Source organism: Ptychodera flava, chromosome 1 (genome assembly GCF_041260155.1).
Source record: "Ptychodera flava strain L36383 chromosome 1, AS_Pfla_20210202, whole genome shotgun sequence".
Taxonomy (NCBI): domain Eukaryota; kingdom Metazoa; phylum Hemichordata; class Enteropneusta; family Ptychoderidae; genus Ptychodera; species Ptychodera flava.
The window spans coordinates 44,226,798-44,298,886 of NC_091928.1; the positions used below are offsets into that span (position 1 = coordinate 44,226,798).

The following is a 72,089-nucleotide window of genomic DNA, read 5'->3' on the forward strand; positions in this document are numbered from 1 at the left end:
TGTCCAGGACCACGTCATCAGGACCCCAGTCCAAACCTGTCGACAGCCACTGCCAAAAAGTATGCAACTGGCCTTGATGAAGCTCTGCATATTTGACCGCAGTATCGTGAGTGAAGTTCATGTTCGTTAGATTCAGTTTAACGACAGTTAAATCAAAAATCAAAACTGTATCGCTTTTTTGTTTTAAACCGCGCAACAAGGAACGAGAAATTGGTTTGTAAGGGCTACTCGAAGGACCTTGGGCGTTGGTCTCGAAGGCAATGACCTTGGCCAGTTACGATGATGTCCACGATATATTCTCGATATGTTAAACAAAACGAGGTGGCGTCTAGGGAAGACCTATCACGGCTTGACACATGCGACCTACAATGTCAAAACCGCGACTTACAAACTGCCCTCACACGACAACTGTCCTGCTGCAAGTACTTTCATCGTGGCTGTACTAGCAAAGAAATTGCTGTTGTTAGGCTGCATTCACAAACACCTCTAGAGGGGGATTTCAGGGGGGACTTGAAAAAAATTACAACATACAAGGGGGTCTGAAAAACTGACGTTGCAAGGGGGGACTTGAAAATTTATTGAATATCAAATTCCTTTTCAAATACCTTCTGGCACTTTCCAGAAATTAATTAGCGGTACCAAAGCAAAGTTTGGTTGTCCTGTGACCATGGACTGCGTTGATTTCGACACCAGCTATTAAAGAGAAAGTGCAATGGGGCATGCAACACAACGTATACAAAAATTACAAACCTTTTTCGCTCAAGCAAGATTTTTCAGTGGATGACCCGTTGTCGTGTTGACCCTAAATGAACATGTGGTTTCCGGCAAAAGTAGGTTATATACTTCATGAGGTATGCAGAATCATTCTCGTTGACCACTAGTCTCGTTTTGCTTTGTTGTGGTCCATTCTATGTGCAGTTCTTCTGCAAAGTCTAGAATTGACAGAATCGACAGACATCTATGGGAAAATATCAGTCATGGCCAACTCGAAGGAGCCTGGGGGTTCCCTTAGAGGCGGTGGCCGGGACGCCGAACGATGTTGTTCTCTATGTCTGTTGCAATAAGGCTTGCTAATGACTCAGGGACGTTTGCGACGAATCCCGCACGTGTAGGCATTTATTTAAACTCTGTATCTATGTTATATGCACCAGTCTTTAAAAACTTGAATTTCTGTCATGACCTGACTTTATTTTTCGACAACAATATTCAACCTAAGTGAGTAGGTTTTGTTTTAAGGTCGAATACAGCGTATTTCAACATGCACTAATGCTATCTAAAAGTATGTGGCAAACTTTAGTTCAAAATTTTCTTTGCATAAAAATTGACAAAAATACTTTGAGAAAGGTGGCATGTAAATGAGACAGCTAGACTTAAAGACAAAGGTATGGGGGTACTTTTCCTCCAGGATATAGTAGTTTAGGGATTGAACATAAGTTGCATGGAGTGGGCCAGTGTTTTTCAAAATGACGCTGCACGAAAAATAGTGACCTTTCAAAAGTGTTTGCGAGAAAACAAGTGACCTTCCCCGATTTTCATGTGCAGAGAACGGTCACCCCCCCCCCCTGCGTGTCACAGTCCATATCAATAGTATTTTTATTGAATACAATTTCTCATTTGACCTTTGAACTTTCAAATACTTCTTTTTAACCTCTACAAATAATCACTATAAGGCAAGACTTCGCTGAAAGACATAACATTTCACGATAAGTAATTATCTTTCTCCAAAGGCTTCAAAATGAACCCCAACAAACGGTAAACCTGGAAAGCATTGTAAGATCTGTCCCCGAGGCGCGTTCTAACTTAATCAACGACACATTGCAGGCGATTGAGCAAAGGTTAAAGATGAGAAACAACTACAGCTGCTACAAAAATGATAGACACTGCTACAAACTAAGGACAGGACGAGACAAGTTATGACAGAGCCTTCACTAATTTACTTTACATGGCGTGAAAACAAGACTAGAGACAGAGTTTGTGATCCCTCAAGGAAATTTCAAAACAAAAAAAATTCGATAATAGCACTACAATGGTTCGTTGACGTATCGTCTTCTTTCATTTTTTGGCGGTAAGGAACCAGGTCGGATTTTTAAAGCACAATCTGCCCTCCTCGTCTCTTTCGTTGATTTCAACGAACCTCTGATATGTGTCATCGATGAATTCCCTCTTTCTCTCGGCTGGTATGTGTTGAATTTGTCCAAACATGATCTCGATGAAGTCTGCAGATTAAAATGGGTCAGACCGCGTGTAACTTTATTTACACGATTTGATAATAATTTCAGGCGGAATAGCTAGCCATATGAAGCAACATGAACTACATAAAGAATGTCGCCATTGAAGGAACGCCTGTTATGGTACAATCGATCTTTCCGGAACTTCTACATAGCTTTTAGGTCGTTTGTTCCATGTACTTTCAAAGAGTCAACCTTAAGGTAGAACGCACCTCGGGGAAGACATTCGGACTCTCAAACTTTTACAATTCTCTTCTGATATACCACATGTGGGGGTTCATTTTAAAGCTCTTGGTGAAAGAAAACTTTTCACCGGCTTAGTTTTTCGAAATTCGAAAATTTTATTTTTCTCCATAGAGTTAACACAGGGATGGCGGCCATTTTGAATTTCAAATATCGGTAAATCTTGGGTAATTTGTTTCTCTAGTACCAAAATTTGCACGGTGACCCCCTATTTTTATTCTTGATTTTGAAAGAGAATGATTGAAAGATTCCTTGAGGAAAGTTAGAGCAAAATTTTAAGTCTTTCACTTTCGAGGTGCATACTACCTTAAACCAGAAATCTGCGCATTCGCCCTTTGAGAGTTACGAGCATTATTGCAGCAGGTTGTATATAAAGTTATATTTCCTTACCCTTGAATTCATCTTCACTGTGGTTTCCATACATATAACTGTCCCTCTCTACGATATTAGCTTCGGAAAACCCGCACTCAATAACGAGCTGTTCTAGTTGATTTCTGGTTCCTCGAAACAACAATGTGGCATAAGTATCATAAGAATAATCCTGACAAAAAAGAGACACTGTATCAACCAAAAGGAGATATATCCCATCCAATCAGAGAAATAAGTTACTATGTCACCAGGCCATATGTCTCTTTCTTATACACAGACCTCTCTCTCTCTCTCTCTCTCTCTCTCTCTCTCTCTCTCTCTCTCTCTCCTCTCACGGATGGAGGTTATATAGAACAACTTTGCTTCCTAAAATTGTTGGACAACTTGCACATTTCAAGAATTTGAGAGAAGTTACGAACACATGCTTAAAGGTTATGCCTGATGGCTGCCGATCCTTTTTAATTCGTTGACATTGATTTGATTTCTTATTTGAATCCGTCTGGCTGTAATTTAATTTAAACAAATGAAATAAATAAACTTCAACATTTCTAAACTATTCTTATGATGTAGCATTTCTACAACTATCTTGGCAATGAAAAACACCAGAACCCAAAGAAAACTACATATTCAGTCATATTATCTACGTGAGCCTTCAGTAATTAAAGGGGGTTGGACCAGGGGAATTCAGTGCACACCTGAACTGTAAAATGTGACCCTCCCTTATCCTCGTGTCTAAAGTGTGACCCTTCCCTGCCCAACATTCTAAAACTTGCCCACTTCCAAAACCAATGCAATATTCTCCCCAGGAATTTGTGAAACTGTATCAGCTAATATACATAACAATTGGCTTAATTGTTATGTAAATTAGGGACAGAAATTATAGGGAAAGGGCTGTCGTTTTGGGAGGGAGGGTTGCATTCATCACACAAGCACTTTTGAAGGGACAAGATATTTCATGCCTTTGCGGGAGGGTCGCCATATTTTGCACGACAAGAAGAAGGCAAGATGTTGCTGATATAATGATTCACCTAAAAATATCAAATCATAATGCATGGGAGTCTATCAGGTAAACTATTAACAATTTTCCGTCACAAAACAAGCTATATCTATATACTCATTTATGATTGATAATATATTTATGTAAATGTTCTTTGCTTGAAGTGGGAAGTAAAACGTGCATGTGTGTACAATCAATTGGATTTTGGAATTTCACTTAAAATATTTATTCAGTATATACGGTGGTATATGAGAGAACTATGAATAATTCTTTTCCAAAATAAAACTAATATCCGTGCATTTATAGACATCTGATAATTGACATAAGTGTACTTCATGAACACAGGGTTGTCACAATTGCATATTTGTAAAAAGAAAATTGGATTTCGGAATTCCACCGAAAATGCACTCATACATTGTAGTCTGTGAGAGAAATATGACTAATTTTTCAAATACCAAACTAGCTAAATCTGTGCATTTATTGAAGTTTGATCGGTCATATAAATGTACTCGGTTAGGATAGGCTGGTTACAAGTGTATGTGTTTTCAGGAAATTTGAAATTGGAATATCACCAAGAATGTTGATTTACTACTATACATGGTATTCTATGAGTGATCTTTATTTTTTTTCCAATATAAAACTGACAATATTTGTGATTTATAGACATTTGATAATTGATAATACACTTTGCTACCTGTCCAATATGTTTCTGTCTATTGTCTTTCACAAATTTTAACTGTTCATTGTGTTTTAATGTGGGATTCCACTGCATCTTCTTTGCTTGTAAAGATTGTGGTTAATGTGTATGTATTTAAAAATCGATGAATTTCGTCGGGGATTTCCTATTTAGGAAGTATCACATGGACAATCGAAGGTGAGGCTGTGAAATCAGCTTCAGTTAAAAGTGACTCTCCCCCAAGATAGGTTTATAAAAAGTGACCATCGCCCTTGCAGAGTTTTCTAAATAGTGACCCCCATGCCCCTGCCAACCCGAGTAGTTAATGAAGGCTCCCTTATTGAAGAAACAATGTCCGGCTAGATACGCACAATACCTTGGTAAATTGTTTCCACTTTGGGCTATCCGACATGTACTGCCTCAGGACTTCAAGGGTTCCGAAAACATTGCCGTGATTAAATACCATAAAAAGGTATCCACCTGGTTTCAGGCACCAGCAGGCGTTTTTGAAGAAAGCTTTCTTGTCCTCAATGAACTGAAGCACTCCCATTGATATAGCTTTAGTGAAGGCACTCTTCCATTCTGGTTTCATAGTCGCAGCATCGGTTGCGTCAGCTACTTCATAAGTAGTTTTGCCCTCTTCAAAGTTTACCTTCCTTGCCACGTCGATATACTCTTTACTTTTGTCATAGCCTGAGATGCAACGTTGATGAATGTGGTCAATTTGATTAAAATAATCTTTTTCAGATATTATGATATAAATTTCGGTCGTTGGCACAACTGATGACACAGCCACGTGCCTATAGGTTGAAGTTCTGCTGTGTGTTTTTGTTGATAAACGATCAGTGGACGAACGGGTGGAGAAGGGATGTGTAAGCATGCATGAATGTTGCACGTGGGGGTATATATACTCAACACACACATACATCCCCCCCCCCACACACACACAAGTAGTGAAATATGTACACTAATGACAAATCTTACCGCACACTGAAGTAAGTAAGTAACGTGTTTGGTCGTGCTGTTTTGTCAAAGTTCGAGCTCGAGTTTTGAATTAGGATAACCGATCTAAATGTGATGGTATTTTCATAATATGTTTAAGAGACGTTGACCATAAACATATGAATGTTATATGTGAATTTGCACTTTGTAGGTTTTTTTTCTGTGACCAAAGGCGAGAAATGGTGATACATGACTTACAAATTATAATCTGCCACACTTTTATTCATGTTTAAATTCGTAAAGGTACACTTTTTCATATACTATTAAATTGTAATCATAAAAGTTGTTTACTAAATTATATATGAACAACAGTGTCAGGGTTATATATGATTATATATGGTTTATTAATTTGCGTGAGAACAAAAAAATGGCGGTGGTTTTAGAGGACATATTGCACTACATGGCCAAGAACTCTCTCTCTCTCTCTCTCTCTCTCCTCTCTCTCTCTCTCTCTCTCTCTCTCTCTCCGATTTACCAATTCACAAGAATTCCCCCTATACATTTATCACTGGGCACGATTTAGTGTGTTTGCATATCCGGCACTGTGCCCTCGAGAGCAAAAATCGCCGATCACGAAAATGAGTTCACATTTATTGTTTTACTGCTAGAGAAGCCAGTAAAGGGAAACGGGGAATTGCATTTCATTGCTGAATGAAACGAGTGCACTCATTTTTGTTCTGACGCGTCAAAGAACTGGGCATAACTAGCCATACACAATCTACTGTTCTTCAATCAAAGGTCCGTATCATAGTCAAATTGTTCTTGATACGATCGGTAAACATAAATTTTCATTTTTCCCACTGAGGGACAATCCAGCCCTGTTATATTTTGTATCTTCCGTTCGTTTGTTGAGGACAAATGACAAAATTGCGATAGAAGATATGCACTACATTACAAAGTTCATTAGCTAAACAATTGCCCATATTACCTGTGACGGATTTTACATTTCCCCTGTCTGCAATGTGCTTAATCAAGGCCCCGGTTCCACACCCTATGTCCAGAACCACGTCATCTTGAACCCAGTCCAAATTTGTAGAAAGCCACTGCCAGAACGTGTCCAACTGGCCCTTGCATAACTCAGCATATTTCATCCCAGTGGATAAGTTCATTTTTACGGGATATCAAAGCTCAATCAATACCCACGACAGTACAAGTAACTCTTCCTGTTGTAGACAGAGAATAACGGATTTTACACTTTGATGATATATACGGTACAGATTGTGCCAACTTTTCAAAAATACCGCAATTATACGGTGTCGCTCAAATTTGATCAGAATTGGTATATACCAGTATGGGTTACCAATGATCAACAATAAATGTTGTTTCTATCTGTTCAGTGGAGGAAAATTCTACGTTGATGTTATGGCAATGATGTCTGCACAGTACAACCAGAAAAACAAAAAGAAATATTTAACAAGAAAAACAAGAATGACAAAAGTAATTAAGGTCTAACTTTAGGTACTGGAGGTCAACTTTAGCAACATGCATAGCAGAAACAAGCCCCTCTTAGTTTAGTATAAACGGTCTTCCCCCATCTACTGTCTATGGTTGCAGCTGGTCTGTTAATATGTAACAGTTCATAAACAATAACAGGAAATGAGTCAAGATCAGTGGAGTTGGCCTGTTTCTCACTGGTATGCCTCCTGCACATTTGCAGGATTTCACTTTTTCTTACCTCATTTGCACATTTTTGACACTGATGTGTTCATTTGAACAAATTCACATCTCAACCCCTGCATCTACCTGTACACCAAATACTGAGATGGTAGCTTTGGCGGTATGGGAGCCTTTGTGTGTGACGGACATACATCCGCACATACCCACAAATATACAGACATACAGACATGCAAATCAGATGCAAATGAACTGATTCAGCTTATACGAAAATCTCATATTGGTACACCAAATGTGAGCTAAACATGAGCAGGATATGTGAAGACACTATATTATTTCTAAAAGAGACTGCTTAACGTTAAACGCATTCAGAGTATATACAAATAGTACGGCTAGTTTTCAATCGGGTTCGACCTCACAACATACGGAAAGGCAACAGACAGAACGCTCGGTAGCTGTGATATCGCAGCGGTACTTGTGGCGTGTATCGAACGCGCTCGGGTCATTGAGGTCATCGCCACAGACGTTCAGCTAAATTCCCACTCTCAAAAAGAGTTGTTCGATAACCGGTTAAGTTGTTACATTTTTCTGACTGCGACCGGTCCGCATGTTGTCGACTTCGTGAAGCACTCACTGACGTACGCTCACTATCACACATCGCACACACAACCTTCATCGAAGCGAAGCAATGAATACCTGAATACAAACCTTCTTTCAGTCAAGCAAGATTAACTAGCGCAGCCGCGGCCCGTTCCAAGCGAGTTGACCTCAAATGAACATATGACTTCCGCGATGAGTGGGGTTGATGTTTGTTAGGTTTAAACATATACAGCGCAGCCATGTTACAGATTCGTCCTTACTTGTTTTGTTATCGTCTGCAAAGATAATAGTGCTGAACTCTCAACACATTTCGCCAACATATACAAGAGAGCGGTCCGCAAGGGCAAATTTGAATGAGCTTTTAGGGGTTCCTCGTTAAGGCGGCGGCCTTGACCCGGGACCATGGCATACCAGATGACAGATGATGGCTGTGCTACAGGGTCATTGACCCATTCGCGAATACTGATACCAGAACGAGGCGAAGTCAGATCGATAGAACGGCGGGCCAGCCATGCTAGTGGCTGACGGGTTGGGGTAAGAATCTATTACGAACATCTTTATTGCTGAAAACTGATTTCCGTTGGTCTGTTACTTTACTTCCAGACAATAACAACGCATATCTCATATGTGCAGATTTACTTTTCCAATAGAACATTTCATATTTAAACATGCACTGAAAGAATTACGAAATATATCGCTTCACTGCTCATAATTCCTAATTTCCGTGTATAAAGTGAAGTCTTTGCAGTTTACACAATAAGGTGCAAGTTTACTTGGATACTTTTTTTCACAAAGTCTTGCCTGATTTCACCTAAACTACGAAATGAGGGAACTACATAGAAAAACCTTATTTTACGTATGATATTGTTAGGACACCTCAGTGTATGTTCCAAAAAGAACGGAAAATGCGTTCGATAGGGTATTTTCTCCGCTCTGCACTGATTCATCAAGAACACGAGACATTCTTTAAAAATGCAAATCACTGTCTGAAACCAAAAAGAAAAGGCATGGAAACTCGAAAGCACCAGGGCGACAATATTCAAACAACTGAACGAAAACCCGAAGTAGAAAGACCAACTCAAGAGTATAGCCTGTGATATTTATTAATTACATGATGCAATAAGTGGATGTAGGAAGGGACTTTACAGTGTAACTACAGAGAAATATGCTCGTAAACGTGTGTAAATTTTAATTTGAAATTCGGGAGCTCCTATCGAAATATCTCTACTATGGTGAGGGCGCACTGTATGCTGCGAATCATGATAACCTTATGGGTGACTATCAATGACATCAGCAATGACCTTTCAAGAAAGGTAATGAGAAGGGCAGTGTAAACCCCTTTCGATAAGTATGGCAAGAGCGTCGTCGTTGTGAATATATATGAGGTTGAAGATACACAAAGTAAAACAAATGACTTCATAGATATATCAATTCGGAATGGATTATGGTTCAGCTGCCTTGCTCTATTTAGTATCTGCAAATGACGGTATCGAATCCGAAAAATTGTACAAATCATTTAAACTATATCGTGATATTCTGTAGGGTATACGATAAAATTTACGTCTGTAATGAGTATTTTGGCGCCCTTGGTTGTACAGCGAAAGGTCCAAAACTTCGAAGGGATAATACGCCAAACGACCAAGGGAACCAACTGTAAAATACTTCTCAAGACATCAAGGACTATCATTTACTTTCCACATACTCTTGTAACATGCTGCCTTACTTGTGCGCAATGTAAGATGACTCACTTTAAGAGTCCTGGAATATTTTACGTGTAAAATGATAATTTTCGGTTGCTTTTTGTTTCATTTATCAGCTTTTATCCAGTAACAAGCTCCACATTTGAAAGGTATGCCAGAGGGAAAAGCAGTGTAGTACTGTCAGTGGCGATAGTGACTATAACGAGAAGATGAGAAACAGGCGTGGCCATTACAAAAATGACAATTACTGTAAAATTATTACAAATAAAGACAGGATGAGACACATCAAGACAGGAAATTTTCTAATTTGCTTCTTTAGTGACATACGTCGTGTAAAACAAGAGCAGAACCATACTTAATGGCTCATGAAGGAAATTCCGAAGACCAGAGATCCGACGGTCGCATATCCATGATATAATCATCTATTTTTTGCTTTCATCTTTTGGAGTTAAGAAGCCAGATCGGACATTTGAAACACAGTCTGCCCTCCTCGTTTTTTTATCCTCGATAAATTCCTTCTTTCTGTCAGCTGGTATGTGTTGGATTTGTCGAAACATGACCTCGATCGAGTCTGTAGATAAAAATGCATCAGTGCGCGATTAACTTTTCTATGTTCTATGTCCGGTAACTTTATATCAGCGAAGTGATTGGCAAACATTCTTTTCCTCAAGGCAATCCTCTTCAAATTCAGATTTAACATGAACTTCTTTTCTGTCTGTGTGCCTCGGAAATCAACAATGAAGAGACGCGAACAAACAAGGTACTTTCTTTTTCTGCACGATGCAGGAATTTTGGTAGCAATTTTTCAGAGGGAGAAATATACATTAAAGTGGCACTCCCACTTGGTAACATTTTTAAAGCACATTTTTTCAATGCAACGGTCGATATTAGACGTGGCGACTGCGCGCGGATCACGAGATATCGATAAAAACATGTCCTCAAAAAAGTGAAAGTTTGAATTCCGGTGGCCCACCTAAATTCAGCTTCCGAACATCGAACGTTCGGCACTGGGGCCATTGTCAACTAAGCTATGGAGTACGAGTCTACGCTAACGCTGCTGTACGCCACAGTACCACTCGCGTCGGTGATCGGTCATGCTCCCCGGGGGAAAGCCGAGTCTTACTGACTCTGAGAAAAAACGGAAAACAAAGTTTGATTCCACCAGAATTCGCATAGGTGACTAGCACAGTTACGTGCGGTTGATACATAGCGGCCGCCGAGTGGTATGCATAGACGCATACCACGCGCGCGGCGTACTGTGTGGCAGACGACAAAATGTAGTCATCAGAGGCGGCTAATATTTGACACGTAAAAACTGATGTTTATGTGGTATTGGTTAAAAATATAATAGAACTGACTGAGAATAATGAAAACGACAAAAACTATGGAGAAGTTTAAAAAACAACTTACCTGAAGTGAAGTGAATTGAATTGAAGTTGTATATAAAGTCTTCGCAGTGGGAGGTAAAATTGCGTCGTTCGAATTATTATGGACTCCCTAGAATATCGTCAATAAGCACAAAAACAAACCTTCTGGGAATTTCGGGTCACAATCAGAAACGATCGTAAAACTTTGGGATGTGAAAAATACGCTCGGGAAATGACATGTTTTTATCAATATCTCGCGATCCGCGCGCAGTCGCCACGTCAAATATCGACCGTTGGCATTAAAAAAATGTGTTTTTAAAATGTTACCAAGTGGGAGTGCCTCGTTAAGGAGATTCGATTTTTACGGGTAGGGCGATTCGGTGGAAATTAGGGGTTGACTTTCACAATAAATTATAAGGGGTCAAATTTTAGGAAGGTATGTATGTATTTATCGCAAAAAAACCAGCAAATTGACCAAAAAGTATATAAAACAGAATACGAGAATGGCTTTATTCTGTGTGAATAGGTGATAACAAGCAGAAAAAAGCACTTTTGTTCACAAAGATAAAATTTTCAAGTTGACCAAGAGAAATAAATGTCATGCCATGCTCACGATTTAACTTTTATAAAAGTTTGAATACTGGGAAAAGCTCAAACTTTTGAAAACATGATGTTATATGAAGTGTTTGCAAAGATTTACGGCCTTCGTAATTACAATAATTTAAATAAGAAATTTGACATTGGAATTTCACTGAAAATTGGAAAGGGTCACTCTTTTTCTTGCAAACACTTTTGAAGGGTCACTATTTTCACCCCAGGGCCTTGGGGTGCAAAGGGTTCATGAATCAAATCAGATGAAATTGGGAGGGGGGGGGGGCCATATCTTACAATTTATGAATTGAGGGGGATAGAATTTAATTTGAAGGGGGTTGCTCTTGCATTTCAATTGGAGCTTAAGTTCCCCGACCTCCATCCCATAAAAAGAGTGTTCCTTGTGCATTTTATAGGCGGGTGAAACCAGGAGGAGAGCGTACGGGAGAGGGAATGCTCCCTGTAGTGCGGAATTTTGAAGGATTCGCTTGAATTGTAAGGCCCTTGGGTGCACTTAGGTAATCATGAATGTATAGATGGAAAGAGCTTAGGGAGCTTTCAGTAGTTATAGGGGTGGTTCAGGGGAATTTGGGAGGGTCACTTTTCATAAACCTATCTTTGGGGAGGGTCACTTTTAACAGAAGCAGATTTTACCGCCCAACCTTCGATTGTCCATGTGGTATTTCCTGAGTAGGAAATCATCGACGAAATATACCGATTCTTAATACATATACATTATCAACAAGCTTCACAAGAAAAGAAGATACAGTGTTATCCTACAATAAACACACTGAATTGTTAAAACTGATGAAAGACAAATGACAAAACCATATACGACAGGTGGCAAAGTGTGTATCAATTATGACTATAAATGTACAGATATTGTTAGTTTTATGTTGAAAAAAATTGTTCATAGTTCTCTCACAGACTACCATGATAGTGAATCAACAATTTCGGTTAAATTCCAAAATCAAATTTCTTGAACACATAAGCACTTGTAACCACCCTGCATAATCAAGTACATTTATATAAATTATCTATAAATGCACAGATATAGCTTGTTTTATGTGGGGAAAAAATTTTCATAGTTTTCTCATAGACTCTCGTGCAATGTGGATCAACATTTTCAGTGAAATTCAAAATCCAATTTCTTTTACACACATGCACTTGTAAACATCTAATTCTAATCAAGTATATTTATATTTATAATCAAACATCATTAAATGCACTGATATTGCTAGTTTTACATTGGAAAAAAATTGTTCAGTTTTCTCATGGACTACCACATGTGTAGTTAAACAACATTTTGAATGAAATTCAAAATCCAATTTCTTCTACACTTATGCACTTTTTACTTCCCACTTCAAGCAAAGTAAATTTACATGTATTATTAAACATATTTATTAAACACCGAAAATATAGCTTGTTTTGTTTGGGATAATTGTAAATTGTTTCCCATATTATCCCGTGTATTATTTTATATATGTGGGTGAAGCGCTATATTGGCCACATCTTTCCTTCTTATAGGAGCGCAAAACATGGTGATCCTCCCCGAATAGTTGCCAACATTGTCAGGTGTATTTATCAGCTGACCTGTAATCCCAATCGATCACAGAGAAATCAACTCTGCCCTAAGTTGAAACATTGTCTTATAAGAGGTCAGATGTAGTCAAAACAACTGCACCCGAGGTCAGATGTAGTCAAAACAACTACACCCGAAAGCACATGATATGACTTGGACAGTGCGTGGACATATGCGGTGTTGTTGTTTTGAGTACTTCTGACCTCCTGCTAGACAATGTTTCGACTTTTGCAGAGTTGATTCCTTATGATCGACTCATATTAGCGCTTAGCTGATCATTGTACCCTGGCAGAGTTGGCAATACCTCGATTCACACTATATATCCAGTTCGTCTAATGCCAATGTGTCAACGCAAACTACTGTAGTTCGTCTGTGAGCAAACTGAAAGAGCAGCTACCTGTTGTATTTGTGACTATACAGGGAGAAAGCCATGGAAGATATAGGCGTCTCTGCTTCGAAAATTCATGACTGTTATACGTCTCCACAGTACAGCAGCTATTCACTATATTCAAGGGGATAAATATGCATAGGGTACCGAGATTAGCGGTCAATAAGATCGTCGTTTACCGAATATGATGGCTTGATAACGACTGTCTTTGTTTGTTATCAAAACGTTATGGAGGATTATGTTAATCTGATCCCTACTTTCAGCGGCTGGATTGTCTTTCTTTTATCATAAATTAAATATATCTAATTTGATCATCCCTGTGGACCTGTATACCAAATATCAAAGCTATCACATGAGCAGTTTTGGTGAAAAATAATTCTGACCAAAATGGCAAAAATTGCCTTAAAATATACATTTGCAAATTCTACAAAATTTTCGCTAATCTGAATTGTCCAAACTAGCGACCTATATCTCAAAATCAAAGCTGTCTGACCAGCAGTTTTGAAGACGAAGGCTTTTAAAAGGTTGTGCGCCAAACATAGCAAAATAAGCCTCAAAATACAAATTTGTATATTTCATTACAATTTAAATATATCTGATTAAGATCATACCTTGGGACCAGTACTCCAAATATTTAAGGAATCGGAATGGTTGTTTCAAGAAGAAGCATGGAATGTAATAAGTTGACGGACGACGGACTATGCCACACATCCACCTATCATATAACATAAGCTATAAGCTCCGCGTTGCTGACAGCGAAGATAAAAAGAGTTTCTTTCTTCGGCTATAAAGACTCGTGTCATATACCAACCATACAGTACGAAGAAGGTAATTTCAAGTAAAATGGAAGTCAAAGTAAAAAAGCAGTATTAATCTACAATACTCTGCAGGAGATAGCAATGAGGTTTGATGAATAGAAGCAGGCCAGGCTATCACAAAACTGACTTCTGCTGCTACGAAATGAAGACAAGACGAGACAAAGAACGACAAATATTTATCTAATTTCCTTATATTGTAACATAATTACTAACAGCTAAAACGTACACACTACACAACTAGCTTGGCGGTCTGAGGCAGGTGCCCCATTTATTTGCACCTACATGAAAAAGGATGCCATGACAAGTTAACACAATTCAAATCTCAGCTATACAACAAACGTCTCTTACACAATGCATTAAAGTGATGTGAACAGTGTACATTTCTAACAAAGTTGCATAGCTTTAAACATTTTAAATGTTTCCATGGGCAATTATCAGGATGCAGTGGTAAGTTTGATGGTAATACATGGTAGGGGGTGGATGGGTCATGAAGGCATGTCCTCAGTGAAGGGGGCTGGTAAGGTTTGATGTAACCAGGCCCCTTAGCTTAGCATAATTAATTCCTTAGAGGGCTCTCTTCTAGCGAACTCCCCCCTCAAAGGAACACGTTAATTGATGCAAAACTAAACGCCAAACTTTGAAACTCCTCAAAGAACTTTCGAAGGCAATATTTTTATTTGTGGGTCTGCTTTGATATGTTTACTTATTGTCTGGTTCTATTTCTTGGCTGTGAGAAACCAGCATGGACATTTGATGCACAGTCTGTCCTTCTCGTCTCTATGGTTGATTTCAACAAGCTTCTGATATGCGTCCTCGATAAATTCCTGCTTTCGGTCGGGTGGTATGTGTTGGATTTGTCCAAATATGTACTCGATCTGGGCTGCAGAAGAAAATGCGTCATGCCACGATTAACTTTACACAAAAGAATATTTGTATGAGGCGAGGTGACAAAGTTTACCATTGTAAAGCAACACGAGCTACAAAACGATGTTCTCAGAAGACATACCTGTCAACTTATAGTATATCCTTCCTTAAAAGATACCCTCACGTGCAGTATGCAGGCTGTTTTCTCGTAAGCCAGCCTTGTCCAACACAGGACTTTGAAAACTAGTGAACAATCAACAATGCATTAAGAAATATGCGAAATTCGCCCTTTTAGTAATACAAATAGCATTGCCACAAATTGTGGATTGACATTATAGTAACATTCCTTACTCTTGAATTCATCTTCACTGTGGTTTCCATACAAATAACTGTCCCTCTCTACGATATCAGCTTCGGAAAACCCACACTCAATAACGAGCTGTTCTAGTTGATTTCTGGTTCCTCGAAACAACAATGCGGCGTAAACATCATAAGTATAACCCTGATCATAAAGAAAGGAATATGTCAAATGAAAATTTCCAATTCAATTATTGAATAACAACATTTCTGTTTGTGCATTGCAGAAATAATACAAACTATTCTCTCTCTCTCTCTCTCTCTCTCTCTCTCTCTCTCTCTCTCTCTCCTCTCTCTCTCTCTCTCTCTCTCTCTCTCTCTCTCTCTCTCTCTCTCTATATATATATATATATTATATATATATGTATATGTATATGTATATATGTATATATATATATATATATATATATATACATACGCACCAATGGAAGATTATAAAAATCTCAGTTCCAATATCGGTAGTCCGTCAACCCCAGCCCTGTTGGAGATAGCAGAGCATCAATACACACGACCGAATTTGTGCGTCGAACCCAGATCAGGAGAGGACTTATCCACGTCCTTTACTTTTGTCTTTATGGTTGTTCGTTGGTTTGAGAGGTTTACCCTCATGTAGGTTTTTTTATTCGCATTTGCCTGGAGTTTCAATGTGAACGAAAAGCAGAAAAGAAATAACATCTTTGTTTCAAGACAATTCTCATGATTGTAGGCTACCATACAATCAGTCTTGCTCAACCGTGATCTAATGTATGTACACACCTTGTGCAATTGTGTGTGCCGTAACATAAGAACACTGAAAATTTAGATTACGAGACCAGATTGGAGAAACCTTTCACTTGTTTAAGTAAATATCACACTACCTTAGTCAATGGTTTCCACTTTGGATGGTCCGACATGTACTGTCTCATTATTTCAAGAGTTCCAGGCGCATTACCATGATGGAATCTCATCAGAAGGTGCCCACCTGGTTTCAGGCACCAGTAGACATTTTTGAAGAAAGCTTTCTTGTCGTCTATGTACTGGAACACTCCAATCGATATGGCTTTAGTGAAGGCACTCTTCCATTCTGGTTTCAAAGTCGAAGCATCGGTTGCGTCAGCTACTTCATAAGTAGTTTTGCCCTCTTCAAAGTTGACCTGCCTTGCCACGTCGATAAACTCTTTATTTTTGTCGTAGCCTGAGATGGAAAATTAATTATTGCTGTCAATTCATTGTAACAGCCTCCTGCAATGATCTCGAACTAAACCCTATCATCCTTTATACAACTGATGGCACAGTCTGACTGTAAGTTTAGGCTGTATAGGTGGGTATATGTTGATGAATTTATTAGCAGATATAAGCTTATGGATGGATAATGAATTTACTCGTATACAAGTGTGTATACATTGATATGCGTAATATCAAAAGAGCGGTATAAGCAGGCAATGTCCAAGCCGAACGGAGGGCACTCCCACTTACTGTGTTATGAGGCAAAAAGGCACTTAATTTTAGACCACGAACTGGTATTCTTGAAAGCCAGAGCATGATTTCCGCTCCGCGGACCTACCTACGCGCCAAGCAGTTGTCGTAAAGGGGAGTGTGCTTTACGACGGTGCGAACTGGAAAAATATGCAAACTCTGTGCATGAAAGGGGTACCAACATACACACACATACATACATACATACATACATACATACATACATACATACATACATACATACATACATACATACATACATACATACATACATACATACATACGTACGTTTCGTGGTGTCAGACCAAGACTATTGGGAATCCTATACAGTGTATTTGCATCTACAGCCATTGGCAACACTGACGATTAATAGACACAAGGAAATTTGGTTTGAATTATTGGTAACCTAGGGGTTCTATCTATCTATCTATCTATCTATCCTCCCTATAACGAGGCTTGTCTTATCCAAAGTGTATTATAGCTTTGTCAATGTCACTTGATTGATTGATCACGCCATGTTCGGTTTTATTAGCCAAGGACGACGAGGTCATGCAATTTTGCCTCCTCGGCCTACAGAAAATTACATCACCATTGGCATGATTGATCTCTGAGAGAAGAGAAACAATTACTAAGTTCGGTAGCTAAACCATTATCCATACCTGTAATCGATTTAATATTTCCTCTGTCCGCAAGAAGCTTAGTGTAGGTCGCAGTTCCACAGCCTATGTCCAGGACCACGTCATCAGGACCCCAGTCTAAACCTGACGACGACAGCCACTGCCAACAAGCTTCCAACTGACGCTTTCGTAGCTCCGCATATTTGATTCCAGTATCGGTGGAGAAGTTCATGTTGCTTGGCTTCGGACCAACGACAGTTCAATCACCACTGACACGTGTTACCCCTTCCTGCAATATTTCTGTGATCGACAAGAATAGAGATTGCGTCAGGTCTTCACAAATAATCAGAGTATTTCTCGACAAGAAGACAGACGCCACATTAACACACGAATACAACACTGCGATCCGACAAGACGGGGCAGCCGGTTACCCGGACCCTCGTTGACCTCAAATGAATTCGAACACGTGACTTCCGGGTTGAGTTGAGTTCATGCTTGCTTGCAACCAGGCAGTCTGGCTTGCAACATAATTTCATTCTAAGGGACGGTCGATAATTAAAGCTGACGCAAGAAAAACGTCATTCCTTTGTTTAGGGGAAAGGGTAAGAGCATATTTCGTTTTGCGATTGTCAAATCGCATAAGGACTTCCGTACCTTGGCGGAGACAAACAGCCGTGAATATAACGGACTGGTCAGTTTCTTCGGCTTGGGGGCGGTGGGTTCATGGGGGAAGTAAATTTAATAATAACAAGGCAGTATTGCTGAAGGCAATGAGTACTTGGGCCGTGATATAGTAATTTTGAGGACAATATATACTAGTATTCAAATATGGTCTCGAATTTCCTCCTGTCAATTAGGCATTTGATTAACTGGTTATTAAACGAAGCAATGGCATGGCAACGGCAAATATGTCGAGCAACTTTTGTGGAGTTTGAGGCAGGGGTTCTTTATTTATAGTGAAATTGCTTAAACTCCTTAAATATTCAAATTACAGCAAATTTCTTTTGTTCTCGATGGTAGATGTCTAATATTTAGATGGGCATATTTAGATTTCTACCCTATAGTTATCCCTATATACCAAAAATCGGACATCTAGCTCTATTGGCTTGCTCAGAATTAGATATGCGAATAATTAATGAGGTACAATATGTGGTGTCATAAGGTGTCCCATCATACCAAATATGAAGGGTGTAGCACTTGTGGTTACTGAGTTGTGGACAAATATATATATTTGAGGTCAAAGGTCATTGAGGTCACATGACATTTTGTCAAAATAATTGTATGCTAAGTTATTCTATATACCAAAAATCAGACCTCTAGCTCTATTGGCTCGCTCAAAATTAGATATGCGCATAATTAATAAGGTACAATATGTGGTGTCGTTAGGTGTCTTATCATACCAAATATGAAGGATGTAGCACTTGTGGTTACTGAGTTGTGGACAAATATATATATTTGAGGTCAAAGGTCATTGAGGTCACGTCACATTTTGTCATAATAATTGTATTGCTAAGTTATTCCTATATACCAAAAATCAGACCTCTAGCTCTATTGGCTCGCTCAAAATAAGATATGCGCATAATTAATGAGGTACAATATATGGTGTTATAAGGTGTCCTATCATACCAAATATGAAGGGTGTAGCACTTGTGGTTACTGAGTTGTGGACAAATATGTATATTTGAGGTCAAAGGTCATTGAGGTCACGTGACGTTTTGTCAAACAAATTATATTGTTAACTTATCCCTATATACCAAAAATCAGACCTCTAGCTCTATTGGCTCGCTCAAAATTAGATATGCGCATAATTAATGGGGTACAATATGTGGCGTCATAAGGTGTCCCATCATACCAAATATGAAAGGTTTAGCACTTGTGGTTACTGAGTTATGGACAATAATGTATATTTGAGGTCAAAGGTCACCAAGGTCACGTGATATTTTGTCAAAATGTCTGAGATATCTGCGTGAATGACCCAATCTATAAGCCCCCTGGACTTTATCCGTGGGGACAAAAAACTCTGTCACTGCATCCTTTAGGCAATATGAATACGATGAGAAACTAAATTTTTATTTTTCTTAGACTTATACATGAAAGTCTATGGAGAACTGCCTTATACATGGGAGTCTATGGAGGTGTAAACTAAAAAGTCCTCTAACATGGCCAAATTCGATCGCATTGTGAAACAAATCGACGTGCATCTGTATGGGGTTGGGTACTATTCTTGTGCAAAGTTTGAAAGAAATTGACCAGGGCATGTCTGAGATATCTGCGTGAACGGACGGACGGACGGACTGACATGACCAAACCTATAACTCCCCCAGGACTTCGTCCGTGGGCACTAAAAACAACGCAACAGTTATTACAGCTACACCGGCGGTAGGTTCATATCCAGAGCCCCGTACGGTCTGCCGCCGTCGCTTGAAAACAATCTCATAAACCTGGCCATATGGGCAACTGTGTATGAGCGCTGGATACTTGACTTCCCGGAGAAGGCGAGCTGTCACGTTCAAGCTCAGGATTATTTGTCGATCAAATTTCAGTAAATTTACCTTACACAGATGAAATTTTGTCTATATGTTGAAATTTCGCCGAAGTTTGACAAAATTGCATCGATTTTTCAGGTTCATATCCGACATTTTTGAGTTTTGAGTGCAGACAGAAATAAGTTTTGAGGCAACATGGCTGCGACCCCATGTTGACCCCTAGCCCTGCGTACGATGCTATGTGCTACAGCTAACACACAGCATCGTACGCAGGGCCAGGGCTAGCGAGAGAGTTGCCGACATCGACGGTTATTTACGAGAAGTGAATAAAAGACTGTCATTTTTAGAAGCGATCGAGTAGCTGAGGTAGGCTGGGATACGACTTGGGCCCAAGAACGCTGAATTTCGGCAGTAATTTGGCTTTTTACGTCAAGTCCCAAAATGGATTTGAAGTCACCGACCCTACGTACGCGTACGGGTCTTTGCAGGGCTGTGGTGAGCGGGGCGATTAGAGCTGTAGCGGAAGACACAGCATCGTACGCAGAGCTAGTTGACCCCAAGTGAAAATGTGTTCGCGATCAAATCTTCCTATATTTTTTTTCAGAATTTTCGACAAAATCATTGCTTCTTACATCTTTTGTAAAATATAAAATATTAAAATAAAAATGCGATGTGCCATGTCTCCAGATTTCTAAAATATCGTTCGTTGACCGTTACGTTCGACGGAATACTCATTTCGCAAACTTGTGACGCAGTTGAAATTCAATACTGACCGCCAAATAATCTTAATGAGACGAGATCATTCTAGACATCCTCCAAATTATCCAACCATTCGCGTTAGAGTTCAGCTCGCTTAGAGGATCATAACATTCTTCGGCCTTCGTTTAGATCGACCCTAATCTCTCCCATTTAGGAAATAAATACACAAGCTACCTTGACAAAACTTCGTGCACCATCCAGGACCAAACACACTACAAATCTGTCTTGACGTCATCATCTCCTTACATGGTAATCGGCATACCGTATTTTTTAGCAAAGGAGACACAGAATACGTCGGAGTATTCAGTTTCAAAACGTATTACATTGTGTGATGTTGTCAAAAAAAGGTAATGTTACTGCAGTGGTATAAATTACAAACACAAAAGTTGAAATCAGTTTATTTTGGACTGGCTTTACCCAACATTTCATATTGTTTCTTATGCCAGATTTGACCACGTGCTTACTGGCGACCCCTTTACATGCAAATTTTGTGTCAAATGGTGTGTTCTCCTGGAAAAAAAAACGTACGATTTCTATATGAAGGAGGCGAAATTTGCCCTCAAAACTCGAAACCACCCCTTATATGGGGTGTACCTAGCTATTTTGAACGAGCTTCTCGAATCTGCAGCTCTATTTCGAAATGATGGTCTGGTTTTCTCAGCTCAAGGATAAGTGTTCTCCATCGCTGTGGGCATTACTATTCTCAACTGGGGGTACAGTTTCCAGTCGTAATGTTTTTCATTGTGTCCGGGATATAAAACCTTTCCTTTTCACAATTTTACTTCGATTAACACTAGTCCACATCTTGTCAGCGATTAAACATGTTTCAAGTTTAAATGTTAAATTCTGGTCTCGAGCCCTCTTGTTCGACCAAACTGAAATTACCCCTCCCACTTTGGCTCGTCCAGTGGTGTAGCAAGGGTCGTGCCATCGCTAGGAAACGGAGGGTGCATTAATTGTTGCATTTCGATGCACATTTTGAATTTTGATAATATTCAGAAGATTTTGTGGCAAAAACTCAGATAGAGAAGCATTAATATTCACATCTCACTTATTCAAGACTGGCTGAGAGCAGCACTTCCATTCAGTTAACATCATTACGCCATTTATTATGCCAAGAAAGATGAAGCCAAGACATTTTGCCCTCCCTGGTCTCAGCCAGGAATGGTTATACCTTACAGAGTTTTTTCCCACGGAATGAAAACAAATGTACTTGGGCTAAGGCCCAGGTACAATAATAATAATAATAATAATAACTAGTAATAAGGAAGCATTTGTTTTTTACGGGGAGGGGGGTCGGTGGAATTTGAGCGACAAATGAAATGTAAAAAGCGACCCCTCCCCTCCAAATCAAATTTCTAAAATTTGACCCCCCCTCAATTCATCAATTGTAAAATGTGAACCCCCTCCCCACGAAAAAAAAAATTCATCAGATTTGATTCATTTACCCTTCGCACACTGTGGCCCCGGCTGAAAAAGTTTCCTCGCATACTAGAGAATCAACATTTTTGGTGAAATTCCAAAATCAAATTTTTTGCACACACATGAACTTGTAATCGCTCTATTCTAATCAAGTACACTAATATCAATAATCAAGAGTACATAAATACACAGATTTACCTAGTTTTATATTGGAAAAAAATTATTCATAGTTTCCTCACAGACAAGATAGTGATCAACATTTCGATGACATTCAAAAATCAAATTTCTTGCACAAACATCCACTGGTAACCACCCTAGTCTAATCAAATACATTAATATCAACAATCAAGCGTACATAAATACACATATTTAACTATTTTGTATTGGAAAAAAATTATTCATAGTTTCGTCTGACAAGATAGTGAATTAACAGTTCGGTGAAATTCCAAAATCAATTTTCTTCCTCACACATGCACTGGTAACTACCCTAGTCTGATCGTACATTAGGCCTAATATAAATAATCAAGAGTCTATAAATACACAGATTTGGCTAGTTTAGTATTTAAGAGGCACTATCTGTAAAAACCTGCAAAAGGTGGCCAAGGTCAAATTTTCAATTGAGACGAAACATATCACATATCATAGGGCATAGTTTAACTAAGAAGGAATGAATTTTAATTTTTGTTTAAACGGACCCATTTTGATGTTACAGGCCATGTCACGTGGTATGGTAAGGACCTAATATTTCCTTACGTTTTCCCCTTTAAAAAGTTGAAAATTCTGTAAAAATGCAACATATTCACTATATTGTAGATTTTTAACCAACAAAAAGTGCTGGTATAAGTATATATATTTGTCATGAGTAAGGTCCCCTCAGTACGTCCGTAACCTTATATTGACCCTTGACCCTTCTATGCCGTAGAGGGCGCTCTAATGCCGGAGAAGTGAAATCTGAGCCAATTTCAGCATTAAAAACTTCCGATTTTTAAAATTAAAAATGGTAACCCTTGTGCGAGATCCCGTAGTGACATATACATCATGTTACATAACATGACTAATGTTTTGTGAATCACTTTTAAAACCTGCGGGCAAACAGTTATTTTTTATGTTATGCGGTCATGAAAAGTTATGAAATATTGCTACTTTCTGATTTTGATTTCTGCTAAAGCCTGTCTTAATCATTAATCAACAAGTTCGTTTTTTATACCATTGACAAAAAATAAACCCAAAAACATATTTTCAGATTTACAAACAACAAGAATAACAACAACAACAACAACAACAACAACACAAGTAGCAACTTCGTGCCACGTTTTATTTGTACCATACGAATACATATACTCCGGGTATAAGGGTGACGAATTCATAGACTAATTTCTTTGTTATTATTTTCATCATCGGTTTATTGCTAACAGTTTACTTTCGAAAAAAAACCCGGAATATGACATTTAACACAAACAAAATTTAAACTCCAAACTAAACAAAATACGATGACTTATTTCCTTGTAAGCTTGAAGTAGCATTGAGTACTACAAATAATGGTTAGACTTATTGTATGTATTTACTGAAATTCTGTCGCCTTGGAAAATATTTGACATTAGGAAGTGTTTAGATACAGCAAACAAGTAAGCACTGCTTCTACTACAATTATAAAAATATTTACCGTCATGCATTGGAACTACTAGTGGGATTCCTTGACGTTTGTAAGTGAAGACATAAAAAGCAAATAATACAAAGCTTTCTGTCACTATGGGGTCAAAGGTTAATGACATTACGTCACCATACCTGCAACACGCAGTCCAACGTAAACAATAGACCCGCTTGCTGCAATCCGGAAGCAGCCGCCGGTGCACTCCGAGAAAATTGGTGAGTCGAGTATTGGCATTTTTATCGATGATATTATCGATGAAAATAAATTCGACACACCAAACAGTTTTGTTTCTTTAGTTTTACAAACTTCGGAAGTGAAATTCAGTGATAAAATCCAGGCAACCTGCATCGGTCGAAACAGCGGGAATTTCAAATTGGTGATAGCGATCCCGGTGGTTGACTTGACGTTTATTTGTCAGTGAATGTCATATTTCAGCTTGATGACTTGATGAATCCTAGCAATGTACTGCTATCTTGAATTGCTGTGACATTATCAGCAATCACTTTACCTGGAAACATGGAGGCAGTAGGGTAAACCCTGGCTAGCAATGCCCTGAGTGTTGAATGATTAGACCTACCGTCACATCACATTATCAAATGCTGCGTATGAGAACTTAGCCGTTTATGATTCGAAATAGGCGAGTGTGTACAAGTGTCTGAGACAGGTACAAGCAAGTAATCATTAGGAACGTAATTTTGTTTTATTCTCAATTAACAATAATTTCAGATCTACCTGTTGTCATGAAATGAATATCTCTGTCACAGCTGTGGGTTGTGATGGCGGCATTGCTGCCGGAAAAGCAAGTGAATGCCATGGATCGCTAACAGCCCTTGAATTGTGCACTCAAGACATCACTGCACATCTCAGAAGAGTTCGTCAGTCGAAAACTCTTGTCATTGAGTCTGAACTTATTCTCTTGCGAGCTGGTATCGACCATGATGACGTTTCTGTAGAAAATGTTTGCAACTATCATAGAGATACTCTTGGCACGCACTGTACAGTGAAAGTTCCATGTCAATATTCCCGTCACGCAGTGTGTGAAATTAACTTGAAATGCATGCTGGTCCGAAGGACCAATAGCAAAGAGAATCTGCTGGTCCTTCTTGATGTATGTTGGTCCAACAAAAAACTAACAAAAACCTCTTCAAAAATGTATTTTCAATTGAAAATAGCTGATAATATGGTGATTTATTAGTCTCTCCAACTCTGGTGTTGTTATATAATATTGATACAAATAAATGAACAAATATGTATTTTAAAATTTAAGGTTTTTTTGCTCAATAATATATGCCATAACTAGAGGTAGGTATCACCCAGTACAAGATCCCTATGGGAAAAGTTTTTATAGTTCATTCCAAAAGTAACATGGGGAAAAGTCTTTCAGTTTTCATTCCAAATTAATATGAGAAAAATTCTTTCAGTCCTCATTTCAAATTAACACGGAAAATAGTCTCAGTTTTCATTTCAAATAAGCATGGGGAAAAGTCTTTCAGTTTTCATCTCAAATCTCTACTACATTGGAACAAGTCTCCAGTCAGTTTCATTTACACCATCAGCTATTTCAAAGAGATCATGGGCAATATCATCCTCAGAGCAGCTAGAGTCTCCAAACTCAAAGTCAGATCCATAGTCTGATTCAGTGTCCCGATCTGCACACTCAGTAGCAATTGCATTTGCAGCATCTGCCTCCTTCTGCACGGTTTCCTGTTCTTGAGTAGATGTAGATGCAGTGACTGTCACTGCATCTGTCAGCAACTCCTTTTTACGTCGAGTGAAGCCATCCAGACAAAGTCTTTTGATGGACGGTTATTCATACATATGGCATGGACATTACGGGACAGATACTGAGATAGCAGAGTTTTGTTAAGACCGCACTGTTCATTTTTACAGTGTTGCCTCAGCTGTGGCGCATTAAGGTTCTTAGCGTGTTCCACGGCGATTTTATGAAACTCTGACTGACTGTGTGAGGCTAAATTTGAGTGTCTAAAGTTGTTAGTGCCAACCACACACGGGCCCTTAGAATAAGTTGAGAAAACAGACTTACAAGATATGCGGCTACCTTACGGGCAGAGAGATCGCCGTATGCTCGTCGGCATGGCATGCAGTACATACATCTTCGACTTATGAAGTAACAACCAGTCGCGGAACTCATTCTGCCATGAATGCTGAAAAGATCGCGATTTTCGTATTTCTCGATCAGGCAAAACATAAATAACTAAATAAATTGTGCTGTTCCCATAACATGGTTTTCAAAACTAAGGTAGGTTGGTCTGCAGGGATTTTTTTCCAATTCAATATTTTTATTTTCAAATATGTATTTTTCAGGGGTTCAGGGCGGTCACACACTGGCCAAAACATTTCCAGAAAATGTATCATACATATAAAAGGAATAAACATAAAAGACATCCTTGTTCAAGTAAAAATCAAATGTCAAGTATTACGAACACTTGATTTTACGGGTTTTTTTCTTTCTTTTTTTACTTATGTGTTTACGTAGCTATAAAAAGTGTAGGGTCAGCAGGCAAAAATTAGGGTAGGTCGGGTTATCGGAACAGCACAATTTTTTTTCTTTGGCCTCATATTTCTTTCGTGCCTGTTGCTTCTCCTTGTCGTTTGTTTTTGTATTTTTTGGGGGGAGTGGGCTCGCACCCTTCAAAAACACGCCACATATTGGTAGGGTGATCCGAAACAGCGTAGTCAAGTCGCACGAGTGTGACAGCAGACTTGCAAGACCTATGACCTTTAACAAACTTTGTCAGTATCAAAAATTGTGATAAGTCAAAATAATAGCCTGCCCGTGAAATTGGCCAATTACGTGCGTTATTTTAAAAAGTTTTAGCTGTCGCGGCTGTCGTTCTCTGTTCGAAGATTTTGTAATTCGTTACGTACTGCAGTAGCAAAACTAGGAAAAACACTCATGCAAGCGGGGATCGGACCGACAAATAGTTGGATACATAGCCAAACAAATTCGATTTTCAAAATTATTATGTGAATTTTGCCTGGTCCGTCGGGGATTCTGTTGGTCTCGGACCAGCGGACCAGCGTTAATTTCGCACGCTGCCTCCACGGTGTGCGAGTATCAAAGAAAACGTGTGATCCAACGATTGGCGTTGATATGGTGATGCAAATAAGATTCGCCTGGGTTGTACATGTTCTGTTTGGTAGTGGTGAGTACTGGAGAACTAATACTCAAAATAAAATCCATGAGTATCGTAGTACTTTATTTTCATAAATATCCTGAATATTTTTCTCTGCAGTTTTTGTTCACCAACCATCAAAGATGGAAAAACATTATATTTTGCCGATTTTTTAAATGTGAGCTCCTTTGAGTGATAAGGGCAAGGTACAAAATAAGCGATGCGAATTTAGAGTTTTATAACAGCGTTTTCGTATAGCTTTCAGTTTAAAAATACTCCACACACTGTTACTCAAAACAAACTAGCGGCCGTGCTATGCAACCAAGTAGGCCTAACACAGTTCTGTTAAGTTTTGTACAGTTCTGTTAAGTTTTGTCTCGCTGGAAAGTACATTTTTATTTTTTATTTTTTTTAAAAGGGATATGCAGGAAATGTCGTGAAGCTCATTCCAGTCGGAAGAAACTTTTGTTGAAACTTTCAGAATAAATTATAGGGGATATTTGAAAGAAAATAAGGCTAAAAATTAGGGGGTCACAACGTAAATTTTTAAGGTAGAAGTCAAATATAGACTATATGAATGTTTCTATAGCGTTTAATGATGCCCACTAGTTCGGTTGCCATGGTAACAAATGATGATATGGTATGGGAATATCATGGGTGTATATACAAACAATAATGTCTTATTATAATCTGCATCATAAACAACAGAGCGAAATTAAAAGGTACTATTCAAATGCAAACTTACTCTAAAAGTTCCACTCTTAGTGCGTTATTACACAGCATACGGCATATTCTGCTCCTATGCACTCACTGTCTTTATGATAAAACACTTCTAAATGCTGCCATAACTTCTTTATATGATTTAGTCTCCCATGATTGGACTGGTTGAATCATATTTGCAAGTGATAAATGGTGGCGATAGAAATGTGTACAAAACATCGACAGAAAGAGTTGTTTTGGCATACCGGAAATGAGCTGTGATATACTGCGCAGAACTATGCGCAAAATTCAAAAATAACAGAGGTGCAGTATACCTTAAGACTTAATACACATTGGATTCTTTCAAAACGTGTTATAATATTGTATGTGTTCGATGACATAAGGTTGTATGTTTGTGAACACTAAAATACTCCTGTTCGCCAAATACTGGTTTCCCCATAGATCCCCAATAAAAGCACGGCCGCATTTCTGTTGTTTAACAGTGACCTTTGACCTTTGCCCTTAACTGAGGTTTAGTGCCATATCGAATAAATAACACAATTATTTTTTGTGACGTGTGTAATATTTATTTATGTTAACAACTATGCATGCAGCAGAGTGATTGGTATAATAAAATTTAACTAATTGTATAATTATTGCAAGAATTTACAAAAACATTAACAATGTCAATCATTTATACTAGTCTGATCGATATCAATGGAAACAGAAATAAAGGTAGTACAAAGAAAATTAACAACTAAAATGTACATCTTTTAAGAATGATAACATATGAGCACCATCCATTCCGACAGGGACACGCGGGATTGTGCTAGAATCAGTGAAAATAATTGAAAATGACGAGAAAACGCCATTTTTAGGAGTGTTGCCATGGCAACAGATCTTGCCAAATTAATATGATTTTTAATATTTTTGATAGAACTGAAAATGATGTTTCATAGTGTACAAGATATCACAATTCAATTTAGTTTTTCTCCACTAAACAGTTTTTTTAAAAAACGGGAAGGCTTTGCAAATATTTTCTAATTTTCCACAATTTTAAAATAAAATTAAAGCAAAAGAACAATGAGTGCCCGCACGTTTTTAATCGGATTATTAGACATCGGTCATGGGTTAAAGTAAATATTATATTAACTTTTCACGGTCCCACTTCCTTTTTGAGTTAAACACGTTTGAATTTGAGAAGTTTTCTCTCTTTCCACAAATCCGAAAAACATGGCCACTTGAGGGCGCTATCACGAATCTAAGATAGGGTCAAAGGTTAAATTATACCCATTTTCTTAATTGACTTGACCATTCTCGTAACTATTTTACTGTACTTGTACAATTGAAAAATTAGATAAGACAAGTTATGATTGGTGAAATATTGGTATATTTGTTATGTAGAAATGTTGTTTTTGACCGTTTGATGTAAAATTTGCGCCATTAATATCTTATTTTTCAAACGCTGTTACTATGGTAACAGAAGGTAGCACAACAAAATTATTATACTGGTACTTTAGTTAGATCATGGCCTATCTTTTGGTATATAATTTATATGTTTTTGAAATTTACCCTTGGCCACCTCATATAGGCGCTCTGCAGGTTTTTACAGACAGTGCCTCTTAAAGAAATTTATTCATAGCTTCTCATAGATTATGTATAGAGGACCTGTGTATTTTCTATTTTGCCTTGGAGTTCTTGTGTGTTATCACTGTATACCTAGGGAGTCCAAGACGGGAACTTTCCAGAGAGTGTTTTACGTTGCATGCTGCACTGGAAGGTTTGAGTGTCAGCGTGTGCTTTTTAAGTCAGATATTTCTCTATTTTGAGTTTTACTCAAGTCAGCAGATATGTAAAGAAACCGGTGAGTGGCAGAGATCGAACTTTATGCGGATCGGACTGTTTATTTAAACCCTACGTCATCCTCTACTTAGTCGATCAAACAAACGTATTGCTCACCGTGCGTGCCATGTATGCCGTATATGTGCAATACGCACCACATGCTGAGATGATAGTATCACCACAAGTTGAAAGCTGATCTTTCTGCAGCAAATTGTGTGTTAACTGCGAACTTTATTCCGTTTATGAGTTCAGTCAGATGTCTGAGATTGTCATGAGAACATTATTTATGATTGTTCCACTGAACTTTTGTCGATGCGCGGAGTTAGCAGAGGAAGACTTCAATTAGTTCGGCATGTACCCGCCGAAGAGCCGACCGGAAGTAAACAAAGATCTAAGATGGCTGCGCCCGTGGTAGCTGGACTGGACGCTGCTTAGCAGTGAATTGCGTGTGTTGTCGCCGACTTTCATGTGCGGACATTACACCGGACTTACAATTGTGCTCATCATCGAATATTAGTTAAAGTCGCGTGTGAACTGTTTGTGTTTCCGAGCCACGTGGTCGTCTGAGGTTCTTCTGCGGTAACGTTAAGTTTTCCATAGAAATTGTTAAGCATTTAGAAAGGGTTAGAACAGAGTTTTTGTTCTGAAACTGTGTTCGACTCCTGCCGTCGGGAGGTCGATCAGTACGGTTATTGTTACCATGGAGTAATATTTATAGTTTTGAAGTACGGTTTTTTACGATTTTATATGTAGACCCCGATATTTGACACAATATAGTAATATACAGAAGTTGTTTGTTACATTATATGACTGTGTGTTTGTTTCCTCATTTTATGCCCAATGCTCTGTAGCCCTGCGTACAGGTCTGTGCATGTGTGTTTCCAGCATTATATGGCCTCTACCACAGCCCTGCAACGGTCTAAGAAGAGAACTGAGGTCTCTGCGGCCTGGATCTGGACCGCAATGAAGAAACGGTCTTTTTGGCCGAAATTCTGCTCTATTGGGGCAAAATCCTTTCCCTGCCTACCTTTACCTCCTAACCGATCCCAGAAAAAGATGCGATTAACTTCTCCTAACGTCCAAAACCGCTCATTTGCTGAAACATATCATACTCGACAGTTGTTTACCCTTGGAGATCCCCATTTTGAATATCGCTGCAGAGACCCCAGTTATCTCCACAGACCGTTGCAGGGCTGTGGTGGAGGCCGTATAACGCCAGGAACACAGACCTGTACTCAGGGCTACATGCTCTGTTGCTGCTCTAGAGAGGTTAACGCCAGTCTCGGACTCGTTGGTCCTGCAAGAGAAATAAATTTGGCCGAGCTTCGGTCGGTTATTATTTTGCCGTCTCGAAACATCGGTTACATAAGCAACATTTCAGTGAAATTCCAAAGTCAATTTTTTTTCCATAACTCAATACAAACCTTTTTAAAATTTGACCCCCCTTCAATCATTGATTGTAAAATTTGACCCCCCCCTAAAAAGCGGTTTTGTAAAAGTCACCCCCCTGATTTCCACCTCCCTCCCTCCCTGTAAAAAACGAATGCTCCCTAATAATAAGAAATATTTTTCAGAGCCCCCTCCAAGCGCGAAACTTTAATATATCAGACATATATATATATATATATATATATATATATATATATATATATATATATATATATATATATATATATATCTTCAGTTCATATGAAAAGCATAACAAGTTCCTGATACTTTTCTGTTTTCTCTATGAGAATTCAGCATTAGGAAGCAACATGCACTAATATTTCACGATCACTTTTTGTTACAATAGTTCTGGACATCTGGTTATGCATAAAAAGTGTGGAATACATTTACAGCTCATTCAAAATACTCTATTCAAACTTGAGAATTGACACTTTTAAGGGGTCATCTTGTTTCGCAAGTTGGAATAGGGGGTGTCACCCTGTTTCCGAAAGTTGGAATAGGGGGTCAGCCAAAAAATAATCCACCCCCAGACCGAAGAAACTGACCAGTCCCAAAATACGTATTCAACTCCAAGTCTGATCAGGAGAGGCACGACCAACTCTGGTACATGAAGAAGAAAGGAAAGCAGAACGAAATTGAGAATCCAGAAAATGGGGAAACACTTACCTAGACTCTATACAAGTATTTGTATTTGGCTTTCAGCTATCTGATGGTACTAAGTGCGACTTGGTGCAAGCGCGCAATGTTATCTTCGCTTTCATCGAGAATAGGAAGAGCCACAAAATACGGAGGCAAAACAAAAAAGCCAAACAAAAAAGACGAAGAGCTACTAAAAAGATGTAAGGCACAAGTTGCCTTTTTACCACCTTTAGAAAGTTGAGAAATATATTAAAATGTTCTATCCCCTAAATCGTAAATTAAAGTTGATATGTAGTTACTGTAGTTTCCTATGTGGACATGTACAGCATACAGGATCCGCCGCAGGGACGTGTGTGCGTGTAAGTAGAGGCAATCTGACGTCTTGTATTTGTTTCCATTTCGCATAAGTACTTTCGTTTTTGAGGGGATGGGCGCAACTGAAACGACGGAATTGCCTGCAATTACGTTTGTCTTGAGTCAGCTTTAAATACTGACGGCCCCTAAATGGAACCCTGTTTTCTATCCAAGTGTGTACAGTCTTGCTCTTATATGTTCAATAATGCTAGGATCAGTCGACACACATACCAATACAATCATGAGGGTCGAAAAGGGCAAACTCGGAGGAGCCAGAGATTTCCTCACAACGACAGTGGCATTAACCCAGGGCTCGGTTTCGTTTGTTGTATCGGTTGATTCGCCCAACTGATAACAGTACAAGGTGGTGCTTGAACGATCTCAGATATTCAAGAGCGGCTGAAACTAGGTCGGTAATGACTGAAGAGTTCTGGCGAGAATCTCTTGGGCATAGGTCCCGAGTTTCAGCATGCAGCATTCAGCATGCAGTCGAATAGCAGCAGAGTTGCTGCTCCTCGAAGCCTTGTCTATCACAGTCAGGATGAGTGTCCGCGGAATGTATTCTTGTCATTTTAAAGTATTTTTCAGCGACGACATTTGTCTGTATGCGTATGGAGGTGATGCTATGCTGTTCCGTGTACATGCTGGTTAGCAACCGCGAACAAACAGTTCATCGCTTGAATGTCAGTATAGTGTATCTACCCGATATTTGACCTATGTTGTAAAAGCCCTCTTGCTGCTATGTAGAGTTAGTGTTTGACTTTATACCATACTCAGTAATGATGTAAAAGTAATGCAGATTTTCCTTTCTGCTTGTCCTTCAGGTTTTTTCTTTGTCTTATGTTTGCACAAACATTGTAATGTGTGCATTGCTATCACTTGTGGAGTCGGAAATAAAAGGACGTGTTGGATTCATTTTTTCCGTTTTCTGTGTCAAATAATTCTGCGTTACATTATCATGGTTTGGATTATTTTTTCAGAATAATGTAAGCAATATCGTCACTTTCTTTTCTACACGTGCTCTGGATTCACGTGAGAAACTGAATTTTATAAAGTAGCATAAAAATTGATGAATTTTCTAACCCAAATATTTAGTCCCTTAATCAAAAAAGTAAACTATACTAGCATAATAAACTTTAAATTGTCAGCTTTTTGAAAATGTATAGTATGAGGGAGTTTTCATGCCATCATTGATAAGAAATGTTACTTTAAAAAGTGTGTTGGTTATTAAAGTGCAACGTCACCTGAAAGGTCAATCGGTCATCTCACTGACGTTTACTCTGTCAAGCAAAAATAATGTCTTCTCTTCGTCATATCAAACCGATAATTTTTTCTAAATATACAAAAGTCTCTGACTTTCTTATATTTGTTGCCTATCCTAGCGATCACAATCCGTCTATCAAACAAATATTACAAAAAAAAAACACTTCATAAACTAGGCAACTAGGCATTTTTTACAAAAATCTAAAATAAATTGCCGACGTTCGGAAATCAAAGGTTTCTCAGCTTCATTCACGAAGCATTTTGACACGTGTTAATAACCCTTTGAGTGCTGCAATTTTTCCCATCAAAATTTCAGTGCAACATTTTATCCATTTTTATTAATTTTTCTGTAATTTTCGTTGATAATTTTGGACAAAATGTTCATTACATTACATTGGTTACAGTTTTTCACCAAAATTTTGGCAAAAATCTGAAAAAATTGACTGGGGCACATTTTATAAAAGTGACAAAAATTGCCTTTGGCGCTCAAAGGGTTAAACAACACGTATAGACAAGTACAGTAGAGGGTCTATGGTATAGAGTTTACTCAAGGCAATTTTGATATCCCACAAAGAGATGCTAATCAAACGATTTTGCAAAATTACGTAATTTCTTTCCTCTTCTTGATGCTCTTCACAATAATCTTGGCAAGAGTGGGCAACGTTCGTTTATTTTGGTTCTTCATTAGAGTGATAGTTTTCAAATACAATAAATCATATAGGAACTGGCTATGTAGATGATAAGTCATATAGGTACACTGTATGAATTTTTCTCGAAAGTTCCTTGTTAAGGTACATAATGATATAAAATCGACTTTCCTATTTTCATCACAAAATTTTCGCAAGTCTTAAGCGTCTTTCATTTTCCAGACCTTTCATTATAAAGAGATTAACTTCGGAAGAACAAAAGTGTTCTAGGAATTGCAAGTAGAAGGTGCATTTCCGGTCAAAGATCAATAAATACTTATCTGACTCGAGTGTAGGTTTATAGTGTACATATTATATACAGAGTTTTATAACTGATCATATAATACTATGCATACCATTCTTGGTCCAAACCATGCTGTACTCTCACCAGACATGTTGCCAAAATGTCATCCGGGCCAAAATAAAAACCTCTACTTTGCAATTTTTGGGGAATAGGATATTGTTGTAAATGTTGGTTTAATCAGCAAATTTAAGTTCATATGGTTTTCTTTCGTTGTAATTCACTTGTTTTATGGGCGATTTGGAATATTGTAATTTTTAGCAATAGGGCGCCTAGCACTTTTGATAAATTTGAACAATTAAAACATATTCTCCAAAATAACTTCCGATCGCGTTTAAATGCCATTAAATTTCTATACCACTTTCCTTTTTTCTTACGGAAAGAAAAAAAGAGTTTCTTTCTTCGGTTGTATAGACTAGCGTCATATATCAACCATATAATACGAAGAAGGTAATTTCACGTAAAATGGTAGTCACAGTAAAAACAATGTCTAAAAGTGACATATAATTTCTCATTTGACCTTTGAAATTTCAAATAATGCTTTTTAACCTTTACAAATGATCAATGTCGTGCAAGATTTTAAATTATCCGATGAAAAAGAGATCATCTTTCACAATTATCAATTCTTTCAACTACTTTAAGTACGATTTGCAATACGAAATCAAAATCAAAGGGGACCATAGCAGTAATGTTTACCTTCATTTATAGTTTTGTTAACTGTACGATGATGAACACCATTATTGTTTGCCAAGAATCTTATTGCCGCCTAAAGTTCAATTTTTTAGAACATATACACATACATGCACAGATATAGGAAGTTTTGTAAGGGCAATGTTTAATAGATTACCCTTTGACTACTATGGAAAGACAATAATATTTTCTGGTGAAATTCCAATATCATATTTTTTTTTCAAATCTGCACTTTCAAACGCCTTATTCTAACCACGTACATTTATATCAGTTGTAAGAAAATAATCGGTTTAGCTAGTTTTTTATTGTAGAAAAATTGTTCATAGTGTTCTGACAGACTACCATGCATGATGATAGTGGACCAACATTTTCGGTGAAATTAAAAAATCAAATTTCTTGTTCACATTTGCATTTGTAACCACCCTATTCTAATCAAGGACAATATATCAATTATCAAACGTCTATAAATCCATAGATATTGCTAGTTCTTTATTTGAAAAATATTCATAGTTTTCCTATAGAATGCCATCAATAGTGAATCAACCTCTTTGACGAAATCCAAAAATTAAATAATCTACACAAATGCATTTCTTACCTCCACCTTCAAGCAATGAACATTTACATAAATTATCAAACATTTATGTTGAGATATAGATTGCTTTGTAGGGGAAGTGTCAATAATTTGTCCAATTTACTCCCATGTATTATGATTTGATATATTTGAGTTAAGTTCTATATCGGCTTCATCTTGCCTTGTAGTTGCACAAAAAAATTGAACCCGACAAACAGTAAGACTGGACAGCATTGTAATATCTGGCCCCCGAGGGGCATTCTAACTTAATCGACGACACATTGAAGAAGATAGCGTAAAAGATAAATGGGAACAAGTACTGCTGCTACAAAATGATAGACACTGCCACAAACTAGGGACAGAACCAGACAAGTTACGACATGGCATTCATTAATTTACTTCATATTAAGTGAGCCTTCAGTAATTACAGGGGGTGGGCCGGGGGAATTGGGGGGAGGGTCACTTTTTAGAAAACAGTTCAAGGGGGAGGGTCACTTTTTATAAACCTATCTTGGGGGGAGGGTCACTTTTGACAGAAGCTGATATTATGGCCAAAACTTTGATTGTCCGTGTGATATTTCCTGAATAGGAAATCACCAACAAAATACGCACACACTTATAGACCGCCATGCATAGTGAATTGATATTTTGGTGAAATTCCAAAATCAAATTTCTTACAAAACCATAGACTTGTAACCACTCTAGTCTTATCAAGAACAATAATCTAAATAATCAAGCATGCATAAATGCACAGATTTATCTAATTTTGTACTGAAAAAAATTATTCATAGTTTCATCATAGACCCCAATGCATAGTGAATCGACATTTTGGTGAAATTCCAAAATCAAATTTCTTACACAACCATTGACTTGTAACCATTCTAGTCTTATCAAGAACAATAATGTGAATAATCAAGCATACATAAATGCACAGATTTATCTAATTTTGTACTGAAAAAAAATTATTCATAGTTTCATCATAGACCCCAATGCATAGTGTATGGACATTTTGGTGAAATTCCGAAATCATATTTCTTGCACAACCATAGACTTGTAACCACTGTAGTCTAATCAAGAACAATAATCTAAATAATCAAGCATGCATAAATGCACAGATTTATCTAATTTTGTACTGAAAAAAAATTATTCATAGTTTCATCATAGACCCCAATGCATAGTGTATTGAATGACATTTGGTGAAATTCCAAAATCAAATTTCTTACACAACCATAGACTTGTAACCAATCTAGTCTAATCAAGAAAATTGATATCAATAATCAAGAGTACACAAATGCAAATATTTACCTATTTTTGTATTGGAAAAAACTATTCATAATTTCATCATAAACACCATGGATAGTGAACCAACTTTTTAGATGAAATTCAGAAATCAATTTCTTGTACACAAATGCACATTTTACTTCCCTAATAAAGCAAAGTACATTTAAATACATTATCAAACATATATAAAATACAGATATAGCACGTTTTGTGAGGGTAAATTGTCGATAATTTGCCTGATAGACTCCATGTATTATGATTTGATATTTTTGGATGAAGCACTAAATCAGCTACATCTTGCCTTCTTATAGTTAGTTGCACAAAATATGGTGACCCTCCCTAAACTGTATGAAATACCATATCTCTTCAAAACTTCTTGCGTGATAAATTGCGACTGTCCCTCCAAAAACACCAGCCCTCCCCTCTGTAATTTGTCCCTAACATAACAATTGAACCAATTGTTATGTAAATTAGCTGATACTGTTTTAGTTATTCCCGGGAGAATACCGCAGTGGTTGGGGGGGGGAGGGTCAAGTTTTAGAATGTCGGACAAGGGGGAGGGTCAATTTTAGACAGGAGGATTGGGGGTAGGGTCACATTTTACGGTACAGGTGTTTGCGAAATTCCCCCCACCCCCCCTGTAATTACTGAAGGCTCCCTAAGTGAAAAACAAGACTAGAGACAGGGCTTGTGACCCTGAAGAAAACTTCAAAGACAAAATATTTCGATAGCGGTACGACAATGGTTTGTTGACGTATCGCATTTTTTCATTTTTTAGCGGTAAGAATCCAGGTGGGACTTTTAAAGCACAATCTGCCCTCCTCGTCTCTTTCGTTGATTTCAACGAACCTCTGATATGCGTCATCGATGAATTCCCTCTTTCTCTCGGCTGGTATGTGTTGAATTTGTCCAAACATGACCTCAATGAAGTCTGTAGGTAAAAATGCATCAGGCAGCGGTCAACTTGTATTTACAAGATTTGCTAATAGCGAGCGATGAATAACATAAAGAATGTCGCCGTAGAAGAAAAGCCTGTTACCGTACAATCGATCTCTCTGAAATTATAATTACCCTTCTCTTTCCAGAACTGCTACACAGCATGTGGGTCTTTTGTTCCAAGTGAGCAAGAGGCTTTATCTTATGTACTTTTAAAGAGTCATTCTTAAACCAGGAATCTGCGAATTCACCCTTTGAGAGTTATGAGCATCATTCCAGCGGGTTGTGTATTGACATTAAAGAGGCACTCCCACTTGGTAACATTTTTAAAACACATTTTTTTAAATGCCAACGGTCGATATTTGACGTGGCGACTGCGCTCGGATCGCGAGATATCGATAAAAACATGTCCTCAAAAAGTTAAAGTTTGAATTCCGGTGGCCCACCTGAATTCAGCTTCCGAACATAGAACGTTCGGCACTGGGGCCATTGTCAACTAAGCTATGGAGTACGAGTCTACGCTGACGCTTCTGTACGCCGCAGCAGTACCACGCGCGTCGGTGAGCTGTCATGTCCCATGGGAGAAAGCCGAGTCCTACTGACTCGGCAAAAAAACGAAAAACAAAGTTTGCCGATTCCACCAGAATTCGCATAGGTGACTAGCACAGACAGGTGCGGTTGGTACATAGTATGCATAGTGGCCGCCGCGTGGTAGGTATGCGCGCATACCACACGCGGCGGCCGCTATGTATCGAACCACACGTAACTGTGTGGCAGACGACAAAATGTAGTCATCAGAGGCAAGTAATATTTTACACTAAAAACTGATATCTATGTGGTATTGTTTAAAAATTTAATACAACTGATTGAGAACAATGAAAACGACAAAATCTAAGGAGAAGTTTTAAAAAAGAATTACCAGAGGTAAAGGCATTGATAATGATGTATATAAAGTCATTGCAGTAGGAGGTAAATTAATTGCGTCTTCGAACGTTTTTTTACTCCTTAGAATATCGTCAATCAGCACAACAACACACTTTCGGGGGATTTTGGGTCATAACCAGAAACGATCGTAAAACTTCGGAAGTGAAAAATACGCTCGGGAAATGACATGTTTTTTATCGATATCTCGCGATCCGCGCGGAGTCGCCACGTCAAATATCGACCGTTGGCATTAAAATATGTGTTTAAAAATGTTACCAAGTGGGAGTGCCTCATTAATATTTTCTTACCCTCAAATTCATCTTCACCGGGGTTTCTACACCTGTTCTGCTCCACGATATGAGCTTCCGAAAAGCCACACTCGATAACGAGCTGTTCCAGTTGATTTTTTGTTCCTCGAAACAACATTGCAGTGTACATGTTGTAAGAATAATTCTTATTATAAAAAGAGAAACTACATTAAATCAAAATAAATGTTTTCCTCCTAATTCTATTCCTAAAATCCTTTATGGTCGTATGTCACCGCAAGTGTCTTGCAGCTAGCACTGACCTCTTCCCCTCTCTCCCATTCCCCTCTCCTCTATTATCTCTCCTTTCCTTCTGTGTCTGTCTGTCTGTCTGTATGTATGTATGTATGTATGTATGTACATTTTACATTGGCCTTGAACCTAATTAAATTAAATTTACTAATATAAAATAAACATACTTTATCATTTCTGAACAAATCTTGCGATGCTAGCGTATAGCATTATTGCACAATCTTGAACAGTCACACTCACAAAACTTCCTCGACTGGTCTATAAGATCAAGATCAGTTATGGAACCGCACAATGTAATTACTAACTTTAATTAATACCTTAGTCAATTGTTTCCACTTTGGGTTATCCCACATATACTGTCGCAGCGTTTCCAAAGTTCCCAACACGTTCCCATGAAGGAAACTCATCAGAAAGTATCCACCAGGTTTCAGGCACCAACAGACATTTTTGAAGAAGGCTTTCTTGTCGTCGATAAACTGGAACATTGAAATTGATATGGCTTTAGTGAAGGCACTCTTCCATTCTGGTTTCAGAGTCGAAGCATCGGTTGCGTCAGCTACTTCGTAAGTAGTTTTGCCCTCTTCAAAGTTTACCTGCCTTGCCACGTCGATAAACTCTTTACTTTTGTCATAGCCTGAGATGGAAAATTAATGCAGGCAATTTGGTAGTAAAATAAACATCTGCAAATATCCCAATAGAAACACTGTCACCGTTTGCACAACTAATAGAAACTTCATTAACCCTACACATACGTTCTGGTGAATTGATAGATTGCCTTATGAATGATACATGTGCATGCATTATGAAGCGACGCGTATAGAATGCAGGCAGGTGGGCAGGCAGCCTTCGAGAGTACCCAACCTTCGGTGTATTAGGGAGCCCGGCGTCATTATTTATGGCCTTGGGCGGAGGAATGTGAGGGGGTCACTCAAAAAATTGAAAACTTCAAGGGGGTTACTCAAAATGTTGAGAGGAAGAAGGGGGTTACTCAATGTTTTGTGCGACGTAAATTGCAAGACATGTCAGATTGCACCATTACACACATCAATTTCTAAAAGTTTTCTATACGAGATGAGAACCACCCTCTCGTGCTCTCCACCTTGGGGTGTTTTGACAGTTTTACTCAGTAAAACATTAAAAAGATCTCTCAGATTGCAGCAGACTGCACTATAGCACACATCAATATCTCAAAATTTTCCACGCAAGATAGGGGAAAGACCAGTCTGACATTTTCCCCCATAGCCTCTCGCGAATTCTCCCCTGTACTTTCAAATTCTGCCAAGTCAGATATCCTAGTGAAAATCCTTTCATTATACCCATCCAAATTAAACAATACTATACGGTTAGATAATGGTTATACATGAGCTTTTATATCTCTATTTTGTCATGACTTTGAATTTCATTTTTTGATGATTTCACCTTTTTCAACTTTCATGAGATAATTGATGATAATCTGGTGGGGTACATCAGGATTTGAAAGGTCTTTACTATTGCTATATCTTGTAAATTGTACAATACATGTATTGGTACGTAACTGTTCTAAGTGGGGTGGGGGTCAGTCAAAATTTCAGAGTTAAAGAGGGGGATTACTCAAAATTCTTCATGGTTGGCAGGGTTACTCGAAATTTCGGACTTTCCGAAGAAATTCCTCCGACCCCCGCCGGGCCGTAAATGGGGGAGCCGAATAGCAAAGTTATTTCTTTTCTGCACGATGCTGGATTTTCCGTAGCAATTTTCCAGTCTGACAAACTACATTAGATGTGTAATAGACGGAGAAACGGCGGAGTAAAACCAAGAGGAGAGCGTACGAGAAAGGAAATGCTCCCTTTAGTACAGCAATTTTGAAGGATTCGCTTGAATTTTGATTTGCAGATGGGAAGAGCTTAAAGAATAAGATAACATGAGGCAGAACAGCAGACAGACCGTACACCTTTAGGGCTGTCACTGCCAAAGAAAGAACACGGTCCGTCTACATATATGCACAGTTGCAGTGAGACGCGGGAGAACAGCCGAACTATGCACAGTAAGAGGCGGGCGAACAGCCGAACAACTTAGTTCTTCCATTAACTGAGTCAAAGAGCAGTTAACTGTTGTATAGGTGACTATACAGGGACAAAGTCATGAAAGATCCAGGCGTCTCTGCTTCAAGCGTTCGTGACTGTTATACGTCTCAGTAGACTGCAGCTATTCACAATATTCAAGGGAATGAATATATGCTTAGGGTATACTAGGGAATTATTCGATAAACATTCCCGTCGTGTTTACCGACTTTAGTTATTTGATTACGACAGAATTTGTCGTCATAATTTTATAGACCGTATGTAAATCGGATGCTGAGAAGTTCCGTATTGGCAGCAGTGGGATTGTCTTTCAGCAGTGAGGTTTAAAAAGTAATAATCTGAACACACCACCAACCAAAAGATAGTAGGCTTGAGGGCAATTTCTTTGGACATGTTTATCGCTTCAGTGGCCAGCAGGTAATTTAAGTGGCGTTTTCATTCTGACAATTCAAGTACACGTGTCACCTCGGTCCATACACAATTTGCTATTCATCAATCATCATAATACGGCAGCAACATATAGGAGTGTGAAGATCTGCCTATGTTTCTATGTGTTCGTGTATGTATGTATGTATGTATGTATGTATGTATGTATGTATGTATGTATGTATGTATGTATGTATGTATGTATGTATGTATGTATGTATGATAATAACACAGCTGTAAAGTTATGCTGTATCCAATATTACCTGTAATCGATTTAATATTTCCTCTGTCTGCAAGAACCTTAGTGTAGGCTCCGATTCCACACCCAATGTCCAGGACCACGTCATCAGGACGCCAGTCCAAACCTGCCGATAGCCTCTGCCAAAAAATGTCCAACTGACCTTTATGAAGCTTTGCATATTTGATCGCAGTATCTGTGGAGAAGTTCATGCCTGCTATCTTCAGATTAACGACAGTTCAGTCAACACACAAACTGTACTTCTTTATGTTTTTTATTCCGTGTACTGACAGAGCAGATTGCGTCAGGTTTTTACAAGTGAGCAAGTTAGAGGTCACACTATATCTATGGGAGCCTTGTGAACGGTGAATGCAACCGGGGTATACAACACAATGAATACCAACTTTCTTTCGATCAAGTTGTTTGATCAAGCAATAGCGTGTGGATAATGTGTTCCAACGTTCCCACGATGACCTCAGATGAACACATGCGACTTTCAGGGGGCGTTGGGTCGACGGTTATGAGGTCAAAATACTAGTACCACATATAATTATGTGATTACTTGGGTTAGCGAATGTAAGGTGAAAAAGTTCAATCGCTTCACAACCGTTTTGGCCTTTTTTGCTTTGTTTTATAGTCTCCATACTGCCTTAATTCAAATTTAAAGACTGACCTCTAACCATATCGGCTGACATATGCAGAAAGTTCTCCTTGAATTTAGTGGCTTGAACTCTAGACAATGTCGTACACTGTTGAAAGCGTAAGATCGAAAACAGGTCACACTATTTATTTTCCTCTTTAGTTGCCTCGGTTTCTCATTGTTCCGCTTGTATCGTTAAGGTAGTGTGCGCCCCCTACACTTTTGCTAAAACTTTTCTTAAGGAATGAATAATTCAACCATTATTTTCAAAATTGAGAATAAAAATCGATGGTCACATCCCGCGCATATTTTGGTACTAGAGAAACAAATTACCCCAGGTTTACCGATATTTAAAATTCAAAATGGTTGCACATCCCTGAGTTAACTCTATGGAAAACAGTTTCTTACACCAAGAGCTTTAAAGTGACCCCACAAGTGGTAGATCAGAAAATAATTGTTAAAGTTTGAGAGTCAGATTATCTGTCCACGAAGCCCATACTTTAATTCGAACATCGCACATTTTAACGCTTTTTGGTAAGTACACCAAGAAACTATGTCTAGTACGAATATAATGACCACAAATTTCACCAAAAATAAGGTTTCAAGCACAAATCCAATTTCACCATTTTACGCTAAAAGATAAAAAACCACACATTGCTTCGCAGATGGCGCGATGTCGCATTTTATTGTACAGCATATAGTACTGAGGAAAACTCCACAAACCAATTGATACAAAGAAGTGCTATTTGACGTATATGCGGGAGATAGCGGCGAGACATGAAGGTGAAAAGCAGAAGCAGCTATTACAAAAATTATATACATACTGCTTCAAATATCGACAGGATGAGACAAGTCATGACAAGGAATTAACTCGTTTTAATATGACAACACATGTCTTATAATACAAGGTAAGAACCAGACTATGTCACTCCATATAAAAATTTCAGAAAAAAATTAAGGTGATGGTTTTTCAGTGGGTATGTTCAGCTGTCGTCTGCTGTCATTTTTTGGCGGTAAGAATCGAGGTCGGACATTCGATGCACAGTCTGTCTCCTCGTCTCTTTCTTTGATCTCAACGAGCTTCTGATATGCGTCGTCTATAAATTCCCTCTTTTCCTCGGGTGGTATGTGTGAATTTGTTCAAACACAGAGTATCATAGACAGAGTGGCAACACTTGCATGCCTTTTGTTCCATGGTCGTCTCGGTAGACTATTGGCTTTTCATATTAAAATGAGCTTCAAAGGTGTAAACTTTTTAGAGGCTTGTTCGTGGTTGATAATTACACGAGATTATGCGAAACATACGACGAGATGGCATCGTACTGCCAGTCGCGTAGCAACCATAGTTACTTTGTGAGCTCTCAGGCCAGAACAACTGCTTCACGCCAATCAAAACATAACACGCCAGCAGTTTCATAAACATGTCCTTTCTTGACGCACGTGTAAAAGACGGTATGACTGACCGTAAACCATTGAGTAAAACCAGACAGTATCGATAAAAGACTTTCAAATTTGGTTCAAACACACTCATTAAGAGGAATTTTTAAAACGGTAAAACCCACTTTCCTGAAGCTCAAAACATTCCCGTTTTTGCCAGCACATCAATTCCGATCAGCACCACACGACAACAACAACACAAACTTTGTCGAACATACTTTCGATCAACAATTGGTGAAATCCGAAAATTACCGAAGGGTGCATGGTCGGCACTCTTCGGAAAAGAGAGCCAAGAGCTTCGTGAGGCGAGGCAAACATGGATTGCTTACGTAACCGCTTCACGCCTTAAACAATAGGTGTTGCCACTCTGTGTATGTTACTCTGTGGTTCCAACTGGATGTCGATAAGCCTGCAGACGAAAATGCACCATGGTGTGACTAACTTATCTGTGTGAATGTATATTTTTGTGGCTCAGCGTACGATAGGTATCAGGCACAAACATCATGCACGACATCAAATACGCTGTCATAAGGAGAAACAAATGTTTATACCTGATAATATATTATTTTCTGAAAGGATAATAGCCTCGTTTTCCAGGACTAAGGAAGATTGGCATTTGCATCTTCAAGAACAAAGCCGATTAAAGCAAGGCTAGCAGCCTGGCTATGGCTTACATGAGCAAATGATCTGCCGGTGGCTGCGCTGTGCTAACAAAAAGGGTCCGGCATCTGTCAAGTTTTCTTGTCAATTGAAGAAGTCCCACTCTCAGTGTCTTTCAAATCATTGGACAATATTGCGCTTGCTTCGGTATTTACGACTTTCTCGCGAGATCAGCACGGTACATTCACGGTACACGGCTAGCCAGATTTGCTGATCCATTTCCGTACACGGTATGCTTCGTCGACAGATTATTTGAGATTGAGCGTGATTTGAACATAAAACAAAGCTGGCATCATCAATGAGCACTGCAATCTATACTTTTTGGATCGCTCAAACAAACATTGGGTCTTTTGTCACCCTTGGTTTCACGGCGAATGTTCCAAAACTTCGGAGGGATATTACGCCAAACTACCAAGGGAACCAATCGTAAAGTACTTATCGTAACGACAATCAATAACTTTTCACATACTCTTGTAACATGTTGCCTTGCTTGGAATATTTTACATGCAAAATGTTAATATTCGGTTGGTTTTTGTTTGAATTCATTCATCAGCTTTTATCTAGTAACAGACTGTACATCTGAAAGACATACCAGAGGGAAATGTGTTTAATCGTTTAATCGTCAGTACTGTAGTAGGGATAGTGACCATTACGAAGATGGGAAACAGGCGTGGCCATTACAAAAATGACAATTACCTTTAAAATTATTACAAATAAATACAGGATGAGGCACATCAGGACAGAGCATTTATTAATTTACTTCTTTAGTGACACACGTCGTGTAAAACGAGAGCAGAACCCAATTAATGACTTATGAAGGAAATTCCGAAGACCAGTGATCCAATGGTTGCAATTCCATGGCATAATCACCTATATTTTGCTTTCATTTTTTGGCAGTAAGAAGCCAGATCGGACATTTGAAACATAGTCTACCCTCCTCGTCTCTTTCGTTGAGTTCAACGAACTTCTGATATGCGTCCTCGATAAATTCCTTCTTTCTGTCGGCTGGTATGTGTTGGATTTGTCCAAACAGGACCTCGATCGAGTCTGTAGATAAAATGCATCAGTATACGATTAACGTTTCTATATGAGAAGTAACAGTGGCTGGGTTTCCAAATACGAATCTGCTAGTCTCCTGAACATGAAAAAAATCAAACAAAAACCACCAGTTACCTGAAGGTTTGATTGTTCTTTAAAAAATCATCCTTCTTTTATTAAAGGAACTTGGCAACACAGCATGTAGGCATTTTTGTCTAAGTGTATGAGTGGCATTTTCTACAAAGAGCACGATGCACAAACAAACTATCACCATTGAAGCTATAAATGTGCAGCATTCGCTTTTGCAACACGGTCACCTCTCTCGAAAATTGTAGTTTGCAATCATATTAACAGTACTGTTACTCACTCTTGACATCCTCTTCACTGTAGCTTCCATACAAATAACTGTCCCTCTCCAAGATACGAGCTTCAGAAAATCCACACTCAACAGCAAGCTGTTCTAGTTGATTTCTGGTTCCTCGAAACAACAATGCGGCGTACACGTCGTAAGAATAATCCTAATTATAAAAAAGGGAACAAAATTAAATCAAAATAAGTGTTTCCCTCCTAATTTTATTCTTAAACCCTTTATGGTCAAATGTCACCGCTTCTTCTTGAAGCTAACATGGACCTCTCTCTGTCTCCCTATTCCCCTCTCGTCTTCATTCCTCCTTTTCCTGTCTGTCTGTCGCTGTCTGTTCTCTGTCTGTTGTCTGTCTGTCTGGATCTCCTCTCTGACTCTCTGCTCTCTCTCTCTCTCTCTCTCTCTCTCTCCTCTCTCTCTCTCTCTCTCTCTCTCTCTCTCTCTCTCTCCTTCTCTCTCTCTCTCTCTCTCTCACCTCGACTGGAGATAACAAAGGAGAGGAATATGTCTTCACAGTATTTAACGGTAACTCTAATGTCCTCACAAGTGATCGGGGAGAGGTACTTTACATGTGCATAATTTTTTCTCGATCATTGTCAATTTATTCATTTGATAACTTTTGATTTATACATTTTACATTATACATTGGCCTTAAACCTAATGTAATTGAATAAAAGTTTATGAAATAAACATACTTTCATTATTTGTTAACAAATCTTGCGATGTTACCGAACAACATTATTGCACAATCATGAACAGTCACACACAAATCATTCTCGACTTGTCTTTAAGGTCAGGATCAGAAAGCATTGCAAACTGTATTTACTAACTTTAATTAGAGATCACATGACACTGTTTATGTACATATAACAATACCTTAGTCAATGGTTTCCACTTTGGGTGATCCGACATGTACTGCCCCATGATTTCAAGAGTTCCGAACGCGTTCCCATGATGGAAATTCATCAGATAGTATCCACCAGGTTCCAGGCACCAACAGACGTTTTTGAAGAAAGCTTTCTTGTCGTCTATGAACTGGAACACTCCGATCGACATGGCTTTAGTGAAGGCACTCTTCCATTCTGGTTTCAGAGATGACGCATCGGTTGCGTCAGCTACTTCATAAGCAGTTTTGTCCTCTTCAAAGTTTACCTGCCTTGCCACGTCGATAAACTCTTTACTTTTGTCATAGCCTGAAATGGAAGATTAATGTAGTCAATTTAATAGAAAAATACTCCACCAAATATCCCCATATAAACGCTGTCACGGTTTGCACAACTGGTGGAAAATTTATTTACCTGTACACTCATCATGTATTCGTTATGGTGAATGATCTATTGCTTGATGAATGATATACATGTACGCGCATTTTGAAGCGACACGTATAGAATGCAGGCAGTCCAGGGCGGCACCTGAACTTCGGTGTATTGGGGACTGCGTATGGCCAAAGGAAGTGAATCTAGACATAGCTATAGTCCATCGAGGGTTTATGATACATATCTCATTTTAGGTCATGGACTTTGAAAATTTGTATTCTAGTAGCGAAAGTTATTTTGCATGTTTACGTTAGCTAATTAGTCCTTTTGCGTATTTATCGAGCTTTCACAATTTTGCGTATAAAACTTGATGAACTTGACTAAGGCAAGTAAACTTGCCATAGAAAGTGATAATATAATAGTAAAACAGCAGTGAAACACTTTTTGCATTTTCATTTCAGCTAATTACCAATTTAATATGTTAATTATATTTTTAACTGAGGCTGTACACAATAAATATTGCTTGTGATGTCAATCATAACAAGTCGCAAATTCGATGCAACAATATATACGTGCCAATTAACAAGCAACTGAATCAAATACTGCACTACCACGTGCACATTTTAAGTTCATATCTATTCTTTGTGTGTGTTTAAACGTGAAGGTAATGTCCAATTTCGACTGACGTGAGTCCGTTAAGTGAGGTTATATACAGTGTCCAAAGCTTGTGAACGCAAATGCTACAACTCGGCACTGATAAAATGGCTCGGTCTGTTTACTTTGATGTAGCTTATTAGAAATAAGGTGATTGTACATATATAACTGACAGTTTCTTATTTTCAGCGTATACTATAACTTCCCACATTACTGATGCTACCACTTCCCTATCCTGATCACTTTACTCTCCCCAGTCATGACAATAATATGAGCTTTCAAAACCATACAAAGATATATCGGTGTCATTTAAAAATAAAGGTAGGAAGGACACTGTTCGCTGTCGAATAGAACTGAGCTTTTAATCAGTGAAATCGATAAAACCGGCAATAAATACTGGAATTCATATTAAAAGGCTGAATTATGGCGACTTTTCTTTGATTAGAATGTCGAAAGTTGACAGATAAATGTTCTGTAGATTGATTTCGGACCTGCACCGTGATATGGCCTTCTCTTTGCATGGTCCTCGCCGATTACAAATTATGATTTGTAACTTTGTCTGCTAAAGTTAACGTTATGGCAACGAGGTGATCGGCGAATATGACAGTCGATTCTTATCATCACACCAATCCTTTTCTAATTCAAATCAAAGGTAAAATGAACATTGTTCTGTCTGTGTAGCCTGAACACGATTGGAACTAATTTGCGATAAGTGGATTTTCATATTTTGCAAATTTCTCAAAAGTGTTAGGTCCCATGTAGCTGAATGTTGCAATATCGCAAGTTACTCATAAAAACAAGTGTGTAATATCAAAAGAAAAATAGATAAGATAACATTTGTAGATTAAATCGACATTACTTCACCATTCAATTATCCCAAATTAGTTCCAATCGTGTTCCTGGAAATCAACTACTGAAAGACCCGAACAGCAAAGGTATTTTCTTTTTCGCAGCAATTTTTCAGGATGGCAAAGTACATTATGTATGTTATAGGCGGAGGAAACTGGGAGGTAAAAACAAGAGGACAGCGTACGAAAGAGGGAATGCTCGATTCCCTGTAGTACAAAAATGTTGAAGGGTTCACTTGAATTTTGATGAGTAGACGGGAGGAGCTAACGAATGAAATGAGACAGAACAGCTGACAAACCGTACACCTTAAGGGGTTTCACTGCCAAAGAAAGAGCACGGTCCATACACATATATGCACAGTAAGAGGCGAGCGAACAGCCGAACAACTTAGTTCTTCTATTAACTGAGTCAAAGAGCAGCTAACTGTGTATCGGTGACTATACAGGGACAAAGTCTTGAAAGATATAGGCTAATCTGAGTCAAACGTTTGTGACTGTTATACGTCTAAGCAGTACCGCAGCTATTCACGTGATTCAAGATTAACGACGAATAAATATGATTAGGGCACGGGATTATCGATCAACATCCCCATCGTATTTACCGAATTTGTTATCATAACGTAACTTATAGACCGTATATAAATTCGGATGCAGAGAAGTTGCCTTCTGTCAGCAATGGGATTGTCTTTTCAAAATTTCAGCAGTGAGGTTCAAACAGCTTACAAATCTGAACCCCCCCCCCCAAAAAAAAGAGGGTTCGAGGGCAATATTTCTTTGAGTATGTTGATTGCGTCAGTGATCAAGCAAAATGCAACCAGTGTATTTTATTTTTAAGCGCAGCAGGTAAAGTAAGTGACGTTTTTATTCTGACAATTCAAGAACACATGTCGTCCCGGCCAACACACTGTTTGCTATTCATCAATTTTCAGACATAAAAAAAGCAGCAAGATATAGGAATGTTAAATAAGATCTGCCTACCTATCTTTCTTATGTGTTCGTGTATGTATGTATGTATGTATGTATGTATGTATGTATGTTTGTATTATGTATGTATGTATGTATGTATGTATGAATACATACATAGATATTACATAGATATTACATACGTCGTACGTACCTACCTACCTACCTACCTACCTACCTACCTACCTACCTACCTACCTACCTACCTACCTACCTACCTACCTACCTACATACATACATACATACATACATACATACATACATACATACATACATACATACATACATACATACATACATACATACATACATACATACATACATACGTATACATACATACATACTACATACATACATACATACATACATACATATACCATTTCCATATTATACCTGTAATCGCTTTAATATTTCCCCTGTCCGCAAGAAGCTTAGTATACGCCCCCGTTCCACAACCTATGTCCAGGACCACGTCATCAGGACCCCAGTCCAAACCTGACGACAGCCACTGCCAACAAATGTCCCACTGTTTCTTGCGTAGCTCCGCATATTTGATTCCAGTATCGGTTGAGAAGTTCATGTTCCTTTGCTGAGTATTTTACGACACTAAATATTATCCAACAAGAAATACGTCACGTGAACAGACGAATACAACATTTCGATCCGACAAGATCGAGCAGCGGTTTACCCGGACCCTTGTTGACATCAAATGAACATGTGACTTCCGGGTTGAGTTGAGTTCATGCTTGCTTACAACATAAGTTCATTCAAAGACTGTCGATATATATACGAGAAACGTAATTCCATGACATGTATTTAGGTAGGAGGGATAAGAACTCATTTCATTGAGCGTGCATCAAAACCGCATGACTTCCTTACCTTGTTCTTGACTGTCCAAATGTCGAACATCGAGGAATAGCGGAGATAAGCAGTCATGGATATTAGACGTGTTCAATTCAAAGTCTTATCAGGAGAGGCACGACTTACAAGTACATGAAGCAGAAAGGAAAGCAGAACGAAATACAGAATCAAGAAAAAAGGGGCAAGTGTACGTGGCTTTCTACTGTCTGATGACAAGTGCGACTTTGCTGCAAACGAACAATACTATCTTCGCGTTCATCGAGAACAGAAAGACCACAGTGCGGAGACGAAAACGACGAAGAAATACTGAAAAGACGTAAAGTTATAGTGAGAACTGACACGTTGACTTTTGTCTTCGTAAGAAACATATTCAATATGCTATTCCCTTAAAAGATGTAGTAACGGTATTTTCCAATCTGCAATATACGGAATCTGCCTGCAGGACCCAGTGTGCGTATAAGTAAAGACATCGTGGCCACGTCAATCTGTTTTCCATTTCGCATTTACTCGTTTCGCGGGAGTGAGGGGGTCTCAACTGAACAGGCGACTAAAAATGCGACCTGTAAGCTTAGGTTTTCAGCAACAAAATTCTTGTAACGGCGCCAGCGTTGACAATGCACAGTATTTGTGCATGTGTGTTTTGGCGTACAAGCTTGGGCTTCCTGTGTTGATATGGATCTTGAGCAAAAAGTCTGCGAGAATGTTCAGAACCGTCTGCACACAGTCCTTTTATCAATGCCGCCTGTATGTCCTGTCTGTATTGCATGTCTATGTACTCGTGAATTCTCACAAATGCCAGAGTATGTGTACGTTACCGCGTATCTACTGTGTTCGTACACACATGTGCAAACATATGTATGTATGTAAATAGCTGGGTCAAAGAGCAGGTAACTGTGGTATCGGTGACTACACAGGGACAAAGTCTTGAAATATGTTATGTTTATCTGAGTCAAACGTTTGTGACTGTTATACGTCTAAAAGGCAGTAACCGCAGCTATTCACGTGATTCAAGATTACAACGAATAATATGATTAGGGTACGGGATTATCGATCAACATCCCCATCGTGTTTGTACCGACTTTTGTTGTCATACTTTATAGACCATATATAAATCGGATGGGATAAGTTGCCTACGTATACTGTCAGCAATGGGACTGTATTTCAAAATTTCAGCAGTGAGGTTCAAACAGCTAACAAATCTGAACCCCCCCCCAAAAAAAAAAGTAATTTAAAATAAAATAAAACGGGGTTCGAGGGCAATATCTCTTTTGCATGTTGATTGCGTCAGTACCCAGGCAAAATGCAACCGATGCATTTTATTTTAAGCGCAGCAGGTAAAGTAGGTTGACATTTTCATTCAGACTATTCAAGGACACATATCGTCCCGGCCAACACACAGTTTGCTATTCATATCATCATCAACAAAAAAAAATACGGCAGCAAGATATAGGAGTGTTAAATAAGATCTGCTTATTATCTTTCTATGTGTTCGTGTATGTATGTATGTATGTATGTATGTATGTATGTATGTATGTATGTATGTATGTATGTAGTATGTATTGTTACGTGCAGAGAAAACTAACAAAAGGGTGAACTCAGCAGTTAATGTTTAAACAAAATTTATTACAAAAATAAAACTAATTGCTAAGTCAGGGATAGAGTACAAGCTTTAAAAGTGTACAGACTACTTATCTCAGCTGGGACGGCAAAGCTCCAGTCTCAGAGTTGTAACAGTCAGTCGGATGAATGAACAGTCCTTTGGCTTGCAGGCTTGAAGCTGCACAAAGTCCACAGTATAAATCCAGCGTTGACAGTGAAGGTCTTGAAAAGTCTTGAGAATGACTACTGCTGGAGTTTAGTAACACACAAGAGACACGATCCCAAAAGTCTGACTGGAAGCTGTGCACGTCCCTTTATAAAGGCATATAAGAACAATCTAGAACTTTTATTGACATGCTAATTACTGTTCTAAAATTATCTCTCTTACACAACTAATCAACTTTCCAGAACATTCCAAACATGACTAATTGAATTCAAGGTTGTGAGGTCATTAAGGGCAGTGACCTTGAGAATGTTCTAGACTAATTGAACTCAGGTCATGATGAGTGTGGGGAAATGACCTACATAACATACCCCCTCTTCAAAAAGAAAATTTTTCAAAGAAAAATCTTTCTTTTACAAATGTAATCTTGAAAAGGATTTAAGTACTCAAATTTTTTTTTTTTTTTTTTTTTTTTTTTTTTTTTTTTTTTTTGTGAACAACAATAAAATTTCTTGAAAGTGAACAACAATAAACTCTAAATACGAGAGAGACAGTCTGCAATTAAATTGTCTCTGCCTTTGATATGTCTAATGTCAAGATTAAACTCCTGTAACATTAAACTCCATCTTAGCAATCTCTGATTTTTGCCTTTAAATTTCTGCAGAAAAACAAGAGGGTTGTGATCAATATAAACCACTATTGGCTGATTTGAAGAAGTAACATAAACTTCAAAATGCTGTAAAGCTAATATCAAAGATAAACACTCTTTTTCAATTGTAGAGTAGTTTCTCTGGGATTTGTTAAATTTGCGTGAAAAATAGCAAACAGGATGATCTATACCATGACTATCCTCTTGCAATAAAACAGCACCAGCAGCCGTATCACTAGCATCTACAGCTAATTTGAATGGCAAAGTGAAATCTGGTGCAGACAACACTGGGGCACTTTGCAGTATGGCTTTAAGTGTATCAAATGCCTGTTGGCATTGCTCTGACCAAACAAACTTTACTTTCTTTTTAAGTAAGTTAGTCAAAGGCTCAGTAATTGTGGAGAAATTTGGACAGAATTTTCTGTAGTAACCAGCCATACCGAGAAAGCGCATCAGTTGTCGTTTGCAGTTTGGTATGGGAAAACTTGAAATGGCACTGATTTTGGCATCAACAGGTTTTACCTCACCCTGTCCTACAGTATGTCCGAGGTAAGTTACCCTAGCCCAACCAAACTCAGATTTGGCAAGGTTGACAGTCAACATTGCTTTGCTCAGTCTCTCAAAGAACTTCCGCATGAGCTTGATGTGTTCCTCCCAGGTGTCACTATACAGACGACGTCGTCAACGTAGCTGCACACCCGTCTAGCCCGGATATGACGTCGTTGATCATCCGTTGGAACGTTGCCGGAGAGTTCTTCATTCCGAATGGCATCACCTTGTACTGGAACAATCCGTCTGGTGTAACAAAGGCGGATATTTCACGAGCACGATCCGTCAGAGGGACTTGCCAAAATCCCTTCAGTAGGTCAAATTTCGTCACATACTTGGCTTTTCCCACTCGGTCGATGCAGTCATCAATCCTCGGGATTGGGAAAGTGTCTGTCTTTGTTAAAGTGTTGACTTTCCTAAAGTCCGTGCACATACGATAACTATGATCTGATTTGGGAACAAGTATGCACGGCGAACTCCAGTTACTTTACTGGGTTCAATAAAGTCATTGTCCAGCAGGTATTTGACTTCTTCCTGGAGATATTTCGCTTTTGTTGGATTCAGTCTGTATGGATGTTGTTTTACAGGCTTACTGTCCCCAACATCAACGTCGTGATAGATGACGTTTGTCCTCGTTGGAACATCTTGAAACAGGTGTTTATATTCATGGAGCAGTTCTTTCACCTGTTGTTGTTGTTCTGGCTGGAGGTGTGCCAACTTTGTAGACTCCAGCTTCTCCAGGATTTCTGAGTTCTGAAGCTTGACCGAGCCCAGCTTTGAGTTTAGAGTATTTTCACTCAAGTCAGTTTCAGTATCACTATCTTCATAATGGCCAGAACTGACTGTACTGACAGGCTTTGTTTTAGTAGGATTATCCCTATCCAAATATGGCTTAAGCATATTTATGTGACATAGCTGTTTTTGTTTTCGCCTGTCAGGTGTTATTATGATGTAATTTAAATCACTCAATTTCTTATCGATTAGATATGGCCCAAAGTAACGAGCATGGAGTGGTTTGCCAGGAATTGGAAGTAGAACAAGAACTTTTTGACCTGGTTCAAACTTCCGTTTTGAGGTGCTTTTATCATATTTGTTTTCATTGACTGCTGAGATGACTCAAGATTTTCTCTGGCTAATTCACATGCTTTAGAGAGTTTCGTACGAAAATCTGACACATATTGCAAAATATTCAGACAATCATCATCGTCTGATAGGAATTTCTCTTTAACTAGCTTAAGTGGGCCACGGACTGTATGTCCAAATACAAGCTCAAATGGGCTAAAACCAAGAGACTCTTGAATTGACTCTCTAACAGCAAAGAGCAGAAAATGAATTCCTTCATCCCACTGCTTCTCTGTGTCAAAACAGTAGGTCCTAATCATGTTTTTCAAAGTTTGATGAAATCGCTCAAGAGCACCCTGACTTTCTGGATGATAGGCGGATGACCTATACTGTTTAATGCCTAGCTGATCCATTACTTGTTGAAAAATACCAGACATAAAGTTGGAGCCTTGATCGGACTGGACACATTTAGGGAGGCCAAATAAAGTGAAAAATTTGACTAAAGCTCTCACTATAGTCTTTGTCTTTATATTTCTCAGTGGTATGGCTTCGGGGAACCGAGTTGATGTACACATTATTGTCAGCATGTACTCATTTCCTGATCTTGTTTTTGGTAGGGCCCAACACAGTCTATTAGTATCCTACTAAATGGTTCTTGAAATGCAGGAATTGGCTGTAAAGGGGCCTTTGGAATGGTCTGATTTGGCTTTCCTACCATTTGACATGTGTGACAAGTTTTACAGAAATGTGCTACATCCTGCCTGAGATTAGGCCAATAAAAGTGACTGAGAATTTTATGATAAGTTTTCCTGACTCCTAAGTGACCAGCCCAGGGCGTTTCATGGGCCAGGCGCAATATTTCAGCACGGTAGGGCTTTGGAACCACAATTTGATGTTTTATAGCCCAATCGTCATCAACCAAAACATCTGGAGGTCTCCATTTACGCATGAGAATACCAGACTTTGTATAATAGGAAACAGAGCTATCTGAAGTTTTACCTTCATCATCTACCCTGTCAAACAAAGACAAAATATCTGGGTCTTTGTGTTGTTCTGCATGAGATTTGATCTAGAAAATGTCTGACTTTGGTCAGCAGAAGTTTTACTGGAAGTTTCAAATCCACGAGGGATAACGGAATGATCCGTGTCAAACACCTGACTGAGAAAGGTGTCATTTAAGTCAACATCTGTGACATTATTTTTGAGAGTATTTTGATTCTCGGAAGTTTTCTTTGACATGGCTCGAGTAATGGCACATGAAGGAAATAAATCGGGTATCTCTTGTTCAATTGGCTCTGGATCCTGATCTAAACTAGGATTATCAGTCACAAGTGGATTAGTAATGACCTTGTCCCCAGCAAGGTCGTTTCCAAGAAGAAGGTGAATCCCTTCAAAAGGCAAAAAAGCCTAATACCTAAAGCCACAGGTCCAGAAACAAAGTCCGAAGACAAATAGACATTATGGAGAGGAACAGGAATGAGTCATTACAATCTACCCCCTTAATAAGAACTTTAGAACCTGAAAATGACTTTTCAGAAAACGGCAGGGTATCTGCCAACAAAAGAGACTGGAAGCCCGGTATCTCTTAAAATTTTGACAGGGGTAGCGGAAGAGAAATCACTAGAAAGTGATATAAAACCATATGAATAAATGGTTCGAAAATACCCATAATGCTATCTTGAGAAGAATTGACCTTGACCTCATTAATTGGGGATAAGAGGGTTTAACCTCAGAAAATGTGTTGCACACATTATTAGACTCTAATTGAGTTGATGAAGAAATAAAGCCGGTGGGCTTAGATCCACTTTGACCACTTTGACCTTCACGTTTTCTTTTCAATTTGAAACATCTGACATTAAATGGCCGTCTTTCTTACAATAATTACAAGAAAGTGTACCGAACTGTTTGTCAGAAGGAGATTGAGACTTGGGATCTGATGATGTGGAAGTGTTACTTGAATTTTGTGAACTGTTTTCATTTGATTTCCTACTCTCCTTTGAAAATTCTTGGATGAAAAGGAGGAGTTAAATTTGCCTGCATTGTTTCTGTAGGAAAAGGACTGGGATGGTTTGCTGAGAAATGAAGATTTGTGAGTCAATGAGTAATCATCGGCCAAACGTGCAGCAACCTCCAATGTATCTGCCTTTTGTTCATTGATAAACGTCTTGATGTCACTCCGAATGCACCTTTAAATTCCTCAATCAAAACAAGTTGTCGTAATTTGTCATAATTCTGACTGACCTTTTCAGAAGAACACCAACGATCAAACAGTTGTTCTTTTGTTCGAGCAAATTCAACATAAGTTTGATCCTTCACCTTCTCACAATCCCTAAATTTCTGACGGTAAGCTTCAGGCACCAACTCATAGCCCTTGAGAATTAATTCCTTCACAGAATCATAATCTGAAGCCTGCTCTACTGACAACTGAATGTAAATTTCTCTGGCTTTACCCACCAAAGCACTCTGCAAAAGCATAGACCAGGACTCCTTAGGCCAATTCAGACTCTGAGCAATTTTCTCAAAATGAAGGAAATATTTATCAACATCCTTTTCTTGGAAAGGGGGACTAACCTGAAATGCTTAGTGATGTCAAAACCGTGTGAAGGGAAGGATTTTCCTGACTGTCCAAGCTCTAAACGTTTCATTTCTAATCTTTCCTGCCTATCTTTCTCTCTCTGTCTTTCTTCCATTTCTAACTGCATTTGTATTTTTTCTTTTTCTATTTGTAATTCTAGTTTCTTGATCTCCAAATTTGTCTGCATTTCTAATTCTAATTTTCTGAGTTCAGAGGTAGACTCGGGCTCATAATCTTTCAGGGTGGATTCCTCAAATTGGCCTAAATCAACTAGATGTTTGGCAATACGGTACTGTATTCCCTCTTGCGCATAGATCTTTTGACTTCTACTTTAAGGAAATTGGCCAGTGTTATGAGGTCGTCTTTTCTGAGGGAATCAAATGTGTCCTGATCAAGGTCATCCATTTCCTCTGGTTTAAATTCCGCCATGATTAAATTTCGCTGAGTTCACAGTATACAGTAGTTTTAAAAAGGCTGGCAAAATGTTGTCAAACGGCTCAAAATGTTCGTCTCCCGGACGAGCCCCCAATTTGTTACGTGCAGAGAAAACTAACAAAAGGGTGAACTCAGCAGTTAATGTTTAAACAAAATTTATTACAAAAATAAAACTAATTGCTAAGTCAGGATAGAGTACAAGCTTTAAAAGTGTACAGACTACTTATCTCAGCTGGGACGGCAAAGCTCCAGTCTCAGAGTTGTAACAGTCAGTCGGATGAATGAACAGTCCTTTGGCTTGCAGGCTTGAAGCTGCACAAAGTCCACAGTATAAATCCAGCGTTGACAGTGAAGGTCTTGAAAAGTCTTGAGAATGACTACTGCTGAGTTTAGTAACACACAAGAGACACGATCCAAAAGTCTGACTGGAAGCAGTGCACGTCCCTTTTATAAAGGCATATAAGAACAATCTAGAACTTTTATTGACATGCTAATTACTGTTCTAAAATTATCTCTCTTACACAACTAATCAACTTTCCAGAACATTCCAAACATGACTAATTGAATTCAAGGTTGTGAGGTCATTAAGGGCAGTGACCTTGAGAATGTTCTAGACTAATTGAACTCAGGTCATGATGAGTGTGGGGAAATGACCTACATAACAGTATGTATGTATGTATGTATGTATGTATGTATGTATGTATGTATGTATGTAGTGTATGGTATGTATGTATGTATGTATGTATGTATGTGTGTGTGTGTGTGTGTGTGTATGTATCTATGTATGTATGTATGTATGTATGTATGATGTATGTATGTATGTATGTATGTATGTATGTATGTATGTATGTATGCATTTATGTATGTATCTATGTATCTATATATATATATACAATGGTTTCAATCGGGTTTCGAACTCACACGTATGGTACCCAATCACCTAGCGGAGAAAGCTACAGACAAAACCATTCGGCTAAATCCCCAATCTCAAAAAGATTGGTTCATTAACCGAGCTAGAGTTGTTACAATTCTGACTGAGCCCTCTCTACTCGCTGTAGAGTTTGTAAAGCATTCACGCTCGCACACACTCTATCATACATCGCACACAAACTTTATCGAAGCAAAGCAATGAATACATCGCTTTACTGGGCGGAAGACAGCCTCGGGGACAATTCTGTCCACCAGAAGAGCTATCAACCCAGGTTAGAGAATACAATGGTTTCAATCGCGTTCGAACTCACAACGTACGGTATCCAATCATTCATTCATTCATTCATTCATTCATTCATTCATTCATTCATGCATGCATGTATGTATGTATGTATGTATGTATGTATGTATGTATGTATGTATGTATGTATGTATGTATGTATGTATGTATGTATGTACGTGTATGTATGTACGTACGCAAGTATGAATGTACGTACGTACGTACGTAAATGTATTATGTATGTATATGGAAGATAATCACACAGCTGAGAAGTTAAGCCATCCAATATTACCTGTAATCGATTGAATATTTCCCCTGTCTACAAGAAGCTTACTGTAAGTTCCAGTTCCACAGCCTATGTCCAGGACCACATCATCAGGGCGCCAGTCCAAACCTGTCGACAGCCACGACCAAAAGGTATCCAACTGACCTTTATAAAGCTCCACATATTTGATCGCAGTATCGGTGGAGAAGTTCATGCTTGTTAGCTTCAAATTAATGACAGTTCAGTGAACACACAAACTGTACTTCTTTAGGTTTTTTATTCCGTGTTCTGACAGACCAGATTGTGTCAGGTCTTAACAAGTGAGCAATGTAGAGGTCACATTAATCTAAAACAGCCTTGTGAACGATGAATGCAACCGGGGTTTACAATACAATAAATGCCAACCTACTTTCGAACAAATTTCTTTGATCAAACAATAGCAAGTTGATAACCTGTTCCATGAATGATGACCTCTGATGGACAAATGCGACTTTCATTGCCAGTGGGTCGATGCTTATGTGTAAAAATGTGGCAGTAGCAGAGCACAGTAATTTTGTTCTCGTCCATGCGTGTTTTTGTCTTGTCTGTGTGGCAGTCCTTTTGCAAAGTTTAGAAACGAACCTCACGAGAGGAATGGTTAAGACACATACGAGACAGTGGTCTGCAAGAATCAACTCGAAGCTTTAAGGAGCTTTGGTGTTACCCTCATAGGCAGTGGTCCAGATCCAAGACAATGTTGTTTACGATATTCTCGATAACATAACTATAGGTGCCGTCAGATCGATAACATAACGAGGTGGTGTACAGATCGCTCATCGACATACAGAACAGCTAGCCTGGCTTGCCAGTGACTCAGAAATTCAGAAACTTTAGCATTATGCAGATACACATGCTGCAGTGACGATCCTGACGTAAAGATCACGGCGTATTTTATAGATTTAAAACGCAAATTCACACCAATCGTGTTCAAGGACAAATACGTCAAATTCTGAGTGGGGAAACCTTTGGTGACAAATAGACAAAGGACAGAGGGAAAGCCGAGCACATAACAAGCTAACAAACATAATAGTGTCGATAATGCATGTATAGGTGCTGCATGCGATAGTAGGCCTACACGACTCAACTGAACTGGGTGATGATCGTAATGGTATCGGGGAAGCACTTCCTAGGAAGGCAAAATCAACATGAACACTGCCCCCTAAAATGTCAAGACTGCCCCCCTAATTTTGATGAATGGGGCACAAAGTGCCCCTTTCAATGAACATGCTGAGAAAACACTGAATGTACTTGCTTGAACTGGGAAGTAAAACGTCAATGTGTGTACAAGAAATTTGATTTTGGAGTTTCACGAAATGTTAATTCACTATACATGGCAGTCTATGAGGAAACTATGAACGATTTTTTTCAATACAAAACTAGGTAAATCTGTGTATTTATGTACGCTTGATTATTGATATTAATGTATTTGATTAGACTACGGTGGTTACAAGTGGATGTGTGTGCAACAAATTTGATTTTGGAATTTCCCCGAAATGTTGATTCAATTTACATGTTAGTCTATGACAAAAGTATGAACAAATCTTTTCAAATACAAAACAATATATGTGCATTTATAAACGTTTGATAATTGATATACACTTTGCCGCCTGTCCACAGGTGTTTTTGGCTCTTGTCCTTCATAAGTTTTAACTGTTCAAGGTATTTAATGTAGGATACCACTGCATCTTCTTTGCTTGTGAAGCTTGTCGATAATGTGTGTGTATTTAAAAGAATGTATTTCTTCGGTGATTTCCTATTGAGGAAACATCACATGGGCTATCGAACTTGAGGCTTGGCCGTAAATCAGCTTCTGTTGAAAGTGACCCTCTCCTAAGATAGGTTTATAAAAAATGACCCTCCCCAAATTCCCCCAACCCACCCCCACCTATATTACTGAAGGCTCCCTAATTGCTCCCATTATTTACTGGAGTGTCACTTGTAATGGTCACATGACACAAAATGCCAAGGGTGTCTTGGTGTGGTACGCCAAAAATAGTGCCACTATACAATAAATGAAATATTCTTGACGTAATTGCATTAGGTAAAGCTGAGATATTCCTGGTTTTAGCATCATATTTAGCCTGCCCCTCTAATGGCATCCACCTCTTTTCGGGTAAAAATGAAAAAGCAGAAGTCTGAAAGTCTTCATAAAACTTCAAAAGAACCACAGAATGAAGCAACAGTGTGGAAATAGTCTAAACACGAGAATATGATATTGCAGTAGTCTTGTTCAATCAGCAAACTTAAGTTCATCTACTTCTTTTGCAATTCAGCTGTTTTTATGGGTTTAATGTAATATCGCAATTGGCCATAGGTCGCCGAACATTTTTGATAATTGTGAATAGTTAAAAGAATCTGATCCAATTCTCCCAAATAAGTACCAATCATGTTTAAATGTCATAAAAGTTCTATAGTCCTTTGCTGTTTTCTCACGTAAGGGAAAAGTGTTTCATTCCTCGTTTACAAAGACTCGTGACATATACCAACTATACAATGCGAAGCAGGTAATTCCACGTTACATGGTAGACACAGTAAAAAATAACTGTCAATCTACGATACTTTACAGGGGATAGCAGTGAGGTTTGAAGACTAGTAGCAGGCAAGGATATCACAAAACTGACACCTACTCCTACGAAATAAAGACAAGCCAAGACAAGGCAAACTTTGGATAGACAGAAAATTATCTAATTTCCTAATATGGCAACATGGTGAGTGATGAAAAAGAAAAGCCTAACTTTGAAACTCCTCGAAGACATTTCGAAGGCAAATATTCTATGGATCTGCTACGGTATAATTTCTTATTGATATTATTTTTTGGCGGTGAGAAACCAGAACGGACATTTGATGCACAGTCTGTCTTTCTCGTCTCTATGGTTGATTTCAACAAACTTCTGGTATGCGTCCTCGATAAATTCCTGCTTACTGTCGGGTGGTATGTGTTGGATTTGTCTAAACACAATCTCCATCATTTCTGAAAAAGAGAATGCGTCAGGACAAGATTAACGTTACTCGAAACAATATTTGTATGGGGCGAAGTGCCCAATAAGTACCACTCTGACGCAACACCAGCTACCAAAATGGCGTCTTCAGAAGAAATACTTGTCAACATACATTATATCCTTCCTTCATACCTTCCACATGTGCAGCATGCAGGCCGTTTTGTTCTTAGCCAGCCTGGTCCTATAGAGAACTTTACAAACTAGTGAACATCCAACAAGGTAGCAAGTAATATGCGAAATTCGCCCTTTTACTAATTCCCACAAATTGTGGATTGACGTTGAAGTAACATTTCCTTACTCTTGCATTCCTCTTCATTTTGGTTTCCGTACAAATAACCGTCCCTCTCTACGATATTAGCTTCGGAAAACCCACACTCAATAACGAGCTCTTCTAGTTTATTCCTGGTTCCTCGAAACAACAATGCGGCCTCAATATCGTAAGTATAATCCTAATCATAAAGAGATGAATATGACAAATGAAAATTTCCAATTATTGACTAATAACAATTATTTAAGATTGTACATTTCCGTTCGTGTTTTTGAAGAATGCAAATCTCTCTCTCTCTCTCTCTCTCTCTCTCTCTCTCTCTCTCTCTCTCTCTCTCTCTCTCTCTCTCTCTCTCTCTCTCTCTCTCTCTCTCTCTCTCTCTCTCTCTCTCTCTCTCTCTCTCTCCGCACCAATATGGAAGATTCTAAAAATAGTATTTTCTTTACTATGTTTGCAAGGCAGTGTTATAGTCGTACTCGTCGGTCTGGGGAGTGAACTCACTGCTGAGAGGTACTTCGAGATCTTTGACAGAGTAGAGACTCACAGAGTTGTTGGATATCAATGATGGTGGTTTATTACTGAAGTGTAAAGTTTACACATCTGATGCCCAGCTATCTCCGACTCATGATAGTGGGTGATTATCCCCTTTTTAAAAGAAATTGTAGCATCCTAATTAGATTAAATTAGTTAAGCCTCCAATCGCTAATCGACTAGTATTTCTTGATTGGTTCAAATAATTAAAATATTCTTCCCTTCAAGAAATACATTACTAAACTTTCTCTGATAGGACATTGATCATATAAAATTTTACATAATCTGCATAAGTGACATCATCGTTATACAACATTTCCCTTATGTAATCGTCCCAGGGTCCTGTCTGGTATTGATGATACGAATTCACTCTACTGCCTTGACAATAGATGTCACTAGTACAAGTTTCTACCTGTATCCTTGATACTTAGGTATCAATGACGCAAATACATTGAATGACAAAAGGATTTTTAACCAAGATGAAGGAAAATTCGTAATGATCATTAACCCTTACACAGACTTGGAAAGTTCAGCCGTCTCGTTCATTGACCTTTGTACAGATTCCGAAATTACAAAAACAATATCAATAAGCCAGAGAAAATTTAGTCTGTAACACTCCCCTCATTTCAAGGAATGCGTCCCGCATTCGAGTATACTAAAACAATTTAACATACAAGTAAATATTATTAGATAAAGTGAATAAATGCAATAAAAAATACATAATCGACAAAGTGTTTTGTTAACATACAACATAATTCAAAAATAATAAAACCCATAAAATACATGTCAAGGCTAAAATATAGATGGTATACATACATATAGAATAAGACTGAATATATATCATGAAAGTAATAAAGTAACTTAAGAGACTGAAGTTATTTCCCTATTCTTTCTTAATGGAGGGGTCGAGGAAGTAATTCAATCGAGGCAATCGGTTCAAGACTTTCATCCATTTCGAAAGGGGAAAAAACAACGACTATACTGAAACTGATATAGGCTAATATTTCCAAGGTTGAACTTAATTTAACTAACAATAGGCGAGCCTATGTCTGACCTGAGTCAACGGTACACACCTTGAAGTCAACACCCTGATTGCAAACAGTCGAGGTATTGCTAACTGAATCCAAACAACAAGAAGTGTTATGTAACTCGCAGGGTCAAGGAATTGGGTCATTGCATCCATACACTCGGTCAAACTGGAGCGCTCCATTTTCACAAATAAACACACAACGATTCACGCGAAGTCAACTTCTTTTCACTCATTCACCTGACCACAGTTCCGAGGCCACCCAATGTAAAGTTAACTTGTCTAACATACCTGGCTATTACGGGTTTGTCTGCTATTTTTACAGGATGTCTCTTAAGAAGTTCAAACAAAGTATCTTTCAGGTTCTCAGCATATTCCCATGTATTTTCTTTATGGAACAACCCTTTCACTTTACCAAATACATGTCATTTACCATTTCGATACCGGCTTATCAAAACGTTATCAACTACAGTCACAAAAATAAAATCGTTATTGGAGGCAGAGTGGGTTTTATCGCCGATTTCTCAATTCATAGTTTCAGAGAATGACAGCTTAAACTATTCCCGTCCTTTTAACCTCGTGCTCCTCCCTTTTTTGCGGGGGCGTAAAAGTTCTCAATTTCTCTCTTTCCCCTTTTTGGAAAGCTATTTATAGCAGAATAGCAAATTCAATACAAAATAATTTCTCGAGGTAAGTATTCATTAAACCATCAAATAATTACCACTCACAATACACATCGTTTTCTGTAAAAACAAGACTCAAATCAATAATGTCTCAGCTGCTATACGTCGATGCTTCAACAAGTGCATCCTCAAAATAAAAAATAACACATATAAAATCTTCTCTTACATGAAGTTTCTCCATAACTTATAATAATCTTTATTGCTCTTAAAGGCCTCCGGCCCAAATAGCAGCTTTACAGAGCAAGTACAGAAAATAAGTAACAAAAGAAAGAGTACATAGCAGTTAGAAAAATTCTTTCCTCAGTTTATCTGCCTTATATACAAACAATGCCAGCTTGTAAATGACTGAACTGTTATGGGAAGACATTAGTGAATAAAACTTTTCAAGAGTTGGCTCTGAATAAGACCATCGTGGTAAATATTGGAATCTTAAATTCTGATATAAGGAAAAATACAAATAAAGTGATATTCATCCTCTATTTCCTGCGAGTCACAAATTTTACATGTTCTATCTTCTAAAAAGTACCCTGTGCTCTACCTTTCTCTACTTCTAATCAAGCCCGGAACTTCTGAGACAGGCGAGAGCTCTTTTAAATCTAAGAAACATATTTGATGTTAAATAATCTTCAGTCTGAAATAAAACTTGAAATTACGATACACCCGAAGTTTGTCCTTAGTACACACTTCTGAATACCAATTATGTTTAAAAATATCCAGTGCTCTCTGTGTAAAACGTTGGATGAAAAGGTCGAAGTTTCCTGGCCTTGCCAAAACCAGACTTCTCCAAAACCATGCTCACACAGTAAATTTTTAACATGCGTAGCCCAAGAATCTTTGTTGTTGTCATCAAGTGTCACAGCAAGATGATAAGCATGCTTAGTCACTCTGTTCGGGGGCATGTTTAAGATTTTATACCAATATGATAAAACCTTTTTATAACTATAGATGAAAATTGGAAATCTACCGCAGTCCCCTAAAACAAAAGCATCCGGGGAAGAGGCTTTCACTCCCATGAAAATTTTACAATATTTGAGATGTACTCGTTCGGTAACACTATACATACGATACCCCCAGATTTCAGCCCCATATGTCAATACTGGTAAAACCATTGAATCAAATAGCTTAAAGTATTCACGAAATGGTAAAGGACGAGTATTTCTGACCATACGGAGAATACAACCCATAGCTTTTCTAGCTTGATCTGCTAAGGTAAGTACAGCCTTACTCCATACATTTCGACTTGAAATCATTAGACCAAGGTATTTGTAATAAGTTACAGTTTTCATTTGTTGTCCATTAAAAAACCATTTTTCGCTCTTTTTCAGAACGCCCCCTCGCCTGAAAACAATGACTTGTGACTTGTTTAGGTTCACATTCATTTTCCACTTAGTGCAAAAGGACTCTAAAACTCGTAGTAATCTTTGTAATCCAACTGGGGTATCACTAAATATTGTTACATCGTCAGCATACAGTAATGAAAACAAATCATACAAATCTTGTGTCAGTTGTATACCCCCATGACCCGCATTTTCTAACATGGTATTCAATTCATTTATGAAAAGTGAAAACAAAAAGGGACTTAACATACATCCCTGTCGCACGCCAACAGAACAATGAAAGTAGTCTGTTCTCCCTTGTTGAGATTTTACACAGGATTTGAGCCCATGATACATCGAATTTAAAATGTTGAACATTTTACCCCGAACACCCTCGGAGCATAGTCTATATAGCAACAGATTGTGGTTTACAGAGTCAAAAGCCTTGCTAAAATCCACAAATACACAATAAAAGCGCCCCCTTGGTCTACAAAGGTATTTTTGGATCATGACATGTAACGTGAAAATATTATCAATAGTGCTGTAACCACGTCTGAAACCAGTCTGACACTCTGTAATGCAGCCAATCATCTCAGCCCATTTGGTCAACCTCTGATTCAAAACAAAAGTGAAAATTTTACCAATCGAATCCAGAAGAGTTATGCCCCTGAAATTATTTGGGTCATGAAAACTACCTTTCTTATGTAGCGGGACGATAATCCCCATACTCCATTCTTTCGGGAATACACCAGCATCGAAAATGGCATTAAACAAAAAGTGTAAAACTGGAATGAGACTATTTTTTGCATCTATGAAGAATTCATTTGGTATGCCATCAGGACCAGGGGATTTACCAGTTTTTAACATAGTCAAAGCATACATAATCTCATCTTTACTAATAGGATGATTGAGGATGTCCTCTTGGTTGAAATCTTGTTCTCCCTGGGAGGGTTCAAGGGTTTCTAGAAAATCTTCCACTGTTCTATCAAAAACATTTTTATCGAATGTAGGGTTGTGCAGCATTTCGAAGTGATTCAACCAATCAGCAGCTGAGATATTAGATACGGGTTTACAGCCCCCCTTAAACCGTTTAACTTGTTTCCAGATGTTTTGATCATTGCTACTAAAAGAAGTATAAAAATTCCCTTTGTTGATTCTACACACAGATTTAAAAGTTGCCTTACACTCCTTATAATTTTTCAAACTATCTTGGTCGTTACATCCTCTAAATTGTCGAAGCGCTTTGTACATTTTCGTTTTTGCCATTTCATTCACATTCTTTATCAAACCATTTTGGTTGCAACACTCTATCATCACCACTTTTCTTTACAGTAATCGTACAGTAATCTGATGCAGCCCAAGTTAATAAATCATACAATTTTGCAGCTAGATCATTTACATTAGCTATATCTGAATCAATAATGTGGCTGATATATGTTTGACCCTCCGTTGATATAATCTTTTCATTAAATTCACCTTGTTTCTCTTTATCCCATTTATAATATGTATAATCGTGAAAATCAAAGCCTTGTGCGCATGCTGTCTGTATATTTTCTGGATAACATGACATTTCAATATCTATGGTAGAAGACAAAGGGAAATGGTCGGAATCACTCCTATCTTCAACATTAAAATCCGAAACGTGTTTAAACAAATCACTGGATGCAATCATATAGTCCACTACACTAGTCCCCCTGTTAGCAATACAGGTAAAGTTACCTACGAGATCATTTCCACATCTTCCATTCAAAAAATGAATGGAGTAATCACGGCACAATTCCAACAGTCTTCTACCAAAGGCATTACTTACAGAATCTTTTGATTTACGCTCTATATGAAAGTCATCAACCTCATAGTCATCAAATGTCATAGGTACATGGTTTATGGAATCATTTATAATATAATCATAATCGTGTGCTGTTCTCGCATTGAAATCGCCCATAAGTAGCATATGACTATCAGGGTAATTAACTTTTAAGTCTGAAATCTGATTTTCCAGCATATCAATCCCATTCTTTCAAACCTGTAGCTCTTTGAACCTTCTGGAGGGATATAAAGACAACCTAAAATAACATTTTTGAGAAACAAAACTTGCTACCATCTAGCATTAGAAAAACTGAATCTGGTAGCGTCGAACCCAATCTGGAAATACCTGTTAAACACCAATTTTTAACAAACACAGAAACACCACCTGCGCATCTGCCAGTACGGGATGTTTTTTCTCTGCAAGAATGGTATGATTTGTATCCCTGTAAAACTATATCTGAAAGTAATTCGCTGTGTAACCAGGTTTCAACAGTACAGACAATATCAAATTGATTGAAATATTCAATAACTGAGTAATCAGAGATTTTACGAGATAAACCTTGTACATTCCATGAAAGAAAACGGATACTCTTTCGAACAAAATGTCCTAGTGGACCTTGGCCACCGCCCTATCTCGGACGATCATTTCTAATTACAGTGTCTGTCTTTTCATCATAACTGTAAAGAACCTTGACACCATTTTCATAAGCCACGAGTGTCTTGTAATTTACAAAGGCCTTTATGTTTTTATTAATGAGTTCTTTGCGCTTACCGAAAAGTTTCTTCCTGATGAAACTCGTCTCACTTGAAAAATGCTCATCAACGAAAATGTTCGTACCGCGGAGCTCTTTCTTCTTGGACATAATCTTCTCTTTATCTTTAAATGTGGAACACATTGCGACTATCGGTCTGTTACTGTCAGATCCAGATTTCATTCTATGAACTCTTTCAAATGCGATGTTCTCTGTTATGTTCATTTTGTCCGATAGTAGAGTCTTTACCTTCATTTCCGTCTCCTCCCAGGACTCGTTTCCCTCTTCCTTCACTCCACGGAAGACGATGTTATTTCGCTTGGATCGGTCTTCCATTTCTGCCTTCGCTGTGCTTAAACGTTTCATCTCTAACTCGATTCTGGCGATGTCATCTTCTAAGCCGTCAATCTTTTGTAATTTTTCTTTGTTAACTTCTGCTGTTTGTCTGACGTCTTCGATTGACTCTTCCATGTTATTCAGTTGAGTTTCCATTCTCTCTATTTTCTTATTTAACAGTTTGGTGTCTCTCTTCAGCTCTTTTATATTGCTTTGGATATCTTTTAACATGGCAGTACACAAAGAGTCACTTTAACTCGTCGTGACTGTATAAAATTCCCTTTAAATCTCTTAAACTCGGCTTCTAAATAAACTCAAAAATACCAAGACATTATTCTTTTTTTCAAGTACCGTTTACACAGGCAATGCATCATTACAGAAATACGTTTCGCATCTGAATTCCATAAAACATTAAACATATGAATGATAAAAGTAATTGGCGAATTACAACCAAAGAAATCCAAGTGAATTCAGCAGGTAGGATTACACTACACACAAACATTCATGCTGCTAAACCGGCCTCATAATGTGTATACAGTTGAATCCTTCAACGCATGACTTAATATCGAAATTTCTCATGCTTCAAAAGTCAAAACGTTTTTACAATTTGCTATACGATAGAAAGCGCTCTTTGATAACGTAAAGCAAAGATAATCTGTCATGAATTCCAATCATACATGTATTACAATCGGCTAAACGCCGGAAATGATATCTCTTACCTTGTAAGTTATTACACACTAACTGTTCTATCAAAGAAAGATCGAAGGCATTTCAATAATTGAACCATAACCGTGAAATACACTATACGTGATGAGTCTTCGTGGGAATCGTTTGCTTAGAGTTTATCGAAAGTTAGTCAGTTATATCATGCATAGAGTCCTTGATTGATGCTTCGAACGTCGATACGTTACTCACGGATGTCTTCACTGAAGAGGCCGGTGATGTGCGCGTCCGATCGGTCTTCGCCGTCCGGTTCATGCTGATTAGTTATCCCATTTCGTGGCCACATCATCGGTGTTCTTAGTTGTTCTAAGTCGTTCCTCGAAGTTGACATTTTTCGAACGTCGTCTGCTCCCTTAAGTTATTTGTAGAGTTGGTAGTGTCTGTCATGTTTCACAGAATCAGTTCTTACCGGATTCTTATATCTCGTAGTCGATTTCCGAGCACCATTTTGTCGTTATCGGATATTTGGTCGTCGTCATCGTGGTCGGCTGCCGGTTTTTGGTCGGCCATCGTCAGATAGTGTCTTCCATAATGAGTTGTCATATACTTCACGATGTGAGCTTGCTTGTTACCCGTCGGATATCTCCACCAAGTGTTATAGTCGTATCTCGTCGGTCTGGGGAGTGAACTCACTGCTGAGAGGTACTTCGAGATCTTTGACAGAGTAGAGACTCACAGAGTTGTTGGATATCAATGATGGTGGTTTATTACTGAAGTGTAAAGTTTACACATCAGATGCCCAGCTATCTCCGACTGACGATAGTGGGTGATTATCCCTTTTTTTAAAAGAAATTGTAGCATCCTAAGAAGATTAAATTAGTTAAACCTCCAATCGCTAATCGACTAGTATTTCTTGATTGGTTCAAATAATTAAAATATTCTTCCCTTCAAGAAATACATTACTAAACTTTCTCTGATAGGACATTGATCATATAAAATTTTACATAATCTGCATAAGTGACATCATCGTTATACAACATTTCCCTTATGTAATCGTCCCAGGGTCCTGTCTGGTATTGATGATACGAATTCACTCTACTGCCTTGACAATAGATGTCACTAGTACAAGTTTCTACCTGTATCCTTGATACTTAGGTATCAATGACGCAAATACATTGAATGTCCCTGACAACGGAGTTTTAACCAAGATGAAGGAAAATTCGTAATGATCATTAACCCTTACACAGACTTGGAAAGTTCAGTCGTCTCGTTCATTGACCTTTGTACAGATTCCGAAATTACAAAAACAATATCATAAGCCAGAGAAAATTTAGTCTGTAACAGCACTTGCATATCCACTTCTTGACTGAAAGATTCATGCTCCTTCTTGGTGCTACGTCAACCCTAACTCCGTCGGAGATAGCAGAGCATCCCTACACGACTGAATCTTTGAATCGAGAATTCAAAATTAAAGAAACTGAGTGATTTCTATCCACTTGCTTCTCTCTTGTTTTTGTGGTTGTTCGTTGTTGAGACATGTCTACTTTCATGTATTTTTGTTCAATTTGCATGCACGGGCGCAGAATTTGATTGATACCAAATGAAGAGACGAAAGTATAACTTCAAGACAATTCTCATGAGGGTAGGCTACCACATTATTGATGTAGTCTCTCACACATACGGGGGGTGGAGGATTCGCAAGCGCCGGCAGCTTTAGGTGGGAAAGTACAAGAGATTGTCCTCATCAGCTACACCCTTATCGACAACTACGGGGGAAAACCCCCAGGAAAACCCTGTTTTAACCAGACGCAAAGGAAATGATTGACAGTTGAAGTCGGACATAGATTAGCCGGGCATGGCAAACTGAAAACAGTACACCAACGCAACATGGCGACGGCAATGGAGTTTGACCACAGCAAAGCCTTCGAGGAACTCGGATATTTCGCTTGAAAGACATTCAGAGACAAGTTATTTACGCTTATGCCGCCTCTGCCTACGCCGTATTCTCGACGTCTTATCTCATGAATTAATAGCAAGCCAAGTCCTGCGACTGAGGACAGTCTTCGTGCCTGGGGCACTCGCGGTAATCCCCGCATCATTCCCAGCTCGCGCCTTTAGCGCTACGCTAATGAATCCCTGCGTACATCAATGATAGACACAAAAGGCACGAGGGACTGTCGACAGTTTAGCTCTCACATAATTAGTATTGTACAACCGTGAACAGATGTATACACAAACCTTACATGCGCAACGTCAGATATAATAAGAACACTGAAAATTAAGATTACGATCGAGAACACATTGGAGAAACCGTTCTCTTGTTTACGTAAATATTACAATACCTTAGTCAATGGTTTCCACTTTGGATGGTCTGACATGTACTGCATCATTATTTCAAAAGTTCCGGGTGCATTACCGTGATGGAATCTCATCAGAAGGTGTCCATTTGGTTTCAGGCACCAGCAGACGTTTTTGAAGAAAGCTTTCTTGTCGTCTATGAAATGGAACACTCCAATTGACACGGCTTTGGTGAAGGCACTCTTCCATTCTGGTTTCAGAGTCGAAGCATCGGTTGCGTCAGCTACTTCGTAGGTAGTTTTGC

At 38.4% G+C, this 72,089-nt stretch overlaps 4 protein-coding genes across 6 annotated transcripts in view; all 4 read right to left on the minus strand.

Annotated features, from left to right (window-relative positions):
- Positions 1 to 1,087: 1,087 nt before the first annotated feature.
- LOC139138626 (ubiquinone biosynthesis O-methyltransferase-like) lies at positions 1,088 to 8,190 on the minus strand. 2 transcript variants are annotated; one of them, XM_070707095.1, is made up of 6 exons: positions 8,141 to 8,190; positions 7,838 to 8,004; positions 6,444 to 6,678; positions 4,890 to 5,206; positions 2,862 to 3,012; positions 1,088 to 2,216 (listed from the first exon to the last, which is right to left on the minus strand). In XM_070707095.1, exons 3-6 carry the CDS (start codon positions 6,622 to 6,624, stop codon positions 2,053 to 2,055), a joined length of 813 nt encoding a protein of 270 aa, XP_070563196.1. In that variant the 5' UTR covers positions 6,625 to 6,678; positions 7,838 to 8,004; positions 8,141 to 8,190; the 3' UTR covers positions 1,088 to 2,052. The 2 variants fall into 2 exon arrangements, with proteins under 2 accessions (XP_070563196.1, XP_070563204.1); XM_070707103.1 differs by lacking the exons at positions 7,838 to 8,004; positions 8,141 to 8,190 and adding an exon at positions 7,556 to 7,578.
- A 6,227-nt stretch (positions 8,191 to 14,417) lies between these two features.
- LOC139138638 (uncharacterized) lies at positions 14,418 to 17,913 on the minus strand. The gene is made up of 4 exons (XM_070707116.1): positions 17,511 to 17,913; positions 16,254 to 16,570; positions 15,391 to 15,541; positions 14,418 to 15,055 (listed from the first exon to the last, which is right to left on the minus strand). Exons 1-4 carry the CDS (start codon positions 17,698 to 17,700, stop codon positions 14,892 to 14,894), a joined length of 822 nt encoding a protein of 273 aa, XP_070563217.1. The 5' UTR covers positions 17,701 to 17,913; the 3' UTR covers positions 14,418 to 14,891.
- Positions 17,914 to 43,335: 25,422 nt separating this feature from the next.
- On the minus strand, positions 43,336 to 59,312 carry LOC139138661 (uncharacterized). Of its 2 annotated transcripts, none has more exons than XM_070707148.1 (4): positions 50,093 to 50,416; positions 46,855 to 47,171; positions 45,982 to 46,132; positions 43,336 to 45,623 (listed from the first exon to the last, which is right to left on the minus strand). In XM_070707148.1, the coding sequence occupies exons 1-4, from the start codon at positions 50,277 to 50,279 to the stop codon at positions 45,460 to 45,462; spliced, it is 819 nt and encodes a 272-aa protein (XP_070563249.1). In that variant the 5' UTR covers positions 50,280 to 50,416; the 3' UTR covers positions 43,336 to 45,459. The 2 variants fall into 2 exon arrangements, with proteins under 2 accessions (XP_070563249.1, XP_070563256.1); XM_070707155.1 differs by lacking the exon at positions 50,093 to 50,416 and adding an exon at positions 59,095 to 59,312 and having other exon boundaries at positions 45,093 to 45,623.
- A 2,028-nt stretch (positions 59,313 to 61,340) lies between these two features.
- The window catches only part of LOC139138689 (uncharacterized), a 47,465-nt gene continuing 36,716 nt past the window's right edge, over positions 61,341 to 72,089 (minus strand). Inside the window, exons 2-4 of the mRNA XM_070707187.1 lie at positions 71,830 to 72,089; positions 62,404 to 62,554; positions 61,341 to 62,077 (exon numbers count right to left, since the gene is read on the minus strand). The exon at positions 71,830 to 72,089 is cut by the window's right edge and continues 57 nt beyond it. Coding sequence (XP_070563288.1) covers positions 61,914 to 62,077; positions 62,404 to 62,554; positions 71,830 to 72,089 — 575 coding nt within the window. The 3' untranslated portion in view covers positions 61,341 to 61,913. The remainder of the gene's footprint in view (positions 62,078 to 62,403; positions 62,555 to 71,829) is intronic.

Excerpts from the sequence above, each read along its gene's own strand:
- LOC139138626 (XM_070707095.1), bottom strand. The coding sequence starts at position 6,624 with ATGAACTTATCCACTGGGATGAAATATGCTGAGTTATGCAAGGGCCAG. Across the intron at positions 5,207-6,443 it reads AAATGTAAAATCCGTCACAG|GCTATGACAAAAGTAAAGAG; the intron begins GTAATATGGGCA and ends GTTGCATCTCAG. Across the intron at positions 3,013-4,889 it reads AGTGGAAACAATTTACCAAG|GATTATTCTTATGATACTTA; the intron begins GTATTGTGCGTA and ends CTTTTTTGTCAG.
- LOC139138661 (XM_070707148.1), bottom strand. The coding sequence starts at position 50,279 with ATGAACTTCTCAACCGATACTGGAATCAAATATGCGGAGCTACGCAAG. Across the intron at positions 47,172-50,092 it reads AAATATTAAAGCGATTACAG|GCTATGACAAAAGTAAAGAG; the intron begins GTATAATATGGA and ends CTTCCATTTCAG. Across the intron at positions 45,624-45,981 it reads CAGTGAAGAGGATGTCAAGA|ACTCGATCGAGGTCCTGTTT; the intron begins GTGAGTAACAGT and ends TTTTATCTACAG.
- LOC139138638 (XM_070707116.1), bottom strand. The coding sequence starts at position 17,700 with ATGAACTTCTCCACCGATACTGGAATCAAATATGCGGAGCTACGAAAG. Across the intron at positions 16,571-17,510 it reads AAATATTAAATCGATTACAG|GCTACGACAAAAATAAAGAG; the intron begins GTATGGATAATG and ends TTTCCATCTCAG. Across the intron at positions 15,542-16,253 it reads AGTGGAAACCATTGACTAAG|GGTTATACTTATGATGTTTA; the intron begins GTAGTGTGATAT and ends CTTTATGATCAG.